General features: G+C 34.7%; 6 protein-coding genes, 3 long non-coding RNA genes and 1 other non-coding gene across 12 annotated transcripts in view; 5 read left to right on the forward strand and 5 right to left on the reverse strand.

Annotated features, from left to right (window-relative positions):
* The window catches only part of LOC112419391 (uncharacterized), a 7,711-nt gene extending 5,442 nt beyond the window's left edge, over nt 1-2,269 (forward strand). The window contains exons 2-3 of the mRNA XM_039830996.1: nt 1-1,691; nt 2,246-2,269. The exon at nt 1-1,691 is cut by the window's left edge and continues 1,681 nt beyond it. Coding sequence (XP_039686930.1) covers nt 1-1,691; nt 2,246-2,269 — 1,715 coding nt within the window. The remainder of the gene's footprint in view (nt 1,692-2,245) is intronic.
* Nucleotides 2,270-12,409: 10,140 nt separating this feature from the next.
* Nucleotides 12,410-12,849, reverse strand: LOC25486722 (uncharacterized). Its single transcript, XR_003009058.2, has 2 exons — nt 12,728-12,849; nt 12,410-12,626 (listed from the first exon to the last, which is right to left on the reverse strand). It is a non-coding gene; the product is annotated as an uncharacterized lncRNA (long non-coding RNA).
* A 1,139-nt stretch (nt 12,850-13,988) lies between these two features.
* Nucleotides 13,989-16,120, forward strand: LOC11411678 (uncharacterized). Its single transcript, XM_024777547.1, has 4 exons — nt 13,989-14,219; nt 14,989-15,046; nt 15,133-15,288; nt 15,363-16,120. The coding sequence occupies exons 3-4, from the start codon at nt 15,276-15,278 to the stop codon at nt 15,947-15,949; spliced, it is 600 nt and encodes a 199-aa protein (XP_024633315.1). The 5' UTR covers nt 13,989-14,219; nt 14,989-15,046; nt 15,133-15,275; the 3' UTR covers nt 15,950-16,120.
* Nucleotides 16,121-20,168: 4,048 nt separating this feature from the next.
* On the forward strand, nt 20,169-22,434 carry LOC11422290 (non-specific lipid transfer protein GPI-anchored 25). Its single transcript, XM_003595557.3, has 3 exons — nt 20,169-20,806; nt 20,931-20,999; nt 22,061-22,434. Exons 1-3 carry the CDS (start codon nt 20,452-20,454, stop codon nt 22,243-22,245), a joined length of 609 nt encoding a protein of 202 aa, XP_003595605.1. The 5' UTR covers nt 20,169-20,451; the 3' UTR covers nt 22,246-22,434.
* Nucleotides 22,435-22,497: 63 nt separating this feature from the next.
* LOC11416205 (probable RNA helicase SDE3) lies at nt 22,498-28,892 on the reverse strand. Of its 3 annotated transcripts, XM_039830547.1 has the most exons (6): nt 28,582-28,892; nt 27,405-27,484; nt 26,408-27,214; nt 26,134-26,307; nt 23,562-25,013; nt 22,498-23,177 (listed from the first exon to the last, which is right to left on the reverse strand). In XM_039830547.1, exons 3-6 carry the CDS (start codon nt 27,176-27,178, stop codon nt 22,752-22,754), a joined length of 2,823 nt encoding a protein of 940 aa, XP_039686481.1. In that variant the 5' UTR covers nt 27,179-27,214; nt 27,405-27,484; nt 28,582-28,892; the 3' UTR covers nt 22,498-22,751. The 3 variants fall into 3 exon arrangements, with proteins under 3 accessions (XP_039686481.1, XP_003595606.1, XP_039686480.1); XM_003595558.4 differs by lacking the exon at nt 27,405-27,484 and having other exon boundaries at nt 28,582-28,891; XM_039830546.1 differs by lacking the exons at nt 27,405-27,484; nt 28,582-28,892 and adding an exon at nt 27,300-27,361.
* A 2,248-nt stretch (nt 28,893-31,140) lies between these two features.
* Nucleotides 31,141-31,752, reverse strand: LOC11422291 (proteasome subunit beta type-2-A). Its single transcript, XM_024777031.1, has 2 exons — nt 31,747-31,752; nt 31,141-31,464 (listed from the first exon to the last, which is right to left on the reverse strand). Exons 1-2 carry the CDS (start codon nt 31,750-31,752, stop codon nt 31,141-31,143), a joined length of 330 nt encoding a protein of 109 aa, XP_024632799.1.
* Nucleotides 31,753-34,327: 2,575 nt separating this feature from the next.
* On the reverse strand, nt 34,328-34,786 carry LOC112419046 (uncharacterized). Its single transcript, XR_005643995.1, has 2 exons — nt 34,584-34,786; nt 34,328-34,485 (listed from the first exon to the last, which is right to left on the reverse strand). It is a non-coding gene; the product is annotated as an uncharacterized lncRNA (long non-coding RNA).
* A 6,159-nt stretch (nt 34,787-40,945) lies between these two features.
* LOC112419623 (small nucleolar RNA Z247) lies at nt 40,946-41,079 on the forward strand. Its single transcript, XR_003009748.1, has one exon. It is a non-coding gene; the product is annotated as a small nucleolar RNA Z247 (small nucleolar RNA).
* Nucleotides 41,080-47,915: 6,836 nt separating this feature from the next.
* Nucleotides 47,916-48,443, forward strand: LOC11412702 (uncharacterized). Its single transcript, XR_003009008.2, has 2 exons — nt 47,916-48,066; nt 48,168-48,443. It is a non-coding gene; the product is annotated as an uncharacterized lncRNA (long non-coding RNA).
* Nucleotides 48,444-65,334: 16,891 nt separating this feature from the next.
* Nucleotides 65,335-65,706, reverse strand: LOC120578319 (uncharacterized). Its single transcript, XM_039830997.1, has one exon. The coding sequence runs from the start codon at nt 65,704-65,706 to the stop codon at nt 65,335-65,337; it is 372 nt and encodes a 123-aa protein (XP_039686931.1).
* Nucleotides 65,707-72,089: the final 6,383 nt, after the last annotated feature.

Genomic DNA, 72,089 nt, shown 5'->3' on the forward strand with positions numbered 1-72,089 from the left:
ATGGGGCTGTCAATGTATACGGCAACGGCATAGGGGCAGTACTCCTTACTCCTAAGGGTGCTCACATCCCTTTCACAGCAAGACTCCGGTTTGACTGCACGAACAACATCGCTGAATATGAAGCCTGCATCATGGGTATTGAAGAAGCCATTGATCTAAGAATCAAGAACATCGAAATATATGGAGATTTAGCTCTTGTAATCAACCAGATCAAAGGAAAATGGGAAACTCTTCACGCAGGACTGATACCTTATCGAGACTATGCAAGACGTTTATTGACTTTCTTCAACAAAGTGGAATTACATCATATCCCTCGGGATGAGAATCAGATGGCTGATGCCTTGGCTACTTTGTCTTCAATGATCAAGGTGAATCATCACAATGACGTGCCACTAATCAGTGTCAAATTCCTTGATAGACCCGCTTATGTGTTTGCCGCTGAAGCAGTTTTCGACGATAAACCTTGGTTTCATGATATTAAGGTGTTTCTCCAAACTCGAGAGTATCCTCCTGGAGCATCCAACAAAGATAAAAAGACTCTCAGAAGATTATCTAGTAATTTCTTCCTGAATGGGGATATCTTGTACAAAAGAAACTTTGACACAGTCTTGCTCAGATGTGTAGACAAATATGAAGCTGATTTATTGATACATGAAATACACGAAGGATCCTTCGGAATTCATCCTAATGGGCACACAATGGCTAAAAAGATATTGCGAGCAGGCTACTACTGGATGACAATGGAATCAGATTGCTACAAGCATACCAGAAAGTGTCACAAGTGTCAGATATACGCCGACAAGATTCATGTGCCGCCAACTACACTCAATTTACTTTCCTCTCCGTGGCCTTTCTCTATGTGGGGCATCGACATGATCGGAAGGATTGAACCCAAAGCTTCAAATGGACACCGTTTCATCCTAGTGGCTATTGACTACTTCACTAAGTGGGTTGAGGCCGCATCGTATGCTAATGTGACCAAGCAAGTGGTGGTCAAATTTATCAAGAATCATATCATTTGTCGTTATGGCATCCCCAACCGGATCATCACCGACAACGGAACAAATCTAAACAACAAGATGATGAAAGAATTGTGTGATGATTTCAAGATCGAGCACCATAACTATTCACCTTACAGACCTCAAATGAATGGTGTCGTCGAAGCTGCAAATAAGAATATAAAGAGGATTGTCCAGAAGATGGTGGTAACTTATAAAGATTGGCATGAAATGCTTCCCTTTGCATTACATGGATATCGTACTTCTGTACGCACATCAACAGGTGCAACTCCTTTCTCCCTGGTATATGGCATGGAGGCAGTACTTCCTGTAGAAGTCGAAATTCCATCATTGAGAGTCCTAATGGAGGCTGACTTATCGGAAGCTGAATGGGTTCAGAATAGATACGACCAGTTGAATCTAATTGAAGAAAAGCGCATGACAGCCCTATGTCACGGACAATTATATCAAAAAAGGATGAAACAGGCCTTTGACAAGAAAGTTCGCCCCCGTAAGTTTAAAGAAGGTGATCTTGTGCTCAAAAAGATTTTCTCTTTCCAACCAGACTCCCGAGGCAAGTGGGCTCCTAATTATGAAGGTCCGTATGTTGTTAAAAAAGCCTTCTCAGGTGGTGCCATGACTCTACAAACCATGGACGGTGAAGAACTACCACGACCTGTGAACACGGATGCAGTCAAGAAATACTTTGTCTAAAAATCTTAAAGAACAGCTCGGTAAGTCGAAAACCCGAAAAGGGCGGCTTAGGCAAAAATGAGCATCTCGGTGGACTGAAAACCCGAAAGGGCGGTCCAGGCAAAAATTAGAGACAATAAACAGAGATCATCATCCTGATAGAGTGAAAACCCGAAAGGGCAGTCTATGCAAAAGTTAAGGATTAAAAGAAAAAGACAAAGTAACTGCATCCAGTCAAGCACAGATACACTTGGGGCATACCTGCTATCAAAAGTATTCGAGCCGCAAGATAACGGATTTCAAAGTTGTTAGAGAAGGATAGGGTTATGAAGTTCAACGTACCTTTCCCTTTTAAATTACCATTTCTTTTCAAACTTTGTAAAGAACTCCATGAAGTCATGCCATTGGCATAGCGTCATTCGATCAATAAACTTTGAGCCTTTATCTCTCTTTTGATTCCTATTTGTTTTGTTTCGCGAATTTTTTTCCTCTTTTATTGATGATAATATTTTGAAACAGATTTCTAAAACATTATAAAAAGCATAAACAAATAGATACAGCTTGGCACTCGGGAGTAAGAAAGGCATATACCAACTCAAGAGAGGTTAGATCCTGCTAAAAGCGTGGCTCGACACTAAGGAAAGTCTCTGAATAAACAAATACAAAAATAAGCATCCCGGGGGACTAAGAGCCCGAAAAGGTAGTCCAAATAAGGGTTAAGGACTTCTTCCAAAAGAGGCATGACTGCCAAGGCATATCAATGGAGCGACACTCTGTGCCGGCTTGCAAATAGCGACTTCTTCTTCGAAATTTGTTCACAAAATTGTTGCGAAGAGTGTAGTACAAAAGTGCCAATCCATTTCCCACCTTACATACCATATTCTGCCTCATCGAGTTCCGTCTATCACCTACAAAAGACATGGTCGTCAAAATCACGTTCATACATACACGCATGCATTCATCACATCAACGCTTCCATGCACTCATACAACCACAAACTCGTAACAATCATGCATTTACTGATAATCATGCATTCGTGCGTACACAACATACGCACGACATTAATTCATACATAAACTCATCAATCGATTCGGCCATATCACTTCGGTTCAGTCTTAGTTTACCATTGCGTCAAGCCGCAAGTTTCTACGAGTAAGACATCTTCCATTTCAATTTCAAATTTCAAAGGTGTCATGCCCGGCAAAAACCGTGCTAAGTCATGTCACTAATCAATGTCAATTTCAACTTTAGTTTCGAAGTGTCATCCCCGGCGGAAAGCCGTACTAGTCATGGCGCTAGTTAATCTTGATGTCAACTTCAACTTTAAGTATCATCCCCAGCATAGCTGTTCCAGAGATGTCACCAATCCAACTTTTCAAGTGACCAGTTCCAACGAACGAACAACTCATGTCAATCTTTTATCTTTATGCCCAGCGACCGATTCCAACAAACGAATAGCCTATGTCAGTTTTTTTTCCTTTCGAGCAACCAGTTCCAACGAACGAACAACTCATGTCAATCTTTTATCTTTATGCCCAGCGACCGATTCCAACAAACGATTAGCTTATGTCTACTTTCTTTCGAGTAACCAGTTCTAACCAACGAACAACTCACGTCGATCTTTTATCTTTATGCCCAGCGACCAGTTCCAACCAACGAACAGCCTGCAACAAGTGGCCAATTTCAACCAACAAATAACTTGTATCCTTCTATTATTTCATTTTTAAAACCAAGTCCACAAATGGACATTGGAGTCTGAACCATTGCACTTTGTTTCGAGACATCGAGACGATGAGGAACAACCATTTTCCCCAGTGAAACCAGATTCCCCAGTAAAGTCGGATCCCTTTCTTCGAAGAATTTGGGTATCCCAGTGTCTTTCATTCCAGTCGAGCCGTCATTGTCATCATACATTCATAATTAAATCATGAGCATTCATAAACATCCTAGGTCAAAATTGGTGCACTTTTGTATTTAAGTCTTTCGGCTCGTCGAGTCAAAGATTTTACCTTCGAATCTCTGAGCGAAAAAACTTAAATAGGGGCATCTGTCATACCCCAAATTTTGACCAAAGGTCCCACTGACACACGTCTTCGAACTCGAACCAGACTCACATTTCAGTGAAAAATTCGGCAGGGAGGTATTTTAAAATACCTCATTTTGTTTCCGAGTCGGGCCCTCTTCTCTCAGTCTTTAATTATTTATTTCCATCTTTCAAATTTTTAGTTTAGAATTCTAATTTTAATTTTTAGTCCAAGATTAGATTAAATTTCTTTTAGTCCCATTTTAAATTTTTCTTTTTTATTTAAAACCAAAAATGTAGATATTATCCTTTTATTATTAATTTTTTTCTTTTTTTAATTAAGTCCCAAAATTGTCCAAAGCCTCAAAAATGTCCAAAACAGTCCAAGTTCACGCGCATCAAACACAAACCGTCTTCCTTCATTCATCCTCATCCAATTTACACAGCCTGTCACACAGAGGCAGTCCCAATCCAATTCACGCGCATCAGTCACAAGTTCAGGAACGGAAATACCTTTTTCTTCTCCTCAAGCCACAGCTTTTATGCTCGTATTTAACAAACCCTAGCCTCAACCTCACTCTATAAATAGAGACCTGCACAACACAAAGAAAACACGAAAAAAAACACAGAGAGAGGCGCGCAACACAACAAACACACACGCACAGGAAGCCATACCACAACACAGAGAGAGGCGCGCAACACAACAAACACACACGCACAGGAAGCAACACCACAACAACAGATCAAGCACAACTCGACGTGCACACGGAACCAGACACATACACTACATCGCAAGCCAGCACCATAAATAGAGCCGGATTCACAAGAGAAAAAGAGGTAGTACTTTCTTTTACCTTTAGATCTAGGTCTCTGTGTGTACGTTTTCGAAAATCTAGGTCTAGAACTGAAGAAAGAAAAGGGAGTAGGAGAAGATAAGCGAAAAAAAAATGCAAAAAAAATTAAATTAGGGTTCCGGCGTGGTGGCGCCGCCGCACTGGCCGGCCAACCACCGCCGGAACCACCATCCCACCGTCGGAGAAGAAGAGGGAAGAGAGAGGACAGAGAGCTAGAGAGAGAAGGAGGCGGAAGAGAGAGAAGGAGGAAAAGAAAAATGAGGAAATTAGGGTTTACACCCTTTATATACCTCTCAAATCCGGGTCGACCCGCCAGGCTTAACCCATGACCCGCTCCGTCTCTATCTAGGCCCAAACCTGTTTTTTACTTTCTGCACACCCCATAATACTGCTACACCTCCCACCTTGTGATTGAACCTTTTATTTATTTCTTTCAAGTCTTGCATACATTTTATTTATCGTTTAGCATTGTAATTATTAATTTATGTTCTCTCATGCATGTTAGAATGTAAATTAGGCCTTGATGTAAATAATTTATTTACTTTTTCTTGTCATTTATTTTTTTGCAGACCTTAGAATGTAAATAGGTTTTTTTGTAATAGTTTAGGTGCATGTGTGCGTGTGTGGGTGTATGCTCTACTTTTCTGCTTAGGTTATTACGTTTTATTTTCTTGCTCCGTTAGTTTAGCAATTATTCAAAAAATAACAAAAACATGCAAATAACCAAAAAATCATAAAAATACTTTTTTATAATAAACCTTGATCCTAAATCAAGTGATCGTCCTTTTTATTTTATTTTCTTAATCAAATATCAATCAATTTAACTATACTTTGAGTCTATTTTCATTTAAATTAAAAAACACAAATCCATTCCTATTCTGCCACTTGGCTTTTATTTTTAAAACCTTTTTCAAAACTAATAAAAAACACAAAACCAATCAAACGTCAATTTCTACCCCGAACTACGAGGTTTTGATCCTTCACGGGTACGTAGGCAGAGGACCATGTCCTTTCAAACAATAAAAAATGTAGATAAATTAGGTCTCACCTTATTTTCTTTTTCATCACATTAATTCCTTCTTTTCAAAAGCAAGCAAGTTATAGCACATTGAATTAAATAAAACCAAGAGGTTCCCGTAGAGTACTACGGACATAAAGGGTGCTAACACCTTCCTTTTATGTAACTAACCCCCGAACCCAAAATCTTTTCAAAATGGGGTAGTTTGAACTTTTTTCCCCTTTTCTTAATAAAATTAAATGTTCAGTCGTGAAATAAATTAGCGAGTCAAAAGCTAATCAAATAGCCTTGATCTCCAAAAAATGACGCGACACAAACGTTTTAATAAAAACACTAAGTCAATTCACACACTACTCACTTCACAACAAACACTTTCTATTTTCTTCTCAACCCTCTGCGAAAGTAAGCGCATTCACTCATCCTCTCAAAACACCTTAGAACCCTAAAACTACTTCAAATCTATGGCATCTTCAAGTTCTGCTGGTGGTTCTTCATCAAATATGGATATAGATACTCCAGCATATGAAATCAAAGGAAGAACTATGTCTATTGAGGAATGGGAGTTAATCATTCAAGCGGAAAATCCAGTGGATTTCGCTTCTCTAACTCACCATGGGTGCGACTTGGTAAGATTCTACAAGAAGCAGAAGATGATGGGTTACTTCAGTCTTCTCAATGGTCCAACTTATGAAGTTCTGGTCAGACAATTCTGGGTAAGGGCTTCAGTCTTTGACATTGAAGCTGCTAGACAGGAAGAAGCTCAACTGATTCTGGTTGATCCTACTCTAAAGGGAAAAACCAGAGAAGAAATGGGTCTACTCTCCTTCACCGGCACAGAGATTAGATCAAATGTCATGGGTATTCCTGTAACCATAAATGAGCAGATTATTGCTCAAGCCATGGGAAGGGATACTTCTGGCAAATACTTTGGAGAAGAAATTCCTAATCCAAGAACCAGCTCTTGGAAGGAAATTGTCAATGAGACCATCTATGGGTCTAAGGTTGCTCAACCTTACAGCACTTTGAGCATTGAGAAGAAAATGCTGCTGAAGATCCAGAATGAGAACATCTTTCCCAAAGGTGGAGGAAATGATCAACCTTCACTTGGTCACAAAGTCTTTCTGCATCACACCATCACTCAGGAAACAACGATGAATGTTCCAAAGTACATGTTCAAATACATGATCAAGGAACTAAAGAAGAGTCAAATGGAAAACAGAAAGTTTGTTCCTTATGGAAGACTACTCTCTGTAATCTTTCAAGAAGGAGGACTTCTAAGTGCCTTGAAGGATGTGGGCATCTATGATAACCAAAAGCTGGGAGCAGTAACTGGGAAGATAATCAATGCATCAACACTTGTGAAGATGAAACTGATTCCAGCAAATGCTCTCAAGAAACTAGATTCTGATATGCGTGAATCTGATGCAATATCTGATCTAGTCACTCATCACATCCCCATCTGCAAGAAGGATCCCCTGGATGTGCAGAGAGCCTACATCTTGGACTTCTACAAAACCTACAATCAGAAGATCAGCTTGAAAGATGTCCCTGAAGAAATGTATGGTGGTGATCTGCCTGTGGCCAAAGGCAGAAAATCTAAGAAGAAGCAGATCACCAAGGAAGAATACCTTGCTGAAGATGCTACTGAGGAGGGTGCTCAGAAGCATAAGAAAGCCAAGAAGGAAAAATCTGCTATGTCCACCATTCTTGAGGAAATGGAGGATTTGGATGATGTCCCTCTTATCTCAAAAAGGACAAGGAATGCTCAAGAAACAGCAGAACAGCCTGCTTCTGAACAAACAGGCTCTGAGCAAGCTGCTGAAGAGCCTCTAAGTCCCAAGAAGAAAAGAGAAGCTGCTCTTAAGACCATCAAAAGGAAGAGATCTTCAAGGAATCTGAAGACAGCTGAAGGACGAAGGGCAGAAATGTTGGAAGAACTGGAAGAAAACTGGGATGAAGACTCAAGCCCCAAGAAGGCAAAAAGGACTATAACTTCAGAGCCTATAGTCATGCCCAGTTTTGAAATGACTGAAGAACTAAAGCAGTATGCTAAGGAGTACTCTGCATCCAAGATAGCAGAGAAGAAAAGGTTGAAGGAAGTGTTTGAGAAAGAAAGGGATGAGCGTCTCAAGGCTGCAGGGTATGTGCCTACTCCTGACATTGCTGCTTTAGCGTCTGAGTTAGAAACTGTTCAGTATGGAGCAACTCTGATTTCTCAAGCCTTGAAGAATAAGCAAGCTTCAGGAGCAACTTCATCAGAACCAGTTTCAAAAGCTCCAGAAGCAGTTCATCCAGAAGCTCAATCTTCAGGTAATTCATCCAAACCTGACATCTATACTCAGATTCCATATCTACCCTCTTCACCCTCTTCATCATCCACAGAATCAGATGACCAACCCCTTAGCCAACACATAGACAAACTTCTAAAAACCAAACCTACCAAACTAACAGAATATGGAACACTTGACTATGAGAGAACTCAAATAGAATTTTCCAAAAATAGGATTAAACTGTGTGAGAAATTCAATTTGCCTACTACTCATCCACTATATCCAGATATTCCAGAACCTGTTAGTATACAACAACCTGAACCCACCCAAACAAACTCACCAAATAACCAAACTCCACAAAGAGCCTCTGAAGTAGTTTCAGAAGCAACTACTTCAGAAATCCCCCAACAACAACAAGAATCCTCAACCATTCACAATTTAGAAAAACACTTAGGTGGTGAAATGCAACCTACACCTACAAAGGCCTCTAAGACAGTCCCTGGAAAGACTGTGTTAGAAAACCAACAAACAGAAACCATCCCTGAGCAAACTGTTCCTGAGCAAAATGTTCCTGAGCAAACTGTTCCTGAACAAGATGCTTCTGAACAAGTTGCTTCTGAACAAGTTGCTTCTGACCATCAATCAACAGAACCAGAACAACAACCAGAACCACCAATAATAGATTTAGCCTCTGACCAACCTTCCACATCTCATACAACTCAATCTGAACCTTCAACCATCCCTGACTATATCCTTGAATCTGAGTATATTGATGAACAGTTAATCAAGCTTAGTGATGAGATTCAGACACTGATTCTTCGCAGAACAGTTCCTGTACCTCCTATTCACTATCTTGATCAATGGATGGATCTGAAAAAGAGTTTTGATGACCTGCTGGATAAGCTTAGTTCAAAGTGTGTCTCATCTCACTCTGCCATGCTGCAAAAGATGTTGGATGATATGCATGAAGCAGCTAGAGTGAAAGAGCTGAATTACGTGCCTCTGCTGGACATCACTCCTTTCTATCCAGAAGAAGAGTACATCTCAAGGGCAACAAGAATTCATGCTGGGTACAAAAGAAGATTGAGGGAAAAAGATGAGCTACTCAAAAAGAAGGATGAGCAAATCAAGTATCTATTGGAACAGATGTACAAGCAAACCCAACCTTAGTTGCACATTTTTTTTGCTTGTTTTAATTTTTTGTTCTAAGTACTTTAGTTGCACTGCATTTGTATCTCAACTTTTCTATATATATATTATCATTGTTTCTGGATCTTGTGCTTTTTCACCTTCAATATGTTTTACAAGCTTTAACTCTGATGATATTTAATGCTGCTTGCTCTGAAATACTATTTTTAAAGATTATATGTTTATTCTTTTGTTTTGTTTTGCTCTGATACTCTTTCTTTTGTTTCTATTCTTTTTGTTGATGACAAAAGGGGGAGTAAATGTATAGTATTTTTAAGGCACTGAGCCCCACTACAACCACTTCTAAATTTCTTTTAAATACTTCTGATTTGATTTTATGAGTATTTTATTGAAATTTAATTAATAAGAATAGAACTTAGGGGGAGCTTACAAACCTCACCTTAAAGATCTATTAGACTCAGGGGGAGCTTACAAACCTCTATCCCAGTGGTCAACTTATTAATTAGATCAACAACAATTGAACATTTTAAATACTATTGTTTGTCATCATCAAAAAGGGGGAGATTGTTGGAACAAAATGTGTTTCACAATGAACCTTATTAAGTTTTGATGATAACAAGGTATTAAAAATTGTCAATTGGTTATTACTAATAATTGTTCAAGTGTACAGGACCAAAGGCTACTCAAGTTATTTCAATAGGTCTTGGAAGAACAATGGAAAGAAAAAGAAATTCTGAGCATCTGAAGAAAACTGCTCCTGAAGCTGAAGTGCTTCTGAAGAGATGACGTCATCAGAAGCAGAAGGTCATCAGAAGCAAAAGTTTTCATCAGAAGCAATATCTTCACCAGAAGCTACGTTTGATCCTTTAATCAAACTGAAGATTCAAAGTAGCTGATTCTCAATTCAGTCTTATCAAAGAAGAACGAAGAATTGAAAGGGAGGTATCAACGGATATATGGATAGCACTGAGCACTTGTCTCTCATTAATAGAGTTGACAAAGTACAAGTGTACAACCACTACCTCCACTACTCTGTTTTCTGTCTACGCTACAAGACAAAACAATAGCCATGCCTGCAGAATTTGTACACTCAAGATGAGAATGAATTTGAAGCTTATTCTTCAAAGGACTACACCCAAATCAGGCAAAGGATCACTGGTGGATAATCAAAGGATTTCAAACGACTCTTTAGACGTGCTGATTATCTCAACGTCTCTTTCACGCCTCTATATAAAGGAGTGAAGACTTGAAGATTGTATATAGAGATACATAAGTTCAAAAACGCCAAAACTCTGTCAATTTGATTCTACAAAGCACACTGAATTTCTGCACTGATTTGATACATCTTAGAAATTCAAAGTCTAGAGTCTTTTCTGTATTGTATTGTGAACACCACTGATTGTATATCAAGTGTTCAATTCAAACTCAATTCTCTGTATTTTTGTTTGATTAGAAGTCTCTTGCCTGCGTGCTTGAGCATTAGAAGTCTCTTGCTTAGTGCTTGAGCATTGGAAGACTCTTGCGTGTGTGCTTGAGCATTTTTGTGAAGTCTCATACTTAGAAAGTATTGAGCAGTTGTAATCTTTGTGATTATAGTGAAATCTCCTTGGAAGTGCAAGGGGGACTGGACTACTTCCGTGTTGTGGAAGGAACCAGGATAACTGCTTGTGTCTTTGTCTTTCTTTTCTCTGCTCTGTTCTTTTCCGCTGCAATCTGACTCTGATCATTTCATCAGAAGCAATCAAACTGCTTCTGAAGTTTTATCAGAAGAAGTATTTTTTAAGAGAAATAGAAAACACAATTCAACCCTTCTTGTGTTTTTCACCTTCAGTCCGGCCTAACAATGTCAGCATTTTTGTCCGTTGAGCTAAGACTTATGGGACAATAGGTTACTAATTATAATGTATTAGTGAATTGTGTGTCATTAATTGTGATTTATTATAAAAGCACTCATGGAATAAATGTTTGTGAGTAAAGAATTAGCAGCTCAATGAAAAATATATTTTCTACTACATATGTCTTTTAATTTCAATTGTATCAGTTAAACTTTATATCATATTTTTATAATTAATAAAATATATTATTCATTATATAATTTACTAATAATTAACATAATAACAATTATTTATAACAATCTTGTGCGATGGACGGGTATTTATCCAGCTATAGTAGAAATCATAGAATATTAACATTTAATTGATTTAGATCCTCAGAGAAAATAATAATTTTTTTAATAAGGGTATAAAAAGTATATGAAATCGTTTAAAAATATAATGTGAAGATATAATGTGACTGTAAAATAATTTACCTAAAGGATTGTGTTCTCTTCTATTGGTTTGTGATGAATTTTTTGAGTACAATTATTATTTATTTTAATATGTATCATATAGTTAATAGTTTGCAAGAAAAAGTGATATTTTTAAATTAGGCTTAAATGCAATTTTACCCCCCCGATTTTGATTGAATCTGAATTTCACCCCCCCTATTTTAAAACTCGGAATTTTACCCCCCTTATTTTAAAACTCGGAATTTTACCCCCTCTATTTTACCTTTTTCAAAATTTTACCCCCTATTTTAAAATAAAGAACCAAAAAATACTAGAAAAATAAAGAAACGATTAGAAAATATTAATTTGGTAAAAAAATATAAGAAAAACAAGAAAACACAACAAAAAAAAACTAAAAAATAGAAAAACAATGAAATTACAAGAAAAATTCAATTAAGAATTCATGAAAAAACTAGTTTGCACCTCTAATTATTTGCTATTTTCATGTATTTTCGTACTAGTTTTTTATTTTATTTTTAGAGATCATACTAGTTTTATGCATTTTTTCTAGTATTTTCTATTCATTTTTTTAGTATTTTTTTGGTTTTATTTTTATTTTTTCATTAAAAAACATTTAATACAAATAATTAAGGCTTAAAAAATGCATAAAACTAGTATGATCTCTAAAAATAAAATAAAAAACTAGTATTAAAATACATGAAAATAACAAATATTTAGAGGTGCAAACTAGTTTTTTCATGTATTCTTAATTTAATTTTTTCTTGTAATTTCATTGTTTTTTTATTTTTTAGTTTTTTTTGTGTTTTCTTTATATTTTTTTTACCAAATTAATATTTTCTAATCGTTTTTTTATTTTTTTTAGTATTTTTTTTGTTCTTTATTTTAAAATAGGGGGCAAAATTCTAAAAAAACGTAAAATAGAGGGGGTAAAATTCCGAGTTTTAAAATAAGGGGGGCAAAATCCCGATTCAATCAAAATAGAGGGGGTAAAATTCCAAGTTTTAAAATAGGGGGGGTAAAATTCAGATTCAATCAAAATAGGGGGGGTAAAATTGCATTTAAGCCTTTAAATTATAGGTCATTGTAATAACTTCAAAATTAAAAGGGAGGAATGCAATCAAGAAAAATTTATTTTGTTTTTTTATTTCATCTCATTTCATTACCATCATCAAAAATACAACGTTCATGGCAGTGTGTACTCTCTTAAGTTGCTACTCATTGAATTCATGGCTGAATTCTCTAACAGTCACACCAACCATTCACACACTTTGGTTGAAAACCAGCATAACACATATCATATGGGCAATCAGAATCCTCAAAACAACTCAATTTTACTGTAATGAACAAAGTAAATAAACTATGTTGTTAAAATGGGACACAATATTGTCAACAATTAGTAAAGAAGAAAATTTGAAGAGAATAAAAAATGGCTTACCTTTAAAGTACGTTGAAATAAGAAATATAGAAAGAAAGTAAATCATAACCTTAACAAATTTGATAATATTAGTCATATTTCCTCCACTTTGCATGTATCAAAGATTTTATCTATTTATAATTGATAATGCTTATGCTTTTGTTACATTAATTAAATAGTTTTTAGCATTTACGAAGTTGTAAAAAACCCTTCCTAAACTTAGAATACTTATTAAATGCCTCTTAAATAAATTAATGTATTGCATTTGTCGATTCGTCACACTTAGTAAGGAGGTAATGTGAAAAATTTATGAATTGTGTCTTATAATTTTTTGCAATATTTCCAAAAAAATGGAAAATTTTATGGTGAAGTCATAAGAATGACTTTTCTGGTAAAGTTAATCCTATGACCAATCATTTAGCTTTTGTGTATTTAATCAATGCAACGTCAGATTATATGGTGTACTACATATTTGTTCTTAAGGTGTGTCATTATATCTTTCATCTTTTTTTCCATATCGATTTTGTTCATCCCTTTCTCTCCGAAATTCATCTGCTCCAACACCAACCATACTGTCTTGCTTAATCAAAATTCATCTTCTCCAAAATTCACATTCTTGAACCCTAAAACTGTTTCTCTCCAAAATTCATCTGCTTAATCAAATCTCTTTCTCTAAAAAATTCTTCTTCTCCAAAATTCACATTCTCGAACCCTAAAACTGTCTTGCTTAATCAAATCGATCTTCACATCCATTTAGTAACCATTTGCTCGTTCTTGACATTCTCAAACCCTTTAATCATCTGCTCCATCTTCGTAGCTAATTCGGAACGGAATTACTCGCACCACATAAGGTAAGATCGATTTGAATATGTTTTTATTGTATTGGGTTAAAATGATATGAATGTAATTGAAGTTTTATGAAAAACAAAATAACTTTTTTAAAAAAGTCAGTTTCATAATTGCACTGTAGAAGTACCCTTCCAAAATTGTATATCCTTTCATGATAGAAAATGGAAAACCAGAAAAGACAATGAAAATTTAATCAATAATAATTCTTTAAGAGAGAATGAAAATTTCGGGATTTCTAACGATGCATGTTTTGATTAATCAAAAGGCATGCATTTCAATCCAAATTACTAAATTGCTAAGCCCATGAGGAGAAGTTACTCCAAAAGCTGTTCCAATGGGCAATTATCCTATATTATCAAATAAGCATTTTATTTTTATACTTTTTGGTTAGATAAAATATTTATTTTTAAGTGATATATATTGTTCCAGATTGGCATAAAGCCCAACGAGGCTAAGGCCCATATTACTCAAAGAGAGGTGCCGTGAGGTTGCACGTGAAAGCCATCTGCGGATTACCGCCCATGAATGCATCAAGATCAAATCCTACCCATCATTGTCACCGTAAAACCTGCTTGACTAAGGGTTCTATGATTCATGTCGTAAAACCTGGATGCAGTTATCGACCTCTTCGGCTATATAAGCATGACTATGCGTTACGCTCAATGTAATTTCTAATTCACCCATTTTTTCGCACACAATACACCTTTTTCACCTAGTGACTTGAGTGTTGGAGTGCGAATGTGCTTGCATGCACCATTCTCCTTAGTGACGGAAACTGCTTTCCTCCACACCGGAGCACCGTGCACCAACACAACTGCTATAATGCTTATAAGAAGCAGACATTATCCTTCACGGATTTGACAATTATACTCCATTTTTCATGGAGTATAAGAATAAAAATTATAGGCAAAGAATCAGTCAAAAGAGTATATTCTAGTTATTTTATCAACATAACAAAGCAAAGTTATTAACATTACGAAATAAATTTGATATGAGAGGAGTTAATAATGAATATAAACTCGCTAGTGTACTGTCCTATATGCTAAAAATCCACCAGAGGAAGAGCACGAGTTTGTTGAAAATGTTCTTGATTTAGAGATACCATCATTAGTGTTATTACCAACAAATTCAGAAGTAATATGAAGGCCGTGTCAAATTCACTTCGATATTCCTCTCCAAATATATACTTATTCAATAATGGATGTAATTAATATCTCAAGATTACTAATGCATATGTTCTTTCTATTTACAGGAGTTGATAAATGAACAATCAATTGATCAACATCATATTTCTTTCTTTCAAACATTGATTCCTTTGTTTTCTATTTTTAATCTTCCTATAAATGAATCCGGGCTTTTCCAAACTTATATATATTTTCAATATTAAGATTTCCAGTAGAACTATATTCATTTGTTTATTTCTATATGTGTAGGAACAAGATGTTGATGTCAAAGGCTTTCAGAAAATTACCAAGACTAATAATGACCAATGTAAATACTCTTAGGATGTATTTTCTTATGTTACCTCATAACCCTTTTGATTTTGAAGTTAAACTCTCCTCTCTCCACTATTTCAGTTTCTCTAAATCACAATGCTTTCATTCAATTAAGCTCAATTATTGAGGAACAATTTCCTGAGGATGATGATTTTAGAGATTCAAAATCTAAGCCATCTCCTACCAACAACATTCCTTTGCCTCTTACATCTCAAACACTTCCTATGCCTTTTGAAGGTATTTTCTCCATTAATTTAATTTAATGATTTTGTTTTGGTTCTCGAGAGGCTCAATTATGCTTTTATTCACAGGTGAGGTTAATGTATTAAACCCTTCTGAAATAGTGGAAAATTCAAGTCCTCCTTGTATTGTCATATGGGAGCTTGAGCAACTGGTCTCCGAGAATTATTTGGATTACGAGAACTTGTCTTTGTTGACTGATTTCTTTGTTAAGTATCCATCAGTTCTTTTAAGGGACACTTCACTGAGTACTAGATACAAGTGTTATGCATACACTTGTCTAGCTGAGCTATTACAATTCCTCCAAACCCATAGTGTGCTAGATGTGTTAGCTTCAAGTCATTCTGAATTCGTTAAGCTACTACACAATTTGCGCAGCTTTGGTTTTGATAAGGATTGGTTGGATAGTGTTGAAAGACGTGCTTTGTTTTCGGATATAAAAGTCTCTCAAGATGCATTGCAAAAACTGTTGGATTCCAAGCAACAAGTCTCCAAAGAAGTTGAAGTGTTGGGTTTGAAAATAGACATTTTAAGTCAACATGTGGAAGATCTTAAGCATCAACTGACAACCTCTGAGACTGTTTTGAAGAGTATCATTCAAGAAGAGGCACAAGTTTTAGAAACTAAGGCTACTTTCAGTGCCCCTCTTGGTTATTAGACTATCTTTTGTTGTTGGATCTTTTATCCATGAATATTGTCTATTTCTTGTGTACTTTCTTCTTCTCTCGTTTGATATAAACTACCATCACAATCCTACATAGAAAATTGTAAGATTTTCGATTTATTTTTCCAAACAAAATTGAAGCAGAATATATCTATAATTTCCAAACATTCCGAAGATGTAAGTGATACCTGAAGCAGGCAATGTACACTACAATATAATTGAGATTTAGTAACACTTGAAAACTATTACTAAATAAAAAATAAAATATTACTAATGAAATTTAGTTACATTTAAACAATTGTTAGGTAAAGCCCCTGTTACTAAAGACCTTTAGTTACATTTTAGAGTATTATCTGTAACATTCGAAAAATGCCGCAAAATGTTACCTATAGCAACACTTTTTTAATCACCAGTAACATTAAAAAAAATGTTGCATTTATCATTTTTGAGAAGTTGGAAAAGTGTCGCAAAATTGTCTAGAATCAAAAAGAGAAATGATATTTGTACAACCACTTTTTGATAACTTTTGAAACAACCCTCTCTCTCATATTCACATGTGTTTTTATTCTCTCTCTTTTTCTTTCTCTCTCTATTGATTTTGTCCAATAAGAAGAGAGAAAATGTGATTGTCACAAAGGTTGTACAAAATTGGTTGTACAAATATCACTCCTCAATAAAAAATTGTGAATCTACCAAATAATTCTTTCTTTAGACTTCATTCATATTTGAATTCACCAATATTAGAAGATCAAATATCATTCAAATTTACAACTCCAAATATGTTACAAATGTTTGAAATTTGATTTCATAATGGAAACGAACAATGCAACACAACAACTACAATTACATACTAAGTAGTGCATATCTATTGCCCCACTAATTTTGTTCCTTATTATGTTTTCGTTTTCGCACTAAGTAGTGCACATCTATAGCCGCACTAATTTTTGCAATAGAAAATCCTTAAGCATGCCATCATTTAGCCTCCTAAGCTTTCATCACCACAACTTGACCACAAGGATTTTTACTTTTGAAGAACCTGCAACAAATTTCAAAAACTACAGAATTCAGCTCCATGGATATATCATTTATAAACCATAGACAAAACCATAGATTTCATCTTAATAAGTCAAAACTCAATAAAACTAGTAAAGAGACACACGATAAAAACCAGATATCCTCCCAAGCTTATAACCAGAAAATGCCACCTTTGATATGAGCCCAAATCAGACCCTGCTACTAATTGTCAATAAACAGGCAGCAACGTAGACAAACTTGCACTGATATCAAAAACCTCAAACCAACATACAACAGCAAAACCAAATATTATTGAACCAAAAAATCAAAACAATACTCAAAACTGAGCAACATAACAAAACACTCCAAAAACTAAGAATCCTACAACCATTATAACAACAAACAAAAAGACATCCTATAGTATGATATCAATAACCTCAGACTATTCAATTTCATATTGCATTGTATATTCAATTCCATAATACGTATGAAGCAAGCATGCACATAGATCAAAAAGTTGAATTACCTTCAGTTTTGATCCGAAGAGATGCTAGAAACTAGAAGTGCTTCTTATGGTTAACAATAACAATAAGAAAAGGAAGAAAAGAAAATTTAGAGTTTTGATCCCCCCAAGCTTATAACCAGAAAATGCCACCTCTGATATGAGCCCAAATCAGACCCTGCTACTAAATGTCAATAAACAGACAGCAACATAGACAAACTTGCACTAATATCAAAAACTTCAAACCAACATACAACAGCAAAACCAAATATTATTGAACCAAAAAATCAAAACAATACTCAAAACTGAACAACAGAACAAAACACTCCAAAAATTAAGAATCCTACAACCATTATAACAACAAACAAAAAGACATCCTATAATATGATATCAATAACCTCAGACTATTCAATTTCATATTGCATTGTATATTCAATTCCATAATACGTATGAAGCAAGCATGCACATAGATCAAAAAGTTGAATTGCCTTCAGTTTTGATCCGAAGAGATGCTAGAAACTGGAAGTGCTTCTTATGGTTAACAATAACAATAAGAAAAGGAAGAAAAGAAAATTTAGAGTTTTGATCCCCCTCGTTTTTTTTTCTTTCCAAAACTGCAATTTTGATACTTCCATTTTTATTTGAGCAGTTTTGGTCACATTTCAGATTTTGTAACAAAACCGTATTTTTTTGACCATAAAAATTGATGGAGTGAGAATAGATTAGGTAACCTGACATAAAAACTGATAGAGTGAGAATATCAATTGATACAAAGGACTACGAGTGAACAATTTAGGGCCACCAAATTAAGCTTGAAGAATATCTAAAAGTTTAAATTCATCAAATGTTAATTTCACTAGGTGAATAGCCCTTGTTTTTTAGGCAAAAAGAAGGAAATGTTTTCTTTTTATATGAGTTAACAAACGACGATACTCAACATTATTCATTCTTCTTGTGTCTTCGTGAGTGAGACGACCATTAATCCAATCTGATTGATCCTTCAAGTCTGACAGTGTAACATCAACATTGATCCTAAACAGATTGGGTTTCCCCATGTTGTAGTACATTGCATCTAACTTAGTATTCATTTCTACTTGATAATTGTTCACGGTTCTAGTGTGTGGAGCGCTAATAAACCAAGCAAACCAATTTATAAAAGTTTATAAGCGATATGGACCCAGAAACTGGTGATGCATTTTAGACCACAAAAAAATCTTGCATTCGACATGTTTTTTAAGATGTGTCAAGCCCCAAATGCACAAGTTTTTTAACATACACTTCATCAATATACAAACAAAATAGAACATAGAATAGCAATAAAACGCCATATAACACGCAATGTTTTCTAAAATGTTGTACATAATTGTTAACGCATAATGTCATTCAACGAGTCCAGATTAACCAAAACGATAGTCACAAGTATGACTATCGAAAATTCAACAAAACTAAAAATAGAAGGAATGAGTCCCTAATGCTTAAACTCACTCAAAAGTATGCCTTCTAGCACTGATGCATCCTCGTATTCATGTGGACAAGATGATGAATTAGCCACTATGATAATCGAATAGGCAGAAGAAGGAGGGCCATTGTAGATGGTGGTCCCACATGAACATTCAAAACCGACACAAGAAGGATATCCACTGCAGGAGGTGGTCCTACAAGGAAGATCACATTAGTTGGAGGGAAATTGGGCAAGATCGTTCAAAGCGTCGACCTTTTGTTCATGTTATAATCTATTCAAACATCGTGTTATCTTGTCATAGGATTTTTTTTTGCAAGAGGGGAAGAAAACGACAATCAACACGCTTTATTCCCTTCTTCCTGAGGGAGTGATTCTTTGTACAACATATTGCTTGAAAGCAAACATATTGAACGAATGACAAAATAAGACAAACATTGACATGTGACCACACTTTGGATTATAGCAGATGAAATTGTGATGAATCCTGTTCGATTCTATTTTCTAAATTGAATCGGTAATCTAAAAGAAGAAGGAAAAAAAACTCAATCAAACGACCATGTTTTAAGAGAATGTGTGGTTGAAATGCCTAAAGTACAACGAATTCACCCAAGTTTGGTTGAAAATTGACATAACGAGATATAATTGAGATTAGGGGGTAAATTTTTGTAAATGGAAAATGAGTGAATGTTATGTATATATTGGTACAACTTGAATTATATAAATCTAAAGATTTCTTTTTCGAATTATATAATTCATATGGGGTAAAATGAAAAAGTTGAAGAGCATATAAGAGGGTGGAAAAACAAATGCTCTTTCAAAAGAGAAGCATGGTGGCAACAAATTAGGTTCTTAGTAACAAACCTAGAGGCCAATATGTCTCTTTATGCGTATCTAGCGAAAAAATAGATCTGTATATCCAATTTTCTATTGTGCTGAATTGTATGTTTATATTATCATACTTAGTTATAATTTTTTTAACATACATCACTCAAATAATTTTGGTAAATAAGATCTAAATAAGCTCAGGTTTATAATGCAAATTATTATTTTTAATAAGATATTGTTCTTTTTGCAATGAGTTGTTCATATTATAAAGATTTAACTAATTTTTTTAAAATAAAATTAAAATAATATCATAAAAATGATAAAATTGTAAATATAATAGTTTAATCAAAGAACAAAATTGAAAAAAGAAAAGAAGAGAAAAAAGTATCAAACCAAAACTTTGTATAATCTTTATATATAGATATAGATGATCAAAATTCATATCCATGCAAGAAATAAACACAAAAATGCGGTGTCTTTCTTAATTAGGATCCAAATCCATGCGTATAGGCAAGCAATTTTTTTATCGATTAGAGTTAGTTATTTATTTAATTTTTTGACAAACGATTAGAGTTAGTTATTAAGGACTTGTTATTATACTCATCATTGAGTGGGATAGAAGGGGCAATAGTGATAATTCACTCGCATCACTTCGTTTCTCTCCCGCCAAATCCCTAACCGTTTTTCTCCAACATGGAAAACACCTTCTTCTTCTTCCTCATGCTGAGTCTCGGTATCTCCGCCGTTACAGTAGCGGTGGCGCCGCCACCACCTTCCTCTCGAGAAGGTTGCACCGATCAGCTACTTCTATTCTCTCCCTGTCTTTCTTACGTTTCGTCTCCTCCAAACAACCTCACGGAGACTGCTTCCACCAAATGCTGCGACGCTTTCTGGTCGACGTTCGTGCCGAACTCTCTCTGTTTCTGTTATCTCCTCCGTGATAATCACATTCTCGGCTTCCCTCTCAACTCCACAAGGCTTCAATCGCTCTCCTCGCTATGTGTCTCACCTCCACCAACTACTTCTTCTTTCAATGTTCTTTGCGCAGGTTCGTTCTTTGTTCTTTCTTTTCAAAGATTTTTTAGAATTTAGATACAAATAATCAAATAAAGAGAGATTAATTGAATTGAAATTGAAATTGAATTGTTGTTGTTTGATTCACATTGTTACAGAATCACGGACTCTTCCTCCTCTCGGCAGCGCAGATATTCTTGGTGTTCCCGTCACTCCTTCAGGAACAGGTGCTTGATTCATTTTCTGTTCTATGCTTTTGTTTCGTTAAAGATTATCATACTCAAGAATTGCACATGTTTGGATTGGCTTATTTGAGTTGACCAACTTGGCATAAGTTTAGTTTTGTCAGATTTGTGAGAACGCATGAAGACGACTTATGACAATTTTCAAAACTTTTTAAGCTTATTTTAATAAGTTTTCCAATATAGCTTATAAAATTAACTTATAGACTATATAGAAACAGATTAACTTTTGTACCAAAAAAAAAACAGATTAACTTTATTTTATCTTTTCTATAGAAATAGCTTATATAAGCTTATACACAAGCGCTTATCATAATAAATGTTTGTGCTATAAGTTGTTTATCCAAACAAGCTACCGTAATCAGTTATTAGGGAGCTTATGTAAAAAAATAAGTTATTAGAAAGCTTCTATAGGTACCTGACAAAAGATCGAAGAATTTCTATAAATTTGATGGTTAAATCAATAAGTTAATCATATTTTTTTAAGTATGGTAATCAGGTGTAAACTTATATGCTTTGAAAAGTATCAATTTAATTTATAGTATGGTAATAAGATGTATCGTTTATTATAAATGAAAATAATGCTAATTTTGTATATAGTTATTTAAAAATATTAAGTTATAACAAGTTTTAAAATTATTTTAAATGTAATTTGGATGAACCTTTTGTGTATAAGGACATAGAATTTCGACTGTTAAAACAATTATTTTCTCATGCTTTTAACATTTTGCCAACCTTCATTCTCCTATAATTTATTTAAAAAAAATAAATTACATGCATTATCTAGAATGAAAAAACACAAAAGCATTTACTTTTTTTCTATATATTTTCTCTATTATTTTGTAAATAGTATCAGATAGTTTGTTATGAAACTCTACAAAAAAATAATATGGCTGCTATGAAATGATAGTGAATTTAACTATTGGTTCAAAGAACAACAATAATAACAATACGGTTGATTTTTTTTATTTTTTTTACAATAGCTTAAAAATCCTATAATTATTCACATTAAAATTGACGATGACATAATGCATGTCCTTAAACAGGGTCAGCAGTATCCAGTAGTGCAGCAGGGAAAATGATACCCCGCGGCAAGGGAGCAGGGACAACACCATCGTTGAATGGTTCGACTTCATCAACAATCACTGGTGGTGGATACTACAAGCATTTGCTACTCACAATCCTTTTTGTCACGCTTCCACTCCTCAACCTCAACACTCTCTACTATTAATGCTCAGTATCTTGTGTTTTACTACTTTAACTCATTGCTAAAATGTCTTGTTTGTGACTAGTTTTCATTACCATCAACATCTTGTATATTCATAGAAATTCATAGAATATATGGTTGAAGAACTACGAGTTCCTGTTACACCTCACATTGTTTTTATTTTATGCTGCATGGAAAAAGTTGTATGTACCATCTGTTCCTTCCAATAGTAACATAAGTTATATAGACTATACAAAACTGGTTAACCGCAACAACTAATCAAGTCACAAATTAATCAATTCCTCCAGATTCAATGTAGGTATCAGATCAATTTTCAAAAAAATAATAAAAATTTCCCCCACTTTTCTTTTTCTCGATTCACCATCCTAATTAACTTTGCGGCATAGAAGATATAAATATGGATAGGTCTTTTTCCCCCCGCTTCATTCCAATTGCATGATGTTTAAGTCAGCATAAACTAATTGCCAAGAAAGAAAGAAAAAAACATGAATGTCGAGCCCAAGTACGGACTACTTCCAACCATCAGACCATTCAGCTTCATCAGTGACAGGTTTAGGGAGGTCTGACTGGAAGGAATCTTGACCAGCTTCTGCATTGTTAGAGGGCAATGTGTTCCAGTCATATTGACCAGATTCTCCATTGTTAGAGGGCAATGTGTTCCAGCCATCATGACCAGATTCTACATTGTTTGAGGGAAATGTGTTCCAGCCATCAGACCATCCAGTTTCATCCGTGCCAGGTTTAGGGAACTCCGACTGGTAGAAATCTTGACCACCTTCTATATTGTTTGAGGGCCATGTGTTACCTTCATCGTAGCCAAAGCCAGAGTTCTCTCCGACGCCCTCATCGTAATGTTCTATCCTTTCTGGAAGAGAACAACCCAGATAGGATGAATTGTCCACACAGTGCCACAGCATTTGGCTCCAATGATCATCCTGCCAAAAGTAAGCGAAGAATGGTTATTATAAACAATCAGGATTTCATTAACAAAGGTCCAGCCAACAATCAGGATTTCATAAACAATCAGTCTTTGATTATTATCAAAATGTTTTGCATATTTTCAAACTATAATTATAAAGCTAAATAGACAAACTGACTAGTTAATGTAGAAAGCAGTAATGTTAAATTGGTAAGCACTCCCTTTCGTATTACAGCATAAAACTAATTAAACAAGTACCACCATAGAGGTAGAACCCTTTGACTTACAGGCAATGCAATCAACGAAAGGATATATAAAGATGTTCTATTCACCACATAAAGTTGATCAGAAATATAACTATTAAAAAATGAGTTATGGTTTGTTAAATAAAAGGCAGTACCTTGCATATAATATGGGGGTTCCCAATTATAACCAACAATGATATAGCACGGGTAATAGCCACATTAAACCTCCTATGATTGCTCAAAAACCCAAGACAGTGGATTCTGTCAAACTCATTATGTTTGATCGTTGATCGAACAGTTGATACAATAATGACCTCCTTTTCTTGTCCTTGAAACTGCTCAACGCTACCAACTTTGACATCAGGCATTTCTAGATTTTCAAGTGTCTGTTTTATTTTCAACACTTGTTGTCTATATGGTGTTATAATGCCAATGTCTTCCTCTCTTATTTTACCACCATTTATCAGCTTCCCAACAGTTTCTACAACCTTGCTTACTTCGATTCGGTTGAACCATGATGGGTTATTTCCTTCTCTTTCATCGCATCCTTGGATACCAAAGAAAAGAACAGGGAACTCCTTATTAGGGAGAAATTCTGCAGTCACCATGAAAGTTGAGGGATCTCTACATGCCATCAATTCCCCAAAATAGAACAGCTTTGAAGGGAGGTATAGAATCTCTGGGTGACATCGGTAGTTTCTAACCAGTTTCGTTATATAATTAACATCTCCACTGCCATATAACTCACATTTAAACAATCGTTCCAGGAAAGATACCCCCAATTTGTACTCGTCTGCTTTCTTGGAAAATATTACTGGGCCCAACTGCAAGGGGTCTCCAGCCAGAACAACAACGGTGTCCCTTCTGCAGAGATGGGCTATAGGGATCATGGTTTCGGGTTCTGAAGCTTGGCCGGCCTCATCCAAGAAAATATGAGAGAAGTGACCGCGGGCAACATCTTCGGCAAAAAGAAGAGAGGCACTCATATATGTGGATACCACAATCCTATAATGATTGAGGGCATTGACCGGGGGACACTTAAATATCATCTCGTCAAAGAAGCAGAAGCGAAGAAATTCAGGTTTTACATCTTCATATGGCCTGGCAGTGGCATTGAGCCTAAATACTTCATTTTCTCGAAAATCAATATCCTTCTCAGCAAGGAGTTTCTCCAGTATGTGGTCTGCTGCACTGTTTGAGGGGGCACAGACAAGAATACGGGTATTCTTATGATGTTGGTAGAGCTGGAGGATTGCTTCCACTATTGTCCTAGTCTTGCCTGTACCTGGAGGCCCATGAATCACATAAGGTGGTGCGCCTCTGCAACCCAGAATCATTTTGATCGAACACATTTGCTCCTCATTTAAAGAACCAGAAATGGGAACCAGATCAGTGGTTTTAATGGACCTTCTTTTGGATGAAGTAGATGGAAAAAGAAACTCAGCACCCAAGTTTTCTGCTGCCTCAACAGCTTGATATAGCCTTCTCATATTGATCCTATTATACGTGAAGTAAACATTATAGAGATCTTCATCTCTATGGTAAAAGTGAAATTCATGATCAAACTTCAAATAGACCTCATCAGCTTCAACCCGGTGAACAAATCCCTGCAGAAATTTAATTATCATTTTCGTTTTTGCATAAAGGGCAGGATAAGATACCCAAAATCAATTAATTGCAGAACACACTTCATACACACAGTAGTGGATTAATCTACTCTAAAGATCACACATACAGACCTGTAAATACAGTTAGTAGTTTACGAAAATACTCTTAAATTTTGGGTTGGGCTTAACTCAGCCCTACAAAACCGGCTTGTAAGAGGGGATGTCTCCCACATATAAAATCATTTTCAAGCCGTATCTCATCCAATGTGGGACTCTTAACAATACTAATAACAAAAAATGTGTTTCCTAGATTCTACAATTGTACACTCACCATTTATATGCATATCAAGAATACCTGACAATGACATTCCGAAATATAACCAAATGAACAGAGATGGTTTAGAAGATTGAAAAAATGCAAGTGCCAAACCAAATTAAGTCAAACTCAGAGGCGAGAGCAACATTATAAGAACATGGGGGAGTTAAAAACAAAAATTATCTTTGGTTAGCCTAGTGCAAGTTCAACCAACATATCTCAAGTTGATAACTGCTGGTGATATATACTTTGTAAAAGAGATTCCTGGGCGGCTCTCTAGGAAAAGAAGAGAGACAGACATGTCAAATTTATTATACGAAATAATCACCTTTTTATTTTAAAATTATGTATCAATCGCTAGCTTTAATTTTATTCAAGGTTTGGAACCTACACCTACAGAAATGAAAAGTACACACAAGAGCTCAGTCTATCATAGTTGCCTCAGGATCATCAATGCAGCAGTAGAATCTGTAAGCCATAAATAAATAAATAACCAGGGGGAATGCTATCAATTCAATGCATATCTAGTGGCATCTACTGAAATGCATTTACACCAATGAAAGGGCATTGAATGGTCAATGATTAAGATACATGATAAGGACATGTACTCTTCTTAATACCTACAGATCAGATTCCATTTATAACACTTCAGAAAATATAGAAACATGTAAATAATTACAGTATGCATCTGATGACTAGGTTTGAGGACCGAATTCAAGTTCAACATAGCTAAAGAGCTGATTTATCTAAATGAGGAATGTCAAGTAACAATGTGGTGGTGTGCAGACAAAATAAGAACCAGACCTGATATACACGTGTAGCACCTTCATCTTGTTCAGAAGCCAGCCTGGCGAAGATAGAATCCCCATGCACCAGTGATGGCCTTCTCTCAGCAAGCCCAGGCACCTCCAAGGACAAAAAATTGTTTCCTCTCCTTCTCATAGTTATGTATTCCATGTCATAAGTGCTCATATCATCCTGAAAGAAGAAGTCAATGGCAAACAAATAATAGAAACAAATATCCGGCTCATACTCCTATTTTAGTTTCTTTCATGAACCAAAAAACAAACAAGATTACCTCTAATTGTATCTCTTCCATTATTATTAGTGTTTTGAAATAAGACGCATAACTCCTTCTTGTAAGGCCATCTTCAACGACTTGAGGGACCTGATTGCCCTCAAGCAAGAGCCTAATATCCTTGGGAACCTCATATCTAGGAAGCCTATTTACGTATTTTCGATTTGACTTCGCTAGAGGGCGTGAGCCGGGAACAAAATTGTCTACAACAAATTTGTCTTTCTTCCTTGTTCTTGAGTAAGGTCTGTTAGAAGCCAGAGATTTTGAGATCTTGTCTTCAACCAAGAGGAAAACCACCCTTTCAATTTTCTCGTCTCCAACGTCAAAATACACAACAGATGAGTACATGCCCATGTCTTTGGTCTTGCAAGACAGCCATATCTTCAAGATCTCGCCAGGCTGAAGCATCCTGTCCTCCACTCTGAAAGATTCTATAAAGCTCTCTGCATTTGAGTTTGCCGGAGGAGGCTCCGTGAGAGAAAGAGTGAAAGAGTCCGGAGGATTTGAGGCAAAAATATGAACACTCCACAGGTCCACTGGTTCCTCAGTAGTATTATTAATGGTTATTAACTCCACGGCAGTATCTCCAACAGATACTGATTGAGGCTTCCCATTCTTAAAAGCAAACGGGACAGATACGATTACTGGAGCCCCGTCATCAGCAACATAACTGCAAACAGATCTCTCTTCCTCGAAATCTAGAAATCCGATTTCAGCCTTTTCCCCTATGACAGAGCATTCATCTTTTGACCTGTATCCGACAGTACTCATTGTGAAAATGTTTTGTCCTCCTTCCAAGTTTCACTTCTGCAAAAAAATATTGCCCAATGATGAATAAATATGCACAATATAAAATTTTCAGCAAAGGCAAAAAAAACATACGAGAGAGAACCTAAAAAGCAATTAGGGTCGGTTCCCCTATACAGTAAATTAAAATCATGGACTCATGGGTATTCCTAAATGAATCCAAATTCTCTTATTCTACCAACTAACGTACAATAGCAGGGAGAGGATCTTGTCCCGAGAGAGACTTATGTCGTAATCCTGGATAGCGGCGCAGAGCGGCCAATCTCAAAACTGCAATATTGTACATCATGAAGCGAGATGGCCATTATTCTAATATTTTCAAAATTAACATAGAAAGAAAAAGTTGTCACTGATGGAAAGACCCAAAGAGAGAAACAATTCTTCATGAATGAGACTTAGGCCCATCATTGGACTTTTTAAAAAGCCCATATGCTAAATCCTAAAAAATTCTACTATGCCAAACCTTAAAACTAAGACAGTTTCTCAATCCTCCCCCCTATATGCTCAAATTAGTCAAAATATACTGCCAGAAACACACTTCCGGTAGTGTTTTTTCAGATAAAATGCACTACCGGAAGTACACTTCAGGTAAACCCCTTGTGTTTTAGGGGGGTGGATTGAGAAAATATCTAAAACTAATGTTCTCTACATACAACATCTTATCTCCTACTGTCGCAACCTAACTTGGCAATGTTGCGCACTTCTCCTCTCTTTCATTTCTTCTTTTACTTCTTCTCTTTGCGCGATAAGAAGCTGATCAGAAAACTCCCATTCATGATCAGAAAGACTCCCAAAACCATTTTGTAAAACAAATTGTGAATTAACAATGTCAAGTTTTTTCAAACAAATTCACCATTGCAGCCATTTCGCGTGCAAACCATAATACCGACCATTACAGCCACCAGATGAAAACATACTAAATCAGCATTTAACATTGCACCATACCGTAATCCCACTCCACTATTATGTACGACAACATCCCACTCCGCAATCACGTGCCACAAAACAACGGTATTAACGACTTCGACAGAGACAAATACAAACTAAAACTACATTTGGGTAAAAATGGTAGACCCCAATAAAATCCACACATTTATATAACAAAGTAATCATAAAAATTTGATTTTGGCAGAACCTAAATGACACAATCATCCTACACAAACATAATGTCAGTCACAACTTGCAAATGGTACATTTTGTTTGTCAATTGTTATTTATTCATTTAGAAATTAGAAGCCCTATTATCTAAAAATACCCGAAAAAGAAAAAAAAAAACATTTTTCAGAAATAAAAACACAACCTAAACAAAGATTGAAAAAAAAATATATAAAGAAATTGAAAGGAAAAAAAGAGAGGGTTTTGCATACAGTGAGGGTTTGCGTTGCGCAGAGAGAGAGAGAGAGTGAAGAGCGTGACAAAGGTTCTGGTAGGGGAAGAATAACGAAGAGTGAGAGGTGATGGGGCTTTCGAGAAACATGGAGAGGTTCTGCAATGGGGTTTTGATAGAGAGGTTCACATCGAAGGAGTGAGATAAGGGTTCGAGAGAGAGAGAGAACTTGGACGGTGAATGAATGAATGACGGTGAGGGTTCCGATTGAGAGAGAGAGAGCGCTTGGACTGTGAGAGTGAAAAAGTTAGGAAGGAAAGTGTGGATGTGTGAGAATGCTTTTCTCCGTATTACGAACCAAAAGTCTATTTTGCTTACAAGTATTTTGCTTATATTTAAAATACTTAAATATGATTTTCGTCCCAGTAATTTGGATCAGCTGTTGACTCTGCAACTTTTACCACGTGGCCATGTCATTAAAAATTTTAAATTTATTTTTTAAAATTAAAAAAATTGAAAAAAAATTCCAATATTTTTTTAAATATGAAGAAAAAAATTGAAAATTACTTTTTCTTTACGTATGAAAATAAATGATTGAAAATTAAAATATGAAGAAAAATAAAATTAAAAATTATATAATCTTAAAATTTATAACTTTTGAAAATATAATTTTCTGTATTTTCGAAAAAAAAAAATGTAATATATAATATTCAAATTAAAATAAGAATTAATTTTCAAAAATTTTAATTTTAACAATTTTCCGATTTTTTTTTTCAGAATTTTGAAGAAAAACAAAATTTAATTATGTGGCATGCCACATGGCGAAAACAATGCCAAATCAGATCGGAAGTGGGGTCTGGGACTTTTTTTCAAACAAAATATTTTACAAGCATGTTTTTCAAAGTTTTTTTTTTTTTTACAGGACGAAAATCATATTTAAACCTATTTAAAAACGGAGGGAGTATACTTTTTTTTTTATCAAACAACAAATTGATCTTATACAATTTGTCTTGTGTTTTAGTAAAAGAACAAAAAGTTCAATTTTTGTCAAGTCTCTTGTCCTCCATTTTGTCATGTTCCTAAAACATTTTGACAACTAAACATTGTACAACTTAAATTGTCTTGTCATGTCCTTATTTTTTTTAGCAAATCAAACGTCTCGCCTTCAAGTAACATACATCTACTACAAAAGTTGTTGACCTCAACATCACGTTAATCACTGATTTATATTGTTAATTTGGTTATTAAGGTTAATGTTAAATTTAATATTTTTTTCGACTAAATGATTTATCTATCTCACTGATTTGTATCGTTATTTTGGTTATTGTTTTGGTAGATTATAAAATATTAGGTTAAATATGTTTTTTGTTCCTATAAATATACTTAAATTTTTGTTTTAGTTCCTTAAAAAATTCTTTCGCTTTAAGTCCCTCAAAAATTTAATGTATAGTATTTTTTTTCATTTAAGTTTGTTACAAAATTTTCCGTGTAATCAAAGCGCATTAAATTTTTGGTATAAGACAGGGTGATAAATGAAATTTTTCCACTGCGCACTATTTTTGGATGTTTTTACTTTTATTTATTTTGACAAATTTTGGATGTTTTACTTGATCTATCAAGTATTTAATTAGTAGTTAGTATTAGCTTATATCCACCGGCAAGCTTGAATTGACGTGTTCATGTCACTGAATGGAATATTTTTACTTGCCTACTTAGAATTGTTTATATGCTAATGATTTTTATGTTGTTGTCTAGGTTTAAGTAAAGATTGAATTGTTTTTTCAATTATGCTTCTCAGGATTATAGTGATAAATATAACCATCTTCCTTTTAATATCTGTTTGGGGCACCTTTGGATGTTGGGTTGTGCAGCATTTAAGAGCCTAGAAATACAAAATTGGGTGAATCACGTAGTTCCTTAAACTGAAAATGAATGAGTTTAAAGATCGAATAATTGAAATCATGCTTGAATATTGCATATCTATACATCTATCTATATGCTAAGAGTTACTATTACATAGGATTCCCGCTGAAAATTTGTTTTAACTTAAGCTTAAAAAAGTTTTCATGAGCTCTAAGGCAACATGAAGCTCTCGTTTTTCAAGTCTTATCTTCCTCCTCAATCTGTGAATCTTAAGACGACATCCTTCATAGATGTTGATGACCTCAAGAGTAGAACGTTGGTTCTGTCTAATACTAAGACCGCTATATCTGGTGTTACGCAACCGACAATTGATAGTGAAAACATTTTATTGTTGTTCGCCAGATTACAACATAATTAGTAACATTCGCACAAGCATAAATACCTCGTTTCATTTTTCACTCAACCTATATGCCCTAATGCACTATTCCATCCCTTCAATTTTCAAAATTACCGTATTGAGCTACAAAATATCATGCATTGTCACAAATATGAATATAGACTAAGTCATACATATTAATTCAAACAAGAAATTGTCTTACTTTCGACCATTAGAGACCATGCATGGTTTTCAGATATATCTCAAAACCACTAAGATAAAGTGAAAACAAAATGTTGAAACATTAACGCTCAGGCGAAAGTAAAGAAGTTTTTGATGAAGATAAGGAACAGGATTGACTCAAGCTGATGCATGAGTGTCCTTGACTGATTCACGCCATGCTCTTGCACCATCTTTGTCAACAATTTTGATAACAAAGTTTGGAGGTGCCACAACCAACCTTGATCGGATTTCCAAAATGCACTTGTCAACAAGATCAATTGCTTCTTCCACGTTCATTCCGCTATGGAAGTGTTTGTCCATCATTAATAGTGAAAAATAGGAACCATAACCAAAAGCTCCCTTTTCAAGCTTGTGAAGTGTCGCAATGTAGTCGATGTAGTATAGTGATGGGCCTGTTTCTTTGTCATAACCAGCAAGAAGGATGTTCACAGAGTAGGGATTCTGAAGAAAACCAACCAAATTCACGTGTAAATAAACTCGTTATTTGGTTTAACCAATAGTATAACTTTGATGCCATATCAGATGGTGTCCACTGATGGACCACTCAAAGTCTAAACTTTTCATTATTACAAATCAGTCCTCATAGAAAACATAAATTACTTTTGCTTATTATTTTTTCTTCCACTTTTACCTTGATTAATTTATCAAAAAGTCATTCTTACCCTTTTATAATTTAATTACACTTGTATAAAACTGGACATTTGTGTATTGAAACATTTATACATTCATTTTTTTTTGAAGGGATTTATACTTTATACGTTCTTATTTATAAGCTCAAACCTAAATTATAAATAATTATAAATAAATTTATATGCTCATCGTTACCCTTATTTATATGCTCATCCTTACCCTTATTCTTTTATATGCTCAACGTTACAATTTTTTTTTGACGTGAAATCATTATAGTGAGTAATGCACATTATAAAAAAATTCTCCACAAAAAAAAAAAGAGCTAAAAAATTTGAATTCCAGACCCATAGTTTTATTATTTTTATATCTTAAACTTTTGGTGTTTAAAAAATTCATATTTAGTTCATTTCATGTTGAAAAATTCTAATTATAATGCTTTAAACATGTTTGCAAATTTTTTAATATTAAGCATAATTAAACAAATTTAAACTTTGCAAGAACTAAAATTGGGTGTTGAAATGAGTTCGATATCAAACAAGTATTGAACATTTTGAAGCAGCATCACCAAACATGTCTTGATGGCTATTTCTTGTTAGTGCACTAAATTTTTCTACGCGATAATGAGGTGAACTTCTATTTTTCTTGAAGATTATGCGATAATGAATTTGCAAGATGTTTTAACATGTTTTCCACATTGTTACTGATAGGCTCAAATGAGAGTCAAAATGTTTGAGCAATTGTTCCTGCACTGCATATGCTTATAACAGTAGCGGTTGTTTCGTTTGGAGCAGATAACTCTTGAGTCTGCTACAGCTTTCTCAAGATGATAGTAATGGACAGACGTTGTTTCTCAAACTTGCGGCATATGAGTTTCATGATTCTAAAAGCAATAAAAAGACAGCTATTCATATTGTTGCTGGTGCGGTTAGTGGTATAGTGGTTCTCCTCGTTCTTGTTCTAATTGTCGGTGATTAGGCGAAGAAAAGAGACTAGCTGGAACAAAAACTTCTGTGAAGAGCTCATTGATAGCATTTGCATGCAAAGATTTACAAAATGCCACAAAGATTTTAGGCCCTTAAAAAAATAAGTCTTTGATCGAGCATGCAAATTTAGGCCATATCTCATTGAATGTGGGAGTGAGAAGTCAGAAAAGTTTAAAATAGTATCATATTTATGATGGTGAAAAATGAAAGATACAAATAATAAATGTTATTTACAAGTTATTACATCAAACCTATTTATAGGCGTTCAGAAACTAACCAATTACTAAACAATATTATTGAGGGTTGAAATCCAGAGGTTGCATTAAACAAAATATTTAGAGGGAACTAATGGCAGAGACCAATATAAATTAATAGAAAACTAAACCATAATTGACCTTCAATTCCATTCTCAAGAGCATATAGCAGATAGATTGCACAGAAAGCAATCTATGTCATGATATTTCTCTGCTATATCAAATCTCATGATCTTTCTCTTGAAAAGTGAGAAAATTTCTTGATGGAAAAGGATCATTTAGTTAAACACTTGAATCATTGAAAGATGTACCAACTATTCATTCAATTACTCCGCCGCGTTAGATTAGTACAATCTACCTTCAAAACTTCACCACAGAAAATAATTAACACACTCATAACATTGTTTTTAGATCTGTCACTAGCTTTCTCCAAAGCAACTACAGCTGGAACAGCTACATCTAACCAGACAAAAACATGGAATTCTGTAGCATGAAAAATGGTAAATGTTGAGTTAGTTTTAACCCTCAAGCAAAAGGAAAACAAAAAAAATTAAATTCTGTAGCATATAAATAAAACAAAACAAATCACAATTGCTACCTTCAGAACTGTGTCTTTACATTGCTTCCATCAATGACAAACAAGTATTGAACATTTTGAAGCAGCATCAAGAAACCTTTGGATTGATGGCTATTTCGTGTTAGTGCACTAAATTTCTCTAATATACGATAACGAGGTTTGAAGTACTCTTTTTCTTGAAGGTTCTTTTATTTCTCATCAGATCTTCCTTTATGAATTTTGACAGTACAAAATCGACGATATGGCAGGGAGCTAAACCAAAATTTGCTCAAATTAATAGGGGTAAACCGAAATTTGTTCAAATTAATAGGGGTAAACCGAAATTTGCTCAAATCACATGGGGGTAAACCAAAATTTTCTCAAATTACAAGGACGAAAACCAATCAAATTTTTTTACAAGGGGGTAAAACACTATTAACCCATGTTAAAACATATAGTTTTTTTGGTTCGAATTTAAACCTAAGACCTCAAACTTCTCTAGGTTTAGGTCAAACAACTAACCATATACAAATCAAATGAGACAGATAGAGATTTGATGATGAGAGTGTAGTAGGATTTGGTTATTGAATACAATGAGTAGAGGGGAGGGGACTGAATCAAATCCTTATAGTACCGTCCTCTATTTATTGCAACTACGTTATCACCTTCTTATAACTTCTTCATTGTCATTACTCATGGCTTCTGATTCTTCTTCAAAGTGGATGATGGAAAATGGTGACATTCCTCATGTTCTTGCTGTTGACGACAATATCATTGATCGCACACTTGTTGAGAAACACCTTAAGAATTCCTCTTGCAAAGGTACGTACACCTACCTCTCACTCAACCATTTTATGTTATATTCTTTTTTACTTTTTCGAACTAACTACTTTTACATTACACTAAAGTTACAACTGCTGAAAATAGGCTGAAGGCATTGGAGTATAGCTTTATGTGAGCCTTTAATTGTGTGTTGTTTGAGTTCACAGTTGGTTATATGAATACATCCCGAGAAAACAAACGAATTATTCCAGCCAACCTAGAAAAAAAAGAGGAGAAGAAGACAACTGGAAACATGAACATCATAGTTCAAAATTGAAATAAAACCATTTACGATGAGTAAAGATTATATCTTACATTGGATTTCCTGAGGCAAGATGTTAGATGGAAAATTGCAAGCTCAGCCTCATCCAAATTTGTTTTTAGAGCCAAATCATTCTTGATCTGGTTGTTAATCAAAGAAATTACACTCGGACTCGGAGAAACATCACCACTTGTGAACAAGTAAACAAAGAATGGAGAAAAGAGGATTCCCAAAGAAAGCATGAAAACAGGTTTCACTGCTGATCCAACGAAAGCAGAAAAGATTAATAAAAACAAACAGATTGAAATAAATAAATTAATGAATTAATAGGAGAAGTAACACATGGGGGAATCATATACCTGTAGTTGAAGAATGGTGATAGGAATTGAATGAATGATCGATCATCCATCATCAAATGGGTGTTACAAAGGCCTAGCTACGGCAAAGAGAAAAACTCTAAACCCTAATATTGAATCGATCGATTGTTTAGCCGCAGCCCTAATATATAGTGTGTAGTTGACCAATGAGTGTGTTGTTGTTTGGGCCCTAGAGTGTTCAATTCTCATATGGGTATTGTAATAGGTATTACTAGGTATATAACCCGTGCGTTGCACGGGTTTGATTAGAATCCATAATATTTTTACAAATGAGTAAATAATAATTATGATAAGCATATTCACATAGAGTTAAATGATTGATATCGTTATGTTTAATATTAAATTATATTAAATATAAGAGAGTTGTTTAGAAATTATATGAGAATTCATATTTGTTAAAATATTTTTAGGATAATTAATACAGTTCTTGGTGGTTCTTGTTCATAGTTCATAAGTTTGAAGAGTTGTATCATATTTAATATTTTATCATATTAGTGTAATCATATAAAAACTTTTTTGTGCAATCGCAAGTGTTTTTGCTTTTTCTCTTGATATCACTTATTCTTTTCGATCAAAGCTAGAGGTATTCATGTTTCCTATCAATATTGCTCACAGAAACAACTGAAATAAGCAGTCAAAATGGGATTCGTCTTTAGAAGTTTTGTTTCTTTTTCTCTCATATTTATTGAAAATCCAATTCATGAGTTGATACAATGATTTCTTTTATATTTTTCTCTTTAACTTTTATTTAGTATTGGTATTGTTTTTTTAGCATATTTTTTGGTTTACCATTTTCTTATTTATTTCATTCTTATTTTTTGGTATGTTAAAGTCAATAGGATAATAAACAATTAAAAACACTTGTAACTCATCAATTTATTAATTTAAACGATACCGTATTGAGTGAGAGAGTGGTAAATAATTATTGAATATGAAAAAAGAAAAAGGTAGTTGAAAGATTAGTGAAGCAGCAAAATGATTGTCGCATATTTTTTTTTAAAACAAAATCATTGAAATATTAAGTTGAAAAATTTGGGAAAGGAAGGAGCACACACAAAATGGACGTAGTTGTAAAATATGGAGAAGTGCATGGGATTTTGCAAACTTATATAGGATATTCGCTAAGAATTTATTATTTCTCAAAACGTTTTTTTCTTCCATATTGTACAATACTATATTAATGCCAATTTATGTGTTCGTTTTTTTTCTTCCATATTGTACAATACCATATTAATGCCATTTTATGGGTTTAATAACAGGTATTGAATTATGGATGATGAGCTTCAATCATCATTCAAGAATAAAGATCAGCTCCCTAAAAAAAATAAAGATATGGCAATAGCATTGTAGTTTATGAGAGAAATTGTGCATATCTTTTGAGTAAAAAAAAAAGCTATATTATAACATTTTTGGGTTGCAAATCTTGATTTATGTTCAACTTAAGTGGAGAATTAAGACAAATATATGAGGAAATAACAGTTACTTATTTGGAGTCAATGGGTAATTTACTTTTTTTCTTCCTCAAGTTTTTTTAGTTAAATATTAGTGAACGTTTTAGTTTTGTATTATTAACATCACACATTAAATTTATATAGTGGAGATAAATAATGAATTTTAGAAGTGGAGAATAAGAGAGAGTGAGAATAAGCTTTTTTAGAAGTGTCACATAGACATAATGTTTGTATATGGTTAACTCAAGTTTCCTTTTAAGAACACAAATATTTTACTCCTAAAAAGTCCAAAATTTTATTCTATTACTTAGGTACATCATCAAAAATACACTATTACTTTTTGTACAAAAACAACACTATTATTTGTAAGAAGTGGTAGATTAGTGGTAGATTAATGGACAATATTCAATATGTTATTTACCATGTTAAAACACAATGTATAATTAATGAAATCTTAAGGCTACAAATTCTGTTAAACTTACAAAGATAATTAATATGTACATCTCTTCAATTTTGGAACGCCTATATACACGGAATCGTTAGAACGGAGACTTTAAATCAGCTCTATAGTAATAGTAGCACTATAATAATGCAATTATTAAAAACAAAAGGAGGTATTATACTATAATACAATGAAATAAGAAGGGGTGGCAAATTTTTGTAACTTAAGTTTAACTACATCATTATCATCATCATTCTCTATTACTTTCTTTTTTTGAAGAAATATCAATATCATTCTCTATTATTAATTATTAGATTAGATACAATTTGAGAGAGATGGTTTTTTATGAAGAAGATAGAAAGATATAGATAGATAAATAGATAGAAGATAGATAGATAGAAAGATATGGAAGATTCCAAAGCAATTCTTGTGAGGTAACAAATATTAGTAGACAAATAAAAACAATAAAACAAACATTTTTATAAGGTTATACATTAAAATGTATGTAAATTAAATAGCTGATAAAATACAAACATTGTTGGAAAGGAACCCTCTCGTATCTAATTCAAAAAAAAAAAAAACATTGATTTCTACTGCACATAACCCCATTCTAGAATACACAATCCATAATTATAAGGCCACAAATCAAAGAAAGTGAGTGAAAAATTCAGAACCTAAGGACAATAGGAGTTTTACCATGCAATGTATAGAGTGAAATATACAGTTATAATATCATAGACCGTGGAAAGAAATAAAAGGAATGGAGTAATTCATTGGAGTAATTCCAGATATTACAAAATATTAGGTGATAAATATAACCATCCACCATATTATAAAATCAGCAAAAATAGTTAACATAAAAGTCAGAAGATCACTGATACAACGTTAAACAAAAATAATAATGAAAAAACTTAAATTTTAATATAAAAATGATAACCACCTTTTCACATAAGAAGTGCCATTTCAAAAAAAAAAACTCTCCTTTCTCCAAAACCCTACAAAGAAAGGATATCCATTAGATAACAAAATATTAGAAGAAAATGAACATGAAGTTGGAAGAGAAAAATGAAAACTACCAAAAAATAAAATTGAAGGAATGGAAGAGACAAAATAAATTACAAATATATATACATAGGAGCTTCGTAGAAAATTTGTCTAACGAACTATGAATGCAATTTTTTTTATAGGCAAGAAGTCGATAGAGTAGGAATAAATAATTTTGGAATGTAACCATAAGCATATATCTTGGCCGTATGATCTACCTTTCTATAAACTAAAAAGAAGAAATCCACTTTATTTCATTGTTAACATGTATATTAATATATTTGTCAATTATCAAACACCCTAAAAAAAAAATCTAGAACAAAGACCAAACATGTGATTTAATTTGTTCAAGGCACAATATATATAATGAAATCCAAACAGTGCAATATAAAGGCTAAAATATACATTATGCATATGTATTTGTGAATGAAATATGGTTATTTCATCGGATTGAGAAAATCTACCATGTTCAATCTCCTCCAAATATTCTTCACCCTTTGAAAAAAAATGAGGAATCAAATTTTTGCATGTTCTTGCAATGATATTTATAGAAGATAAAAGCATGCATTAAATTTGTTTAATTTTTAGGTTATCAATATAAAACAATGAGTAGTGGAAAAAGCTACACAAATTAATTGGAAGTTACATAATAATTTTTTTTCAATTTGTAGGTTATAAATTAAAACTATGAGTAGGTGGAAGGAGTCACATTTGTCTAAAAAAATGTACCATACGTATCATATAATCAAATAACCACACCTTTTCAACTATACTTTTAAATATTATTATTATCATCATATTTCCTTAATTAATGGATAGTGGAAGGAGTTACAAAGCTCAGTCAATTATCAGTTACATATTTAAGAATTATAAGAATGAACATATGTAAATATATTTAGTAATAAATAGATAGATGGAAAGTAGGAAAAAGAAAAGAGAGAGTCACATGCTGAATGCTTATAGAAAATTAGTTAGAAAGGGGGAATTGGTGAGGTGACATGTAAGCAAAGTGTAGGTTAGAATACATCTAAAAAAGTAGATATAATTTCGTTGGAATAATTTCAGATATTACAAAAAATTAGTTGATAAATATAACCATCCACCATATTACAAAATCAGCAAAAATAGTTAACATAAAAGTCAAAAGATCACCGATACAAAGTTAAACTAAAATCATAATGAAAAAACTTCTATTTTAATGTATGATGATAACCACCTTTTCACATAAGAAGCACCCTTTCAAAAACTGTCCTTTTTCGAAAACCCTACAAAGAAAGGATATCCATTAGATAACAAAATATTAGAAAGAAATGTACATGAAGTTGGAAGAGAAAAATAAAAACTACCAAAAAAAAAAGAAATTGGTAATATAAATACGATATACCTTATGGCTTATGCATGTGTTTGAATGAAATATGGTTATCCCATGGTTATTTCATGGGATAGACAAAAATCCACCTCCTTCATTCTCCTCCAAATATTCTTCACCCTTTGAAAAAATGAGTAATCAAGTTTTTGCATGTTCTTGCAATGATTTTTATAGAAAATAAAATGATGCACTAAATTTGTTCAATTTGTAGGTTATCAATATAAAATAATGAGTATGTAACCAAAAAAAATATAAAATAATGAGTAGTGGAAAGAGCTAAATAAATTAATTGGAAGTTACATAATAATTTGTAGGTTATAAATAAAAAAATGAGTAGTGGAAGGAATCACACAAATTAATTGGAAGTTACATAATAAAGAAGGCAATGGAAGTTACATAATATAGAAGGCAAAAATGAATGAAAAAGAAAGCCACATGGTGAATGCTTAGAAAATTAGTTAGAGAGGGGGGAATTGGTGAGGTGACACATAAGCAAAATGTACGTTAGAATACATGTATATATAGATAGATTATTATTTTTTTAAATTGGTGTTCACACATTGTGTTTGGCTGAAAAATACCAGTAAATGACCAAAATACACTTATGGATATTGTAATAGGTATTTTATTTATAGAAACTCCATCAAGATTAAGTTTGGCTTTAACATGGATAGAAGCTCCATCAAGATTAAGTTTGGCTTCAACCTTAGGTGGTTTGACATCTCTAGAATTTTCGACAAAAATTGATTTTGTCTCTTCCGGATCATCATCCACGTTCTTAACCATTACTATAAATAAACAACACAAAACTATTAATTAACAACTAACTAATGCATAAACATCAATTGCATTATGAATTAAAACAAAAAAACATAAAAAAACACCAAAAAAAAAAAATGAAAAAGTGGTAGTAGCATGCAATTCTGGAACAATCGCATCGGGAGTTAACTACCGAATTCCATCGGCAGTTAACTGCCGATGCTCCCAAACCTTGGCACTTAAGTGTCGATTGTTAGAGACACAATCCCTTAATTATTGGATCATATCAAGTCAACACATCAAGTTATAAATAACAATTATCTGCATATCAAGTCAGCACATCTTATACATAATTAGCAATTATGTTTCCTTATAGCTCATCATATTCTGTTGTATATATTGTATGTCTTACTCAACATTTGTAAAATAAGAAATACAATACAAACTTTCTATCTTGGCATCAGAGCTCTTAAGCTGAAAAGCTCTTGATCCATCATAAAAACATGGCTTCCGCTGCCAACAACAACAAAAATGACCTACCATCATCTGTATCTGTCAAGCTGGACAGAAACAATTATCCCCTATGGAAATCTCTAGTTCTACCAGTGGTCAGAGGATGCAAGCTCGATGGATATATGTTGGGAACGAAAAAGTGTCCTGAAGAATTCATTACCTCTTCGGACTCAAGCAAGAGCAACAACCCTGCCTTTGAAGAATGGCAAGCCAATGATCAACGCCTCCTTGGGTGGATGCTCAACTCGATGGCTACTGAAATGGCAACTCAGCTGCTGCATTGTGAGACCTCCAAACAGCTTTGGGATGAGGCTCAAAGTCTGGTTGGAGCACACACAAGGTCTCAAATCATTTATCTCAAGTCTGAATTTCACAGCATCAGAAAAGGGGAAATGAAAATGGAAGACTATCTAATCAAAATGAAGAACCTTGCTGACAAACTCAAACTTGCCGGCAATCCGATTTCAAATTCTAATCTGATCGTTTAAACTCTGAATGGTTTGGATTCTGAATATAATCCTATAGTTGTAAAATTGTCCGATCATACCACACTCAGCTGGGTGGATTTACAAGCTCAATTACTAACTTTTGAAAGTAGAATTGAGCAACTGAATAACCTCACCAATCTGAATTTGAATGCAATAACAAATGTTGCAAACAAATTTGATCACCGAGACAACAGGTTCAATTCCAACAACAATTGGAGAGGTTCCAACTTCAGAGGTTGGAGAGGAGGCAGAGGAAGAGGCAGGTCATCCAAAGCACCATGCCAAGTCTGTGGCAAGACTAATCACACTGCAATAAATTGCTTTCACAGGTTTGACAAAAACTACTCAAGATCCAATTATTCAGCAGACAGTGACAAGCAAGGATCTCACAATGCCTTCATAGCCTCTCAGAACTCAGTCGAAGACTATGACTGGTACTTTGATAGTGGTGCAAGCAATCATGTAACACATCAAATTGACAAGTTCCAAGACTTGACTGAGCACCATGGTAAGAATTCTCTGGTTGTTGGTAATGGTGATAAATTAGAGATTGTGGCCACAAGTTCTTCAAAACTTAAGTCACTCAATTTAGATGATGTCTTATATGTACCTAACATTACCAAAAATCTATTAAGTGTTTCAAAATTGGCTGCTGACAACAACATATTTGTTGAGTTTGATAAAAATTGTTGCTTTGTGAAGGAAAAATTGACAGGGAAGGTAATACTAAAAGGGCTACTTAAAAATGGATTATACCAGCTCTCAGGCACCAAAGGAAACCCATATGCTTTTGTATCTGTCAAGGAAAGCTGGCATAGGAGACTTGGTCATCCTAATAATAAGGTCTTAGACAAAGTCTTGAAAAGTTGTAATGTCAAAGTACCACCTAGTGATAATTTTAGTTTTTGCGAGGCATGCCAATATGGCAAAATGCACCTTTTACCTTTTAAGTCTTCTTCTTCTCATGCCCAGGAACCACTTGAGTTGGTCCACACTGATGTATGGGGTCCTGCACCAATAACGTCTTCCTCTGGTTTTAAATACTATGTGCACTTTATTGATGATTTCAGTAGGTTTACCTGGATTTATCCCTTGAAACAAAAGTCTGAAACTGTGCAGGCTTTTACTCAATTTAAAAACCTAACTGAAAACCAGTTCAATAAAAGAATCAAAGTAATTCAATGTGATGGTGGTGGTGAATACAAACCTGTGCAGAAACTTGCAATAGATGCTGGTATACAATTTAGAATATCATGCCCATATACCTCTCAACAAAATGGAAGAGCCGAGAGGAAACACAGACATATAGCTGAATTTGGCTTAACCTTACTTGCACAAGCTCAAATGCCCTTACATTATTGGTGGGAAGCCTTCTCTGCTGCAGTATATCTCATTAAGAGATTGCCATCCCAAGTTACTCAAAATGAGAGTCCCTATTCACTCATATTTCATAAAGAACCTGACTATAAGTTGCTAAAACCATTTGGTTGTGCGTGTTACCCTTGCCTCAAACCGTATAACCAACACAAGCTACAATTCCACACAACCAGGTGTGTGTTCTTGGGATATAGCAACTCCCACAAAGGTTACAAATGTCTCAACTCTCATGGAAGGACTTTCATATCAAGACATGTCATCTTTAATGAAGACCTTTTTCCATTCCATGAGGGGTTTCTCAATACAAGAAGTCCTTTGAAAACAACAATTAACAATCCATCTACTTCTTTTCCTTTGTGCAGTGCAGGTAATTCTATCAATGATGCTAGCATACCAATCATTGAAGAAGAAAATCAAGATGAGACAAACGAAGAAGACTCTCAAGGTGTTACTAGTGACATAGAACAAACTGACAATGGTTCATCAGAAGGTGACACCACTCCTGAAGAGACACCAGACATAGTTCAGCAGCAAAATGCGGGTGAATCAAGCATGGACACAAATACAAGTAATGCAATACACACAAGGAGTAAGTCAGGCATTCACAAGCCGAAGCTACCTTACATTGGAATCACTGAGACTTACAAAGACACAGTGGAACCTGCAAATGTCAAGGAAGCTCTCACAAGAACCTTATGGAAAGAAGCAATGCAAAAGGAGTTTCAAGCTCTCATGTCCAACAAGACGTGGATACTAGTCCCTTACCAAGATCAAGAAAACATAGTTGACTCAAAATGGGTCTTCAAGACCAAATACAAGTCAGATGGTTCCATAGAAAGGAGGAAAGCCAGACTAGTTGCAAAGGGGTTTCAACAAACAGCTGGAATCGACTATGAAGAAACATTTAGTCCTGTAGTCAAAGCTAGCACAGTCAGAGTCATCCTTTCCATTGCAGTACACCTCAATTGGGAAGTTAGGCAACTAGACATCAACAATGCGTTCCTAAATGGATACCTCAAAGAAACCGTATTCATGCATCAGCCAGAAGGATTTGTTGATCCTACCAAGCCTAATCACATATGCAAACTATCTAAAGCAATTTATGGGCTGAAGCAGGCACCGAGAGCTTGGTTTGATAGTCTCAAAACTGCATTGTTAAATTGGGGCTTTCAAAATACAAAAAGTGACCCTTTTCTTTTTCTTTTAAAAGGTAAAGATCATATCACATTTCTCCTTATATATGTGGATGACATAATAGTCACAGGCAGCAGCAACAATTTCCTTCAAGCTTTCATCAAACAACTTAATGATGTCTTCTCTCTCAAAGATTTGGGTCGTTTACACTACTTTCTGGGCATAGAAGTACAAAGAGATGCAAGTGGAATGTACCTTAAACAATCCAAATACATCGGTGACTTGCTGAAGAAATTCAAGATGGAAAATGCCTCACCATGTCCAACACCGATGATAACAAGAAGACATTTCACAGTTGAGGGGGAGAAATTGAAAGATCCAACTGTGTTCAGACAAGCCATAGGAGGGCTGCAATATTTAACTCACACAAGACCTGACATAGCCTTTTCTGTTAATAAACTCAGTCAATACATGAGTTCACCTACCACTGACCATTGGCAAGGTATAAAAAGAATCTTGAGATATCTCCAAGGCACCATCAATTATTGCATGCACATCAAGCCATCCACTGACTTGGATATAATAGGTTTTTCTGATGCAGACTGGGCCACTAGTATTGATGACAGAAAATCCATGGCTGGTCAATGTGTGTTCCTTGGTGAAACACTCATCTCTTGGTCCTCAAGAAAACAAAAAGTAGTATCAAGATCAAGCACAGAGTCAGAGTACAGAGCACTAGCTGACCTAGCTGCTGAGATAGCATGGATTCGTTCACTACTTTTTGAACTGAAACTCCCATTGCCAAGGAAGCCCATACTATGGTGTGATAACTTGAGTGCCAAGGCACTAGCTTCTAATCCAGTATTGCATGCTCGTTCTAAGCATATTGAAATTGATGTTCATTACATCAGAGACCAAGTACTACAAAATGAGGTTGTTGTGGCTTATGTTCCTACAACGGATCAAATTGCAGATTGTCTCACCAAGCCATTAAGTCACACACGTTTCAGTCAACTAAGAGACAAACTTGGTGTGATTCACTCACCACCAGTTTGAAGGGGGGTGTTAGAGACACAATCCCTTAATTATTGGATCATATCAAGTCAACACATCAAGTTATAAATAACAATTATCTGCATATCAAGTCAGCACATCTTATACATAATTAGCAATTATGTTTCCTTATAGCTCATCATATTCTGTTGTATATATTGTATGTCTTACTCAACATTTGTAAAATAAGAAATACAATACAAACTTTCTATCTTCGATGATCCGATATCAGTGCTCTACGAAAACTGCCAGCAAAATATCCAAAAATAGCACAAAAAATAAACGGATTAAAAGCAACAATACTTGTTTTTTTACGTCAAAAGTGTGTTGATTACTCACTGATTCTGATGTTCTCATGACTGAAGCATTAGAAGATGTGAATCCAACTTCATCTTACCAAAACTTTGTGAATTTCACTAATCCTGAAATCAAAATCACTTATGAGTATCCTAACCATCAACCTTCAACCCTGTTGATAACGCTGAAGCAATGGAAATTCAAGATACTGTCATCACAGAAACCCAGACCCAAACTCAACCTTTCATTAACCCACCTCTTACCATAGTTACCAACATTATCCTTAGCAATGTGTGCATTGAGATCTTTGAAAGTCTGATGGAGTTTGTTGAAGATAGAAACAAAGATATGCCTTCTATCCACTATATTATTAAATGGGATAAGCTCAGGAAGTTAGTTGGTTGATGCTACTCTGGATAATCTTCAAGAAATGGATGTTACCTCTCAACAATAAGCTCTACAAGACTAGTTTTCTGAAGTCTACAAAAGCATGGATGAAGTTGAGCTTAGAACTCACATCTCAAGGCAGATTGAGTATTCAGAGTTGATCAAGGAGCTTGAGCCTACACAAGAAGCTGCAATTCCTGAAGTCCCAGAAGTAGTGAAGTCTGGACTTCAAGGTTTGGCTAGCTAACTTCTTCAAGAAGCCATAGCCTATAATTCTCAAGAGTCAAGACCCTGAGGTAGTTGCTTATCAAGACAAGCTACAAGCTGATCTAGATGCTCAGAAGCTGAAGACTGAAGCTATGGAAGCTCATCTGCTGGATTTAAAACTTAAGCAAGAAGCATTTGAGAAGAAAATGCAAGAACAACATCTGGAAAGCATCAGGAAGCAAGAGGAATTTCAAAGTAGAGTGCAGAAACAGCATGAGGAAACCATGGCTGAGCAATCAAAGATTAAGAATGGCATTGCTACTCTTCTTGAAATGATGAAGAAACAACATCAGACTTAGTTGCAGTTTAGTTTTTATTATCTGTGTTTCTTTTTTTACTGCTTCTAATACTTAATGATATGTTGTGTATTGATTTTAGTTTTGCATCTGATGTTATTTTTTCTCTGATATGCTAGAAATATTAATGTTTTTAATCCATCTTTTTTTACTCTTTTCTTTAATTTTAGTCTTTTTCTTGGTGACAAAAGGGGGAGTAAGACATATTAACATTTAGGCTCTGAGTCCACTAAATTAAGATTAAAATTAATTTTGGAGAACCTTCTTCTCATCTCTTAGTCTTTGGATTTCATGTGAATTATTTCTGAGTGACGTTTTTGTACTTAGATGAATAAGTTATTTGGATTTATTCATTATTAATAACTTACATCAATAGATAGCTCTATTTCATTTTAACGAGACGGTTTGAATCTTAGATCAGCTGCATTACATGATATGTTGAAATTTTTATCACAATTATTCTCTTGAGTCATCATCTATATAAGTTATTTGGATTTTTAGCATATAGGACAGTACACTAGCGAGTTTATATTCATTATTAACTCCTCTCACATCAGATTTATTTTGTAATGTTAATAACTTTTGCTTTGTTATGTTGATAAAATGACTAGAATTTACTCTTTGACTGATTATTTGCCTATAATTTTTATTCTTATACTCCGTGAGAAATGGAGTATAATTGTCAAGTCTGCACTGAAGGTGAAAAAGCACATTCACGGTGCTCCGGTGTGGAGGAAAGCAGTTTCCGTCACTGAGGAGAATGGTGCATGCAAGCACATTCGCACTCCAACACTCAAGTCAGTGGGTGAAAAAGGTGTATTGTGTGCGAAAAATGGGTTAATGAGAAAGTACATTGAGCGTAACACATAGTCATGCTTATATAGCCGAAGAGGTCGATAATCATAAAACCCTTAGTCATGCAGGTTTTACGGTGAGAATGATGGCTAGGATTTGATCTTGATGCGTTCATGGGCGGTATAATCCGCACATGGCTTTCACGTGCAACCTCACGGCACCTCTCTTTGAGTAATAACCGTAGCTTCGTTGGGCTTTATGCCGATCTGGAACAATATATATCACTTAAAAATAAATATTTTATCTAACCAGAAAGTATAAAAATAAAATGCTTATTTGATAATATAGGATAACTACCCATTGGAACAACTTTTGGAGTAACTTCTCATCATGGGTTTAGCAATTTAGTAATTTGGATTGAAATCCATGCCTTTTGATTAATCAAAACATGCATCGTTAGAAATCCCGAAAATTTCATTCTCTCTTAAAGAATTATTATTGATTAAATTTTCATTGTCTTTTCTGGTTTTCCATTTTCTATTATGAAAGGATATACAATTTTGGAAGGGTACTTCTACAGGGCAATCATAAAACTGACTTTTTTAAAAAAGTTATTTTGTTTTTCATAAAACTTCAATCACATTCATATCATTTTAACCCGATACAATAAAAAGATATTCAAATCGATCTTACCCTATGTGGTGTGAGTAATTCCGTTCCGAATTAGCTACGAAGATGGAGCAGATGATTAAAGGGTTCGAGAATGTCAAAAACGAGCAAATGGTTACTAAATGGATGTGAAGATCGATTCGATTAAGCAAGACGGTTTTAGGGTTCGAGAATGTGAATTTTGGAGAAGAAGAATTTGGAGAGAAACAATTTTAGGGTTCAAGAATGTGAGTTTTGGAGAAGATGAATTTTGATTAAGCAAGACAGTATGGTTGGTGTTGGAGCAGATGAATTTCGGAGAGAAAGGGATGAACAAAATCGATATGGAAAAAAAGATGAAAGATATAACGACACACCTTAAGAACAAATATGTAGTACACCATATAATCTGACGTTGCATTGATTAAATACACAAAAGCTAAATGATTGGTCATAGGATTAACTTTACCAGAAAAGTCATTCTTATGACTTCACCATAAAATTTTCCATTTTTTTGAAAATATTGCAAAAAATTATAAGACACAATTCATAAATTTTTCACATTACCTCCTTACTAAGTGTGACGAATGGACAAATGCAATACATTAATTTATTTAAGAGGCATTTAATAAGTATTCTAAGTTTAGGAAGGGTTTTTTACAACTTCGTAAATGCTAAAAACTATTTAATTAATGTAACAAAAGCATAAGCATTATCAATTATAAATAGATAAAATCTTTGATACATGCAAAGTGGAGGAAATATGACTAATATTATCAAATTTGTTAAGGTTATGATTTACTTTCTTTCTATATTTCTTATTTCAACGTACTTTAAAGGTAAGCCGTTTTTTATTCTCTTCAAATTTTCTTCTTTACTAATTGTTGACAATATTGTGTCCCATTTTAACAACATAGTTTATTTACTTTGTTCATTACAGTGAAATTGAGTTGTTTTGAGGATTCTGATTGCCCATATGATATGTGTTATGCTGGTTTTCAACCAAAGTGTGTGAATGGTTGGTGTGACTGTTAGAGAATTCAGCCATGAATTCAATGAGTAGCAGCAACTTATGTAAATTATTTTACAGTCACATTATATCTTCACATTATAGTTTTAAACGATTTCATATACTTTTTATACCCTTATTAAAAAAATTATTATCATCTCTGAGGATCTAAATCAATTAAATGTTAATATTCTATGATTTCTACTATAACTAGATAAATACGCGTGCCATCGCACAAGATTGTTATAAATAATTGTTATTATGTTAGTTATTAGTAAATTATATAATGAATAATATATTTTATTAATTATAAAAATATGATATAAAGTTTAACTGATACAATTGAAATTAAAAGACATATGTAGTAGAAAATATATTTTTCATTGAGCTGCTAATTCTTTACTCACAAACATTTATTCCATGAGTGCTTTTATAATAAATCACAATTAATGACACACAATTCACTAATACATTATAATATTAGTAACCCATTGTCCCATAAGTCCTAGCTCAACGGGTAAAAATGCCAAAATTGTTAGTCCGGACGTCATGACCGGGGTTCGAACCCCGACACCTCCACTTTGTGTGTGTGAGTTTATGATGGTTTTGTCATCTCGTCTATCTACCAAAAAAAAAAATTAGTAACATATTTGGGTTGGCATTGTGGTATTGACTTTGGACCTGGGAGTGCTCCTCCTCAAGGTCTCAAGTTTGCTTCTCCTCGGTGCTAATTTGGATTGGCTAATTTACCTTTTTGAAAAAAAAAAAATAATTATAAAAAAAACATGAAGAATATATTCTACCTTTTTTAGAAGATATAAAATTAATTAATTTTTTTTTTTTTATAAGTCAAGAGCACAATGACATAAAAAAAGAATATAAGACATTTCAACTAAGTTGGGATGTCTTGCAGATTCCAGTCCTTGTCAGATGCTCATATATATTACTAAAAAAAATTTGGGATGGACATAAAACTAACCCAGTGAATCCACACAAAGTGTATGTCAACCCAATCAGATAATATGGAAAAATAAAACAGCACTAGTGGATGCCTAAAGTGTGGTGTATGAACCAACCGTCAACATGGAACGAATCTAAGAACCAACAACTCGTTGCAGCAACAACAAGCATAACGTCTATTTCGAGTGAAACAATCCAACTTCAAACAGGTAGAATGATGAGGATTTTGAAACCTCCCCTAAGTTATATAGTAACAAACTTCGTGAAGGTGAAAGATTCTACCACCAACACAAATACAAAACCCCACGCCAACAATCCACTATGCTGCGACAATAAGCTTCACCACCATTTCTATCCAAATCCCACAGATAGCAACTCAAAACCAATTGAAAGCCAAATCGAGGGATGGTCAATAATGGATCTGAGCACCGCAAACACGGTAACACTTGAACCCACCACCTGCAGCATCAAAGCAGATTTGTGTGAGTCTTCACTTCTAAATATGGCGAATGAATCCACCGCAAACACGGTCAAATTCACGTCCTAACAACCCCCTATTAACAACAATCACAACATACATTAATGCTCTTTCAAGCCAAACAAACCCATAACCACACACAATATCGGAGAAACCCAACAAAGCGGCAATGAGTCATGAAACAAACTGAATTAACAACAAAGTCTGCATATGGCACGGGAAGCAACTGGGACGGATATCAACAACTCCAAACCTCCGACACAGAGAGGGGGATCTGGAGAGAAACGCCACCAACCCATCGAGAAACCTGGATGCAACACCACAACACGTCCCTTTATGGACCCTAGATCGCCGTCAACACAAGGACGACCCATAACAGCCCGATTTCCACTAGAATTATTTTATTTAATCATTATTTGTGCTTATATGCACTTGTACGTGATTATATGTCTCTGTGTTTATTTAATTTGGAATTATTTTTAGTTTTTTAAGTGGGGATAATTATTTTTAGGTTTAATTGCACTTTTGGACCCTTATTTTTCCAAAAGTTGCGGTTATGGCCCCCTAACTAATTTAAATACAAAACAACCCCCTATGTTTTGATTTTTTTTGTAGTTTTGGACCCCCAGTCCATTAGTGAGGTGCCACGTGGCCCCCTAAATAATACACGTGGCACCTCACTAATGGACCGGGGGTCCAAAACTGCCAAAGAATCAAAACATAGGGGGCTGTTTTGTATTTAAATTAGTTAGGGGGCCATAACCGCAACTTTTGGAAAGATAGGGGTCCAAAAGTGCAATTAAGCCTTATTTTTATTAAGTTACTAATGAGAAAGTGGTAGTAGCATGCAGTTTTGGAACAATCGCATCGGTAGTTAACGCTCCCAAACCTCGGCACTTAAGTGTCGATGATCTGATATCAGTGCTCTACGAAAACTGCCAGCAAAATACCCAAAAATAGCACAAAAAATAAACGGGTTAAAAGCAACAATACTTGTTTTTTTTACGTCAAAAGTGTGTGTTGATACCTCCTATGACTGATGCTTCAATGATTTTGGAGCAAGATAGGATGGAAAAAAATTGGATTTGGGGGTTTAGATGTAAGAGGAATAAAAGTTGATGATGAAATAGTGAGCAGGGGGAGCAGCTGGATGTTATCAGCAGATGGAACAGCGCATCGACAGTTAACTGCCGAGGTTTTCAAAAAACCGACGGCACTTACCTGACGATGAATAGGAAACCGACGGTAGTTAAGTGTCGAGGGGCAATTTGATCTTTTAATTGTGTCTTTCAGCTAAATAACATGTGGGAACAACAATTTTTTTTCTTCTTGGTACAAATATTGTATTATAATAGGTTTTAGTGCAATTTATACTTTTCTTTTCTCCATTAATAAAAAATGAGAAATACTAGCAACACACATTTTTCAACATACTCTCTTTGATTGGTTAAAATTCACGTCCCTTGTGAACCAATCAAAAAGAGTGTGTTAGAAAGTGTGTGTTGGTAGCATCCCTCTAAAGAATAATAATTGAAATTAAAAAAAAAAAAACTTAGATACATTTTCCTCTAAACACTACTAAAAAAATGTCATTTTCGAACGGAATTTCATACGGTTTTGGGACGGAATTTATGGAAATTTCCCACGGATTTCAGACGAAAATCCGTTTTCGGACGGAATTCGGACAGATAGTGCGTTGTCCGAAAAAGCCGCGTCGCAAATCGTAATTTCGTCCCAAATTCCATCCGAAATATATTTCAGACGGATTTCGTACGGTTTTTACGTGGGATATTGGACTAAACTTCAAACGGATTTCAGACGAAATTGATTTTAATTTCCTACGATTTTCGGACGGAATTAAGTTAAAATTTCCAAAATTAAATAATTTATTTTATTTTGGGTGTTTTTAATTCAGATTTGTACAATTTTTTTTCTCTCTTGTTTTTTATTACTTTTTTAAATTATTATTCTTACAAATGAATTGATACAAGTGATTCAACTTCAATTGCTTTCTTGAACAACTAATATTATTAAAAACAAACTCAGACCACTAAGATGAGAAACACGACAAAGATGTTCAATCCTACAATAAGAAAACAGATGGAATGCCCAAACACACCACACAAAATCACATGACTAAGAAATATAAACATTGTGTCGACAAAATAGGTTATAAAAAAAAACCTGACAGAGAAAGCATAAAATAGATCTGGTGGAGAGTAAAGATAGAAAGGAAGATGAGGATGCAATGAGACTAGATCCAGTGAAGGCAAATTGCAGAGAGCGGAGGAGAGTGAAACACAGTAGAAACGAAGATGAAGATGAGATGACCCATTTTTTCAAACACTTGTTTATGGAATTTCAATTGGATAGAAAGGAAGATGATGATATGAGGAGACAAGATCTATTCTTCTTTTCTTCTTACATGCTTACAATGGCAAAAAAAAAAACAGAGAGAAAATGGCATGGAGGTAGATAGAAATGAAGGTTAGAGAGAGAGCGAATGAAGGAGGAGCACAAGATTAACACATTAGGGTTCATCTTTAACAACTACTCTATTATATAGAAATAAATTACTTTGACTGGAATTTGTTTCAATCGTTTCCCACGGATTTGGGACGGAATTCACGGAAATAAAACTAGGTTAAATATGGTCTAAAATTTGTCCCAAATTGTGTTATTTCCATCTGTGTCATGTACCTTTAACAACTACTCTATTATGTACCTTGCAAACATAAACAACTGCATTTCCATAGTTGGATTGTGTTCAAGTTCAAATCTATATCTCAACCCATTCACATCTTTGAACGTGTTTGTCGTCGTGAGGTTCTCTACTTTCCAGTTCAGCTGCGTAAGTTTCGCATTCGTCGATGTGGGTTTTACGATGCTCCATCGTTCTCACCGTTCTGACTGTACCATGAATATCGATTGTCATTTTGGTTCTTTGGTGTATAATTTCTGGTTTTGGGTTTTATTTCTCTCCATCTTGATGGGTTTTGTATTTTTTTTAGAAAGATTGAATTCTTGTTGGTGACAATAACATAAAACCCCAAACTATCCTAGCAGAGCATCACTAGACAAGACTTTAAAAGAAAGTGATAAAAGACGAGTATGCTCCAAAGCCTTCATCGTAAAACTCACAACATCTATGCTTCATCAACCAGTAAGTCGACCCTCAATAGGCATAGGTGGCAATCCAAAATAAGAGGGTGAGAATAATTCAACACAAGGATAAAACCAACACATGTATACCTTCAGTATAAACAACAACATCATATATACATATTCATTGTAACGCCCTAGTCGTTGTTTTATTTATTTTGGAATTTTCTAGAGTCTTTAATGTGATTTTAAATAATATTTGTGATTTATGTGGTGTGTATTATTTTAGTATATGGTTTATTTTAATATTAATTAAAATAAGGTGAGAATTATTATTATTTGGAGTTTTGGGGTTATATTTTAATTAGTCTAATTAAGTGGGAGTTAAGAGAATTAATTGGGGAGTTAAGAAAAGGGGAGAAGTCAGAGAAACAGTTTTCACGTACAATCAAGTTTTGGGAGAAAAACTAGAGAAAGCCAAGAGGAGAACCAAGAAGGGAGATTTTGATCTTGAGAGCTTTTCTTTTTGCAAAATTAAGGTAAGGGTGAGGTTTACTTTCAATAGTATGGATTATAATTCTGATTTTGGTTTAACCTAGTTCTGGTAGAAATTGGGAATTTGGGTCTAGGTTTTGATTCTTCGAATTTTGGACGGAATGAGTGTAGGAACCATTGTTTTAGTGTTAGAAATATGTTCGATTTTAGGATTGCATAACATTACTGTAAACCGTTTTGGGGTTGGAATTGGGAAAAATGGGGTCTTTTGGTGAAGAAACTGCAATTCACGATTCTGAAACTGTTATGCTCCGCCTGGCGGAATAGTATTTTCGCCTGGCGAAATGTCGCCTTTCACTCGCCATTGGTTCGCCCTGGCGAAGCTGCCCTGTAGGAATTCCAGAGAACACTGACTTAGTTCGCCATTCCTTCGCCTTTTGTTCGCCCTGGCGAAAGTGCCTAGTAGCCATTCGCCTTTTGCTCGCCATGGCGAGAAGCCAATTTTTGTTGATATCGCCTGGCGAGTTTAGTAGTTCGCCTAGCGAAAGTGCCAAGAACTGAATCATATTTGGAGTTTTGTATACCCAATTGTACGCATTGTTTGGTTGATTCTTTCGACTGTACTAATGATTATATATGATTATATTATTTACCAAGAGCATGAATAATCGTTGATTGTTGATTTATGTATAATTACACTTAAATAAATTATACAAATTGTTGGATTGATTATAATGATCTGTTGTTGACTTAGATGTATGCTTTTATTTAATTAAGTCATACATGTTGTTGCATTATGGAGTTGTAAGTCATATATACATATATGCATTTGTTGAGGTTGTATGTAGATATACACAAGTGGAGTCAGTTGCATAAGCATAAAAGCGGGAGGGCTCTGGCCCTGGAACGCCTTGTCGTTCAAAGCGGTGAGGACTCATGTCCTAGAACACTTTGTTGTTCACAGCGGTGAGGACTTATGTCCGGAATGAATGCTTTAACCATTCAATAGCGGTGAGGACTTATGTCCTGAATGAATGCTTTAACCATTCAATTAGCGGTGAGGGCTCTGGCCCTGAATATGGTACCACATGCATGTGCATTGTAGAGGAGTCTTAGTGGAGTTGTTGAGTGTTGCATGAGTCATGTTGTTGGTTATAATTCCATTTATTGTTGATGTTGATAATGGTGATATATTTATATATTGATGAATTATTATTATGTTAGGGTGTTAGATTCAATTGATGAATTTATTATCTATATTTATTGTTGTGAATCTCACCCCTTCTGCTTGAAAATGTTGCCCTTCCTATGGGTAACTTGCAGGTGATCCTGAGTAGTAGGTGGTGACTCAAGTGTCTAGGGCTCTGATACGTACGGGATGGGATTTCTTATTGTTTTTCATTCCTATGTATCAATTTTTGGAAACTTGTGGATGTAGCCCTTTATTGGTTGTTAAATTTATCTTGATGAGGCTTTTATGCCAAGATTATTTTATGGAGATTTAAACAGTTGTTGTTGTTGCTTTTAATTCAAATATTCCGCTGCAAATTATTGAAGTTTATGAAAGATTTTTAATTATATAGTTTTATATTCTATTTAAGAAAAATTGAACCTGTAGTGTGACATGCCCGTTTGGGATTTACTCTGATGTATGTTAATTATTATTTAATTATTTTGGGTAACGGGGTGTTACATTCATCATAGGTATAAATATTTACATGTATTCTGTTCTAACTATTTAAATAGATGCAATGAATCTCAAATCATCATTTCAAGAGTACAAACAAAAAAATCATCATCGTTAGAGAAATTACCCAATTGAATGCACAACATTCACACATATTTGAAGGTGAGAAAAACACAAGAAGGGGGGTTGAATTGTGTTAGTTTTTTCTTCTTTTTAAAACTAAGTCTAATGTTCATAGTCTGATAGAGTTCAGAGTCTGGAACAGGGTTCAAAGTCTTATGCAGCGGATAAATTAAAAGAGAGAGAGAGAGAGAGAGAGAGAGAGAGAAGAAAAAGACACAAAACAATTATACAGGTTCCTTCCACAATCCAAAAGTAGTCATATCCCCCTTGCACTTCCAAGGAGAGTTCGCCAAAATCAATATCTGATTACAAATGCTCAAGCACAAAAGGAAGAGACTTCAAACTACTTAAGCCCAAAAGCAAGAGGTTTCCTATGCTCAAGTGTAACACCCACTTTTAATTAATTAGTTATTTAATTGAGTCTAGACGAGTTATATTATATTTATATAATATATTTGTGATTTATGATGATTTAGATGATTTATGTGATGTGACGATTTTTATGAGGAGATGAGACTTATTTTGTTGTTTAATAAAATAAGATTTGAAACTAAAATAAAATATTTAGTTAGGGGCTGTTTTGAGATTTTAGAGAATTTTGGGGGAGAAAGAGAGATAAGATAAGATATTTGGAGGAGATATAAAAAGGAAAGACCTAGGTTTTTAGAAACACTTTGTACGTACGACTGTTTTTGGAGAAAAGGGAGAAAAAGCCAAGAGAAGAGCAAGAGAGACCTAGGGCTGCGATTTCTTCAAATTAAGGTAAGGGTGAGACTAACTCTGCAATTTTATTAATCATGTAATCCATCTAGTTGTAATTAGCAAGAAATGGGATTGAATTGGAGAAGTCGAGAATTAGGTCAAATTGTTTGAATTGATGATTAAACGGTGAAAATTGGTTAAATTAATGTAGAAACTGTCCTTTGACCTTAGATTATGATTAGGATGAATTCTGGAATTGAAATTAGGCTTAAAACCTTGTGAGTTGTTGAATTTTCGTGAAAAACTACATTCTGCCCGAGCCTGTATTCATCGCTCGCCCTCGCGAACGATGATCCTCGCCTCGCGAGTGATGAAGTTCATCGCTCGCCACGCGAGCCATTTTCCCTTGCCTCGCGAGTTGCACGTCGCAGCTCGCCACAGCGAACAATGTTACTCGCCATAGCGAGCATGACCAGAAAGCATGTCTAATTCTATACTTTTGACTTTTGAGTTGAACCTTAGATGTTTTTGAGTGCCTAAAGATGTTTATTAAAGATTAGATGATAACTTAGAACGAGATTGAACCTGGTTTAGCTTAGAACAGCTTTAGTTGGGAATCTGGCTTGTACTCGCCATGGCGAGCAGATGCTCTCGCCTCGCGAGCACTTCCAGAACTAAGTGCAAGTTAGGATATTGCGATCTGTGTCGCATAATTTGATTAGAGATGGACCCCTGGGTAGTAATGTGACCTATATAAGAAGTTAACTGCAATTTGTGAAGCTGTTATGAAATGTTAATGTTGAATATGATGTGATATAATGTTATGTGCCTTACTTAAGATATTATTGAATGATTAAGATGTTGTTGAAATGAAATTGATATTATGAAGTCATGATGTTGTTGTGATCTGCCTATGCTGCTATTGTTATTTAACTAAGTTGCATGAGTCAATATAAGATGAATAAGATGATGTTGAATCTCCAAATTATTGGATACATAAGAGATGATGATTAAGATGTTTTAAGAGACCGAGTCCATGCATTAGCATACATATGTTGGGGGCTCATGCCCTGGAGCTTAGTACTCAACACGATGGAGCTTTAGCTCAAATTAGCGATGGGGGCTTATGCCCTGGAAGTATATTAATACTCAATAACGATAGGGGCTCATGCCTTGTATTGGTACCACATGCATATAAGAGGTCTAAGTTGCATTGTCGCATAGTCGAGTCAAATAATGAAAGATGTTAAGATGTTATGTGAATTACGATGCTTTAATGAAGTGATTACTTGATATATTATTATCTATGATGCTATGATGTTTAAGATGCTTATGTTGAAGATGTTTATGTTGTTAATTACGATTGTTGAATTATATTGATTAATATTATTATTTTGTGAAATCTCACCCCTTCTGCTTGAAAATGTTGCTATTCGTATGAGTAACTTGCAGGTAATCAAGAGTAGGTTGCTGTTGTGCTGTCGTGAGTGGCCTTTCCTCACTGAGTCTTAGGTTGGTCTGACACGTAACGGGAGGGGATATTTAGTGGCTATTTCTCTTTCCTTTACGTATATGATATGTTTTCATGTGTTTAACTGAATTTTTGAGATGACTTTTATGAGGCCTGCGTGCCAAGACTTTATTAATGATGATGAACTTATCCACTGCGAGTTTTGAAATAACTATGTTGGAAGATAATTTGTTAATTATCTGTTTTATGATTTTTAGAAGTGTAGCATTCCGTTATTTGATGTTTTACTCTGATAATATGTTGAAATTTTTATATTGGGAAAATGGGGTGTTACATCAAGCACATACGCAAGAGACTTCCTATGCTGAACCTCAAATTCTCATCATTTTCTAGATCTCCTGCCTCTGTCAAATATCGTGTGATATTTTCGACAGTGGACTCACTGTTATCTCTAGTAAATTTGGTGAGCTTAGGAATTTTCTAACCCCTAGGAAACTCAGACTATAATACCAATTCCGACAAAGGAGAAACAAAGTTTGGCCTATGTAGGCCAATATTTAAACCATTTTGTGCCATTATATTTTCGCCCAAATTGGACATTCCAAAAAACTTCATCGGCATTATTATATTTATCTACCAAGACCACCTCACGCTAACCTTCAATCACTGGTTCGACCGGTTGGGGTTGAGGCATAGGTTGTGGCCTCTGGACCATTGGTTCGATCAACCGCAACCGTTGCTAGTTTTGAATTTGTGTAACCAGTTCGTAAACAGGTTTTGGAGGTCCAAAGAAATCTACTATCCTCCCCATTTGTGTGGTTAAGGCTTGGTAACTCCGGTTTGTGTCCCTTATCAAAGGTAACTCCGGTTTGTGTCCCTTATCAAAGGATTAAACACGGTACCAATTTTTTTTGTAAACAAATTAACCATTTCGTAATTACTCTCATCCATTTGTTGCCTTAAAAAATTAATCGAATCTGTTGTTACGGGTGGTAGAGTATTTCAACCAAAAATGCTAGAAATTGAGGGACTATGTATGGTGTGCATTGTGAACGAATTTGCTTGATCTACAAATGTGGACACACTATTATGTAAATTTGACATCATCAAAGTTGGCATACCATACGGTTTTTCCCTTGGAAGGTTATGCATATTTATGTTTCGATCATCAAGCCTGGGTTTGACTAAAGGAGAACTTGGAATGCTGGTAGTTTAAGGAACACCATCAGTGAATGGGGGTACAACGGTTTCCATTTCTGGTCTTGTCACTAGAGAGGATGTTCAAACGGGTGATGGAGCGGTTACTCCAAATTCTATCAAAACTGGAATAGCCATGGTTTCCACCACAGGGGTAGACACGTTTAAATCTCCCAAATGAGAAGTCGCTTGTAAAAATTGTGTTTGTTAAGATGATTGTGAAGAGGATTACCACTTCTCAAATGCTTACACAAACAACTTGGTGTTTTTAGAAATAAAGTTACTCGGAAATAGTAATGAAATCCTAAAAACAGATCTCATAAGGAGATGGATTTTGAAAAACAGTTTTTATGAAAAAGTTTTTGAAAATCAATTGCACAAACAGGGTCCCACTGGGCGTACCAATTTGTTTACCTGTGTTTTCGGCAAACTACGGGCTAGTTCTGATTATTACAAGTGAGACCGAATTAGAAATCTTAGGACATATTGTGCAAAGGTTTTGACCGAAAACGGTTTGAAAAATGCCACAAGATGCACTCAGGTTACATAGAGAGCAGGACGGATTTTGAAATAAAAAGGCATTGTCTCTCTATAGGTTTGAGATTTCAAGTAAAAGCAAGATAAAATTAAAGGAAAAGGTAAAAGTTTAAATGCATAAACTTAAAAGGAATGTAAAATGCATTGTATTAAAAATAAAGTGGTCTACAAATCAGTTTACAAACATTCTATGAAGGTGAGAAAAACACAAGAGGGGGGGGGGGGGGGGGGTTGAATTGTGTTGGCTTTTTCTTCTAAGCTGAAAACACTGATTATAAGCAGATAGAGTTCTACTTCTAAAGTGATGTTCAGAACTAGTTGCAGCGGATAAAACAGAGAAAGAGAGAGAAGAAAAACACAAGCAATTTATACAGGTTCCTTCCACAAACCGGAAGTCAGCCCTGTCCCCCTTGCACTTCCAAGGAGGGTTCACTATGTAATATCTGATTACAAATGCTCACTACTAAACTTAGTAAGAGACTTCAAATTGCTCAAGCACAACTGCAAGAGACTTCCTATGCTCCTGAACACAATCAAGAGACTTTTATTCCTCAAGTGCAAATGCAAGATACTAATGAATTCAAACAGAACTATAAAGAATATGTTTGAGTTTGAACACTTGATATACAATCAGTGGTGTTCACAATACAAATCAGATACAGACTCTAGAATTTCTAAGATATGAGCTTTGAAAAGAAATTCTAAGTGAACATTGAATGCAGAACAATTTCAGCAGAGTTTTGGCTCAGTTAATTCTTGGTATTGTTCTTATGAAACTCTGAGTCTTCACTCCTTTATATAAAGGTGTGAAAGAGACGTTGAATTGCCAGCACATTCAAAATAGAGTCGTTTGAAGCTTTTGATCAATCACCAATGATCCTTTGCGTGATATGATTATTGTCCTAAGAAGAATCAAGTTCAAATGCATTCCCATTGAGAAGGAACATTGTTGCAGACAGAGCTATTTTTCTTGTCTTGTAGCAGAGACAAAACAGAGTAGTGGAGGTAGTGGTTGTACACTTCGTACAAACGTACTTTGTCAACTCTCTTTGAAGAATAAGCATCATATGCCTTCAAATCCTTTCAAAATAGCCATTGCTTTACCTTTCTAGTCTTCTGCAATCTTTAGACGAGTTTGAATCCATTAAATAGCTTTTGAATCTTTAAGTTGCATCTCCTGATGAACTGCAGGTTCTGATAAACTTGCTTCTGATGAATTTTCTTCTGATGACCTTGCTTCTGATGACGTCATCACTTCAGGAGCACTTTGTCTTCAGGATCGCTTTATCTTCATGAGCAATTTTCTTCAGACGCTTTAAGCTTCCCTTTTTGTTGATTTCATTACTCTTTATTGTTCTTCCAAGACCTTTTTAAGATATCAAATTTTGTCTATAGTCCTGTACACTTGAACAAATATTAGCATATCCAATTGACAATTTTTAATACTTCGTTATCATCAAAACTCTTAACGGTTAATGTTAAACACATTTTGATCCAACATTCTGTATAAATTGTTTCCTTAGACGCCGGTAGTTTGAGTGTTGTAGAATTTTATAAATGATTTGCGACCCATTTTCCGACTTGGAAACACTTATTTATACTAGAAAACCTAAATGACGAACCACTAACCCCATGATCATCACTTCGTCCATCTTGGACAACCGCTTGTCCCACGTTCCCACGAAGGAAACTGCTTTGATCTTGAAATCGTGTCTTCCCGCCTTAAATGCTTGACTTCGACGCGATTGTACCTTCAACCTTGCTCTGTTGAACTTCTGACTATGCACGCTAGGCTTGCCATCTTGTGGAAATCCTCAAATATAAATGAGAAAAGCTTCGATTCCCGTAAAGTTGAAGGTCAACAAAATGTTGACCATATTAATTGAGTCTGTTGGAATTACAAGCTAACACTATGTTTTATTTTATTTTTTTAATTTCAATTATTATTTTTTATTTGTGGAGAAAAGAAAAGTATAAGTTGCAGTAAAACCTATTACAATACAATATTTGAACCAAGAAAAAAAAACCTACTACAATACCCTTATAGGTCGATCCAAATACAATCGAACCCTCTACATCTTAGGCAACAATACCGACTACCGACTCATTGGTCAACTAACTCAGACAAGAATATAGTTTTTTTAAGTGCAACATTGATTTTGGTCAAAAAGAGAGTCCAATAATATTGATTTTGGTAAAAAAAATAAAAATTTAGTAACATTGATTTTGGTCAATAATAGAATCAATAACATTCATTAATATTCTCATTAACTATTTTAAATTAATAAACGAATATCTATAACTGTTATTTGACGTCCTTTCAAAAAAAATTGTTATTTGACTTTGAATAGTTTATTCTTTATATTATTTTCATTCAAAATTTACATTTATCGTTCATGCACTATATATTAAGATTAGGGATGTGGCTAAACTGTGATTAGGATTCAAAATGTTAGAAGTCAATATCAGGGTTTTTCTCCTTGCCGTTGCTAGCTTTGTAACTCATTCAGTCGATGATAGATCATTCATCTCCAATCACCATTCTTCAACTACAGGTATATGATTCCACCATGTGTTACTTCTCTATTTTCCATCTATTAATTCATTAATTTATTTCTATCTGTTTGTTTTTATTAATCTTTTTTGCACTCGTTGGAACATCAGTGAAACCTGTTTTGATGCTTTTGTTGGGGATCTTCTTTTCTCCGTTTTTAAATTTGGAGAAAATAAGATCCCCAACGAAAGCATCAAAGAGGGTTTCACTGCTGTTCCAACGAATGCAGAAAAAAATTAATAAAAACAAACAGATAGAAATAAATTAATGAATTAATAGATGGAAAATAGAGAAGTAACACATGGTGGAATCATATACCTGTAGTTGAAGAATGGTGATTGGAGATGAATGATCGATCATCGACCAAATGAGTTACAAAGCTAGCAACGGCAAAGGGAAAAACCCTAATATTGACTTCTAACACTCATGAATCCTACTCACAGTTTGGCCGCATCCCTAATCTTAATATATATTGCATGAACGATAAATGTAAATTTTGAATGAAAATACTATAAAGAATAAACTATTCAAAGTCAAAAAACAATTTTTTTAAAGGAATTCAAGTAAAAGTTATAGATATTTTTTTATTAACTTAAAATAGTTAACGAGAATATTAATGAATGTTATTGATTCTATTATTGACCAAAATCGATGTCACTTAATTTTTATTTTTTTTACCAAAATCTATATTATTGGACTCTCTTTTTGACCAAAATCAATGTTACACCTAAAAAAACTATATTCTAGTCTGAGTTAGTTGACCATTGAGTCAGTATTTTTGCCTGAGTTGTAGAGGGTTCGATTGTATTTTGATCGATCCATAAGGGTATTGTAGTAGGTTTTTTTTTTCTTGGTTCAAATATTGTATTGAATAGGTTTTAGTGCTACTTATACTTTTCTTTTCTCCACAAATAAAAAAGAATAATTGAAATTAAGAAAATAAAATAAAACATAGTGGTATCCTGTAATTCCGACAGGCTCAATTAATATGGTCAACATTTGGTTGACCTTCAACTTTACGGGAATCGAAGGTTTTCTCATTTATATTTGAGGATTTCTACAAGATGGCAAGCCTAGCGTGCATAGTCAGAAGTTCGACAGAGCAAGGTGATCGTTGTTGTGCACGATCAAATTTAAGTATTTTAAAACAAGTAGTACAAGGTAGTTAAACTTGGTCGTCTCTCGAGGATTTTTGATTTAACAATTACCAATAAGAAGAACAGCAGCTATGAATTCAAAAATATAAATTGGGGGGGTTTTGTTTGCTTCACGGAACAACTTGCAAATTAGGAGAAATTCAATTAATAAAAAGCAATCAATCCATTGGTTTTAGGCATACTACGTTTATTCCTTCTATCACGGGTTCTTGATAAAGATTCATTCAGATGTCAAAAGCCTGATTGATTATAAAACTAAGTAAACAAGCGGTAATTAATTTTATACAAATTCCATTCGATTAAGCATCAGAATGTGTTCAACTAACCATGAGAGTGAACAAGCGTCACTTAGAACACAGTTAATATCATAACAGAATTCAATCAATCTTATATGCTAAGTGCCATAACCTATATCAAATTTCTATTCAAACTGATTTAAACAAGCGATAAAACAACTCAAATACTCTCAATGGTGCAAAACCGAAACAGATCGTGTAAGCATCAATCTAATCGAATTTGCATCAATAGAATCAAAATTGAGTAAGCATCAAATCGAATTAAAGAGACATGAAATTGATATAGAAAGAAATTGACATGTAAACAAAATTAGCATTAGAATCCAAACCTCAAGAATTCATAAACGGAGCACCCTTACACCAATGGATCAATTTAGGGTTTAGGCTTCCATCACGAAAAGTTTGCACACAGGTTTTGATAATACGGCTGAATGAATAAAAGATAATGTTCTGGCTGTTTTCAGCCTTATTTATAGGTCTAAACATTAACCTAATTCGTAAAACCGAGTTACAACAATAGCTGGGCCAAAAGTCGGCTACTCGACCCATTTACGGTTAAAACCATTTGACCCAAATTCGCAGTCAACAAAACTGCTTCAGATATTGGAATTTTTGATCCGGAGGACGTCCAAACTGGGATTTGTGCTCAGCATGAAAGTTGTAGATATTTTCCTTATCTTTCCAACGCTTATTTGTACGCCTCCAACGGATAACCGCAGCCAAAGTTATGGCCTGCGCAATGAAAGGTGTCCAATTACTGTTTATTCAGAAAATAAGTAGGGAAAATAAAATAAATGCAAAACTAAACTAAACTTAGAAAACACATTAAAAATACTAAAAATAAAGGGAGAAATCATAGAATTGCCATAGCATAAGATAGAAGAAAGTACATTAAAAATGCACTGATCAAATTCCCCCACACTTAAGCTTTTGCTCTTCGAGCAAATCTCAAGATTAAAGACTCAAGGTAAAACGAAAAAAACGAGACACGACATGCTGCAAAGTTACAAGAAATTAGCACATTCCAGGATTCAAGGAGCATGGCAATCATGAATAACATCTTATAACAGGCGCAATGAACAAGGTGGCTATTAGACTAACAAATGCATCAAGAATGATAGAACCTCACGGAATATACAAGTATAAAGTGCACTCAATCCCTCGTGGTGTGTGCAATCTGTATAAAATGAAGTGTTAGGGTTAGTATTTGCACTCAAAGCACATCATCATAGTTAGCACTGCCATAGGCTTGACAAGCCTCTTACATCCCCAAAGATGGAGGACATCCACACAATAAAGCACATACATGTACAGATCAAAAGGTCTTTATTCAGGTTTGTAACGGGGCCAAGGTACAGGTGGGATAAACCTAAGGAATATTAAGGCATAAATCGAAGAGGATAAAGAAGCATGAATTCATTGAGTAGCAAGTATGAGTGGTGTTTGAAATTAACAAAATACAGCAACATAATAGAACTCAACACCATAATTTCTTCATATCCTATGATAGCTTTTTCACACGCCTTCACATCAGAAATTGCCCACAATACAACTTTCAGCACAAATTTCTTTTTCTTCTCTTTTTTTATTTCCATTTTTTTTCTTCATTTTTCTTTTCTTTTTCTTTCCATCTTACCAAACGAACATAATATTTCCCTTTCCCCTATCAGATAAAAATTAGAACCATAATGAGAACCTCCACACTTATTCAAAATTTAGAATTCAAGCTCCTTCATCCACTAAGATTGGGACATAAAAAGAATGGATAAAACAAAGGCTTAATTGGCTTGTAATTAGGTAATATACAAAGAATGGGATAAATAGCTTAAAGGGGCTTAACAAAGGAATAATAATATCAGGGTAGGCTTATTTGGCTAAAAGTAGGTTATGAAAGAAAGATGGCGTATATCATTTCCGTACATGCATGTGAACAAGTGTTTCAAGAGTCAAGGCAAACCCTGGAAGTAACTAACAGTATGAGTGAATTCACACAAGAAACAACAAATGTTGGAAGCTCAAAAACTCACAAGGTTTCATGTCTATCACAAATGATGCACAATCTAGTATCAAGTCAACTTATCACACTACAAAAGTAAAAATGTTATCCACATCATGACATACAACTCTAAGCCTAAAACAATGAAACTACTCATAACAGTTGCATGCATGCCAAAACTATATATATATGTATATATGTTGGATATGAAAGAAAAAAGAAAATAAAACTAAATTAAAACCAACTAAGTGTAAAATGTTCCCCCCCCACACTTAAATCAGACATTGTTCGCAATGTAACAATTAATATAAAGTGAGAAAAAGGAAGGAACACACCCGAGGAGCTAAGGGGTAGCTGCTGGAGGGTATGAAGGCTCCTCCAAGGAGAGCTCTTCAACAATTTCTTCTTCAGGCATCAGACTTTCATGGAACAGCTTCATCCGCTGACTGTTTACTTTGAACACTTTGTCGGTACCTGCACTTTTAATCTCAACAAAAGGTCCAATCCATTTGGACCGAAGCTTACCTGCCATGATTTTTAAACGAGAGTTAAACAATAAAATTTTCTGGCCAATTGAGAAGTCCTTCTTAGAAATCATTTTATCATGGAAGTGTTTTGTTTTCTCTTTATAAATCCGAGAGTTCTCATAAGCCTTTAACCTGAGCTCCTCAAGTTGTTGTAGTTGGAGCTTCCTCTCTATGCCTGCTGTCTGCATCTCAAGATTGCAGCTTTTGACCGCCTAATAAGCACGGTGCTCAATTTCCATTGGAAGATGACATGCCTTATCAAACACCGATCGATATGGAGACATCCCTATAGATGTCTTGTAGGCTGTCCTCTGTGCCCACAACGCTTCATCTAGCCTGCGGCTCCAGTCCTTTCTATTAGGTTGCACCATCTTCTCAAGGATCTGCTTGATCTCCCTGTTCGAGATTTCTGCCTGACCATTAGTTTGGGGGTGATATGCTGTAGAAACTCTGTGCACAACCCCATACTTATTTAGCAACGTCTCCATGGTGCGGTTACAAAAATGAGTGCCTTGGTCACTTATGATGGCTCGAGGTATTCCAAACCTGCAAAAAATATTAGACCTGACAAAATCTTCAACAACTCTACAATCATTAGTACGAGTGGGGATTGCTTCAACCCAATTTGAAACATAATAAACAACAAGTAAAATATAAAGAAAACCAAAAGAGGAAGGAAAAGGACCCATAAAATCAATACCCCATACATCAAAGACCTCGCAGAAAAGCATCGGTTGTTGAGGCATTTCACTCTTACGAGTGATGTTTGTACCTGCTCTCTGACACTGCTCACAAGTGCGGTAAGTCTCAAAAGCATCCTTGAAAAGGGTGGGCCAAAAGAAGCCTGAGTCTCGCACTTTCCTAGCTGTGCGTTGTGGCCCGAAATGTCCTCCTACATGTGAAGCATGACAAAAATGAAGAATAGATGCAATTTCATGGTCAGGGATACATCTCCTAATTACCTGGTCACTACAAAATTTCTACAAATATGGGTCGTCCCACATATAGTGTTTTGCATCACATTTTAATTTATCAATTTGTGCACGTGATGCATGTGCTGGTACAACTCTCGCAACTAGATAATTTACCAAGTCAGCAAACCAGGGAGTAATATGTTACAACTGTAAAAGTTGCTCATCAGGAAAATCATCTTGAATGGGGAGGGGTTCCTCAACCCTTTCTATTATGCTCAGGTGGTCTGCTACCAGGTTTTTAGCTCCACTTTTATCTTTAATCTCCAAATCAAATTCTTGGAGAAACTATATCCACCGAATCAGTCTTGGTTTTTGTAACACCCCGTTACCCAAAATCAATTTAGTAATAAATAATTCACATCAGAGTAAATCCCAAACGGGCATGTCACACTACATTTTCAAAATTTCTTAAATAGAATATAAAATCTATTTAATAAACATCCATCAAAATCATCATTTATTTAGCAGCGGAATATTCTCATCAAAACAACAACAACTGTTTAAACCTCCATAATAAATTCCTGGCATAAAAGCCTTAACATCATAAATCCAACAAACATAGGGCTACATCAGCAAGTCTCAAAATATGATACATAAAGAATGAAACATAAATAAAGTAAACTCATCCCAAATGTATCAGAGCCCTAGACACTTGAGCCACCACCAACTACTCAGGATCACCTGCAAGTTACCCATAGGAAGGGCAACATTTTCAAGCAGAAGGGGTGAGATTCACAACAAAAATATAGATAAATAATTCATCAATTTGAATCTAACACCCTATCATAATAATAATTCATCAACATATATAAATATCATCATTATCAACATCAACAACATTCGGTAATTAAAACCAATAACTGCAACTCATGCAACACTCGACACCTCCACCAAGACTCCTCTACAATGCATGTGGTACCATATCCAGGGCCGAGGCCCTCACCGCTATAGAATGGTTAAAGCATTCATTTTCAGGACATAAGTCCTCACCACTAAACACCGCTTTGAACAACTAGTGTTCCACCGCTTTGAACGACAAGGCGTTCCAGAGCCGAAGCTCTCCTGCTTTTATGCTTATGCAACTGACCCACTTGTGTATATCTACATACAACTCAACCAATGCATATATATGTATATGACTCACCACTCCATAATGCAACATCATGTATAACTTAATTAAATAGAAGCATACATCCCAGTCAACAACAACCATTATAATCAATCATTCCAGAAAAATGCACAATTTAATCAAAATCATGCTTAAACATCAATACCAATCAACAATAATCAATTAAACACAAACAACTCAGAAAACTAGGTAACTCGCCTCGCGAGTACATCTACTCGCTATGGCGAGCACAAGAAAAAGGCTGCTCGCCGTGGCGAACTCAAGGCGAACCCAAAACAGGTGCTCTCGGGAGTTTTGATATTTTTCTCACTAAATCTTCCTTTTTAAGTTCCCTATTCATCTTTTTAATCTGAAAATTGTCCCAGACCTCTCTAAAATCATCTAAGTACTTAAAACTATCCAATTTACAGTTTATAACAACACTTCAAAAATCATGGTCTCTCAGGCACATACTCGCCATGGCGAGTTGTTCTGCTCGCGAGGCGAGCCATGAAGATTGTTCACCCGCGAGGCGGGAAAGTCTACTCGCCTAGGCGAGCGATGAATATCAGCACGACCAGAACCCATAATTTTCCCCAAAATCCCAATTTTCTCAATTTCCCTCCCCAAATCAGTTTACAGATACTATACTAAGTGCTGTATGTAACGCCCACTTTTATTTAATTAATTATTTAATCAAGTTTAGACGAATTATATTATATTTATATAATATATGTGTGATTTTTTATGATTTATGACGATTTAGATGATTTGGATGAGTTATGTGTTTTGATGATTTTTATGAGGATATGAGATTTATTTTATTGTTTAATAAAATAAGATTTGAAAATAAAATAAAATATTTAGTTAAGGACTGTTTTGAGATTTTAGAGAGTTTTGGGGGAGAAAGTGAGATAAGATAAGATTTTAGGAGGAGATATAAAATGGAAAACCTAGTCTTAGAAAAATTAGTATGTACGACTGTTTTTGGAGAAAAGGGAGAAAAAGCCATAGAAGGGAGAATCACCATAGAGAGCTGCGATTTCTTCATACAAGGTAAGGGTGAGACTAACTCTACAATTTTATTAATCATGTAATCCATCCGGTTGTAATTAGCAAGAATTAGGATTGAATTGGAGAAATCGAAAATTAGGTCAAATCCTTAGAATTGATGATTAATCGGTGAAAATTGATTAGATTGATGGAAAAACCGTCCTTTGACCTTAGATTATGTTTAGGATGAATTCTGGAATTGAAATTAGGCTTAGAACTAAGAGATTAGATGAATTTTCGTAGAAAATTGCATTCTGCCCGAGCCTACATTCATCGCTCGCCCTCGCGAACGATGATCCTCGCCTCGCGAGTGATAAAGTTCATCACTCACCACGCAAGCCAATTCCCCTTGCCTCGCGAGTTACAAGTCGTAGCTCGCCACAGCGAGCAATCTTACTCGCCATAGCAAGCATGACCAGAGAGCATGTTAAATTTTGTAATTTTGACTTTTGAGTTGAACCTTAGGTGCTTTTGAGTGCCTTAAGATGTTTATTAAAGATTAGATGATGATTTAGAACGAGATTGAACCTGGTTTAGCTTAGAACAACCTTAGTTGGGATTCTGGCTTGTACTCGCCTCGCGAGCACTTCCAGAACTGAGTGCAAGTTAGGATGTTGCGATCTGTTTTCATAAATTGATTAGTGTTGGACCTTTAGGTAGTAATGTGACCTATTTAAGATGTTAAGTGAAATCTGTGAAGCTGCTATGAACTATTAAGTTGATTATAATGTGATTTAATGATTAAATTGCATTACCTGAAGTATTATTGAATGATCAAGATGTTGTTGAAATGAATTGATATGATGAAGTTATAATGTTGTTGTGATATGATTATGCTGCTATTGTTATTTAACTAAGTTGCATGAGTCTATACAAGATGATTAAGATGATGTTGAACGCCAAATTATTGGATGTATATGAGATGATGATTAAGATGTTTTAGATGATTGAGTCCATGCATTAGCATACATTTGTTGGGGGCTCATGCCCTGGAGCTTTGTACTCACCATGATGGAGCATTTGCTCAAAATATTGTTGGGGGCTTATGCCCTTAAAGTATATTAATACTATAATGCTGGGGGCTCATGCCCTGTATTGGTACCACATGCATATAAGAGGTTTAGGTTGCATGGTCGCATTGTCGAGTCAAATGATGTTATGATATTTATGAAGATAGAATGAAGTGATTACTTGATATTTTATTATCAATGATGCTATGATGTTTAAGATGATTATGTTTAAGATGATTATGTTGAAGATGTTTATGTTGTTAATTGCGATTTGTTGAATTATATTGATTAATATTATTGTTTTGTGAAATCTCACCCCTTCTGCTTGGAAATGTTGCTCTTCGTATGAGTAACTTGCAGGTGATCGAGCTTAGTGTGCAGTGTTGCTGTCGTGAGTGACCTTGCCTCACTGAGTCGTCTAGGTTGCTCTGATACGTAACGGGATGGGGTTTATGTTATGCATGCTTCATTCTTTTACGTGTTCATTTATGATGTCTAACTGAACTTTATGAGATGTTTTAATGAGGCCTGCGTGCCAAGACTTTATTAATGATGATGAACTTATCCGCTGCGAGTTTTGAAATAATTATGTTGAAAGATAATTTGTTAATTATCTGTTTTATGATTTTTACAAGTGTAGCATTCTGTTATTTGATGATTACTCTGATAATATGTTGAAATTTTTATATTGGGAAAATGGGGTGTTACACTGTATGCAACCAGAACCTAATTTTAACATCAAAACAGCAATCTCTGCACTCAACCCCACTAATTCAACATAAACCTAAAATTCCCAATTTTCTACCAAAACCTGTTAAACTCAAAATCAGAATTCAGAATCTATACTAATGAAGCAAACCTCACCCTTACCTTAGAATTGCAGAAAGAAACGCACAACAATTGATGAACTTGACTCTACTTGATCTTCTCTCCCTTTTTCCCAAAACTGACAGTTTTTCACGTAAAACGTTTCTGACTCTTTCTTTCTTTCTTAACTCCCTACTTAACTTCCCTTTATTTTATTTACTCCCCCTTGATTCTAATAAATATTAATAATTCCCCAAACTCCAAAATAATATTAAATTCCCACTTATTCTAATTATTATAAAATAAACTATATAATAAAATATAACACACCACATAAATCAAAAATATTAAATAAAATCATTTAAAAGACTCTAAATAAATCAAAATAATTAAATAACGACTAGGGCGTTACAGTTTTGCCTCCAGCTTCTTTAGTAAGAACTTCAAAGTTGCATGGTCAGTAAAAACAACTACCTTGGAACCTAGCAAATATGATCTAAATTTATCAAGAGCAAACACAATTGCTAAAAGTTCTTTTTCAATGGTAGTATAGTTAGACTGCGCAGAATCTAAAGTTCTAGAAGCATAATAAATAACATGGGCAGCCTTGTCAACTCTTTATGCAAGGACTGCTCCCACTGCATAATTAGATGCGTCACACATAATTTCAAAGTGGAGAGTCCAGTTAGGTTGTTGAATGATTGGAGTAGATGTCAATGCTTTCTATAAGCAATCAAACACCCCCTTGCATCTGTCATCAAAGGAAAAATTGACATCCTTTTGCAGCAAGTGTGATAGAGGAAGAGCTATCTTGCTGAAATCCTTGATAAAGCACTTGTAAAAACCTGCATGACCAAGAAAGGAACGAATCTCGCGAATGCAAGATGGGTAAGGCAAATTAGAAATCACATCAAGTTTTGCAGGATCCACTTCCATCCCTTTTTGAGAGATCACATGCCCCAACACTATGCCTTGTTCAACCATAAAATGACATTTTTCATAATTCAAAACAAGATTAGATTCGATGCATCTTTGCAGAACTTTGTCCAAACTTTTCAGACAATCATCAAAAGAAGATCCATAAACAGTGAAATCATCCATAAAAACTTCTATGCAATTTTCAATAAAATCAGAAAAAAAAATACTAAGCATACACCGTTGGAAAGTTCCAGGTGTATTGCCTAGGCCGAAGGGCATCCTCCAGTAAGCAAATGTGCCAAATGGGCATGTGAAAGTGGTTTTTTCTTGGTCCTCTGATGTTATGTGAATTTGAAAGTAATCTGAAAAACCATCAAGAAAACAATAATGTGATTTAACTGCCAACCGTTCAAGCATCTGGTCAATGAATGGTAAAGGAAAATAGTCCTTGCGGGACGCTTGGTTGAGTCTCCTATAATCTATGCACACTTTCCAACTATTTTGAACTCTGGTGGGTATAAGCTCATTGTTCTCATTCTTAACCACTGTGAGTCCAGTTTTCTTGGGAACTACTTGCACTGGACTCACCCACTGACTATCAGAGATGGGGTAGATAATGCCAGCTTGTAACAACTTGGTTACTTCTTTTTTCGCAACATCTAAAATAAAGGGGTTAAGTCTCCTCTGTGGCTGCCTCAATG

The sequence above is a fragment of the Medicago truncatula genome, chromosome 2 (assembly GCF_003473485.1).
Source record: "Medicago truncatula cultivar Jemalong A17 chromosome 2, MtrunA17r5.0-ANR, whole genome shotgun sequence".
Taxonomy (NCBI): domain Eukaryota; kingdom Viridiplantae; phylum Streptophyta; class Magnoliopsida; order Fabales; family Fabaceae; genus Medicago; species Medicago truncatula.

Excerpts from the sequence above, each read along its gene's own strand:
- LOC120578319 (XM_039830997.1), bottom strand. The coding sequence starts at position 65,706 with ATGCAGACAGCAGGCATAGAGAGGAAGCTCCAACTACAACAACTTGAG.
- LOC11416205 (XM_039830547.1), bottom strand. The coding sequence starts at position 27,178 with ATGAGTACTGTCGGATACAGGTCAAAAGATGAATGCTCTGTCATAGGG. Across the intron at positions 26,308-26,407 it reads TGGAAGAGATACAATTAGAG|GATGATATGAGCACTTATGA; the intron begins GTAATCTTGTTT and ends TTCTTCTTTCAG. Across the intron at positions 23,178-23,561 it reads ACCCCCATATTATATGCAAG|GATGATCATTGGAGCCAAAT; the intron begins GTACTGCCTTTT and ends TACTTTTGGCAG.
- LOC11422290 (XM_003595557.3), top strand. The coding sequence starts at position 20,452 with ATGGAAAACACCTTCTTCTTCTTCCTCATGCTGAGTCTCGGTATCTCC. Across the intron at positions 20,807-20,930 it reads TTTCAATGTTCTTTGCGCAG|AATCACGGACTCTTCCTCCT; the intron begins GTTCGTTCTTTG and ends ACATTGTTACAG. Across the intron at positions 21,000-22,060 it reads CGTCACTCCTTCAGGAACAG|GGTCAGCAGTATCCAGTAGT; the intron begins GTGCTTGATTCA and ends GTCCTTAAACAG.